This window comes from Rhyacophila brunnea, unplaced genomic scaffold (assembly GCF_057557595.1).
Source record: "Rhyacophila brunnea isolate RB1 unplaced genomic scaffold, BYU_Rbru_1.0 scaffold_14, whole genome shotgun sequence".
NCBI lineage: Eukaryota > Metazoa > Arthropoda > Insecta > Trichoptera > Rhyacophilidae > Rhyacophila > Rhyacophila brunnea.
The window spans coordinates 8,973,388-9,045,476 of NW_028232796.1; the positions used below are offsets into that span (position 1 = coordinate 8,973,388).

General features: G+C 34.9%; 1 protein-coding gene and 1 long non-coding RNA gene across 6 annotated transcripts; one reads left to right on the forward strand and one right to left on the reverse strand.

Annotated features, from left to right (window-relative positions):
* Nucleotides 1-896: 896 nt before the first annotated feature.
* On the reverse strand, nucleotides 897-18,245 carry REPTOR (repressed by TOR). Its single transcript, XM_085941889.1, has 7 exons — nucleotides 16,735-18,245; nucleotides 7,345-7,522; nucleotides 6,683-6,893; nucleotides 3,601-3,851; nucleotides 2,195-2,314; nucleotides 1,955-2,102; nucleotides 897-1,045 (listed from the first exon to the last, which is right to left on the reverse strand). The coding sequence occupies exons 1-6, from the start codon at nucleotides 17,578-17,580 to the stop codon at nucleotides 2,008-2,010; spliced, it is 1,701 nt and encodes a 566-aa protein (XP_085798015.1). The 5' UTR covers nucleotides 17,581-18,245; the 3' UTR covers nucleotides 897-1,045; nucleotides 1,955-2,007.
* Nucleotides 18,246-19,033: 788 nt separating this feature from the next.
* Nucleotides 19,034-20,464, forward strand: LOC147075587 (uncharacterized). 5 transcript variants are annotated; one of them, XR_015069940.1, is made up of 3 exons: nucleotides 19,034-19,175; nucleotides 19,635-19,746; nucleotides 20,188-20,464. It is a non-coding gene; the product is annotated as an uncharacterized LOC147075587 (long non-coding RNA). The 5 variants fall into 5 exon arrangements; XR_015069942.1 differs by lacking the exon at nucleotides 19,635-19,746 and adding an exon at nucleotides 19,800-20,063; XR_015069943.1 differs by lacking the exon at nucleotides 19,635-19,746 and adding an exon at nucleotides 19,800-19,952.
* Nucleotides 20,465-72,089: the final 51,625 nt, after the last annotated feature.

Genomic DNA, 72,089 nt, shown 5'->3' on the forward strand with positions numbered 1-72,089 from the left:
TTTAGTCTTTTTTGAGTAGCTTCCTGGGCAGGCCTAACCGATAATTAATTAAAAAAAAGTAACACAGTGAAGTTGTTTGATAAAATCAAATAATTTGTAGTAAAATACCTTTGCATTTAACTGGTCTAATAAAATATAATGGAATGAATGTTATTAGTTGTCATGTAAAATAAGTATTTTTCCGACAAAAATATAAATTAAGAGTACTATACTGAAAAATAAATAACATACCAATTTTAGATACACACCATTATGTATCGCTGACTAATAATAGATGCCGTAGCGAAATGGTTCTCAAATTTAATGTCTACTAAACGATCCCGTCGTCTAATCTAGTCGAATTGTTTTCAAACTTTACATCATTATTGGCAAGGCGCTGAATGATTGTTACAATACTTTTAATTTTTAAAATTCAGAATGCAACTATCCTACCCGTAACAAATAAATATGTTTGGAAACAGTAACGTGTAACATTAAAGCCTATTTAGTACATCTCGAAAACACAATTGATCAAATCTTTAGTCATAGGTACTTTCATAGTAATTAATATATAAAAAAAAAACTTAAAGATAATGGTAAAAAAATCGTCAAATTAATGATATATTATAATATACACATAATTGAAACAGCAAATATAATATTATAATATTAATCGTTAAACATTTAAATATACTATAAAACCAGTTTATAAAGAGACTGCACTGCAGTACATATTTAGTACAGCATACTAAAATAGTACGTAATGTTAAAATTAATCAATTAATTAATTAGAAACTTTTACATTGCAATACTTGTAACAGCAAAATAAATAAAAATAAAACATTATGACACCGCAACGAACAAACAATTATTTTAATAAGCAACTATAGTTTTTTTTTTTTTTTGTATTTTTCTGTTTTTAGATACATGGTAGTAATTTTATTTGTAAAATATATTATTGTAAATATACCAAAAAACACTCCATTTCATAATATTAAACATAAAATTTAATCTTTAAATCGAGCGCTGAGATTACAAATCACGTTGTTTGATGTTCATTTCCATTCTGAAACAAGAAAACAATGATATTTATACCAAGTCGGATTCTCACCAAAGAGGTTAAACTACCAACAGAGGGAGTAACACAAACTTCTTTTGCACCTGTACACTTGCATGGATTTACTTGCACCAATAGTGTGTATTTGAAACTATCACGATAATAACTGTTTACACATAAAAGTGCTGACCGTCTCTCCAATCTCATTCTTCAAGCGTAAGCGAGACGCGATGTTGTCATCGTATAGTGCTATTTGAGAGATTTTGACAGGTTCAGACAGGTAGATAATCGGTAAACATAAATCGGTCAAAATATTCTGTGTGGTGCACGTATTTCTTCCGGCAGGTTCGCCACCATGCAAGTAGGTACCAATTGTTGCATGAAAATTCAGAAGCTTCCGAATTTTTTTTTAACGAGACATGCAATTTTGCAACTTGTATGATATGTGTTTACACATGCATTTTCTTATTATGGCCGCGATAATACGTACTGTCAGAAGTAAATCCATGCACGTGTAAACGGGGTATTACACTTGATTGTACACATAGCTTGGAACAGCCTCAGAGATGACGCCTCTTCGAAAAAAATCTTTGACCGTTTGGGATTTAAACCCGCATATAATAAGATTGACTGAAAATTTGATTGATAATCTTATGGGTTACCTTCTGGGTGAGGCTGTAAATAGGTATAATTTTCGAGTGCGGAGAAATATGGGATAAACTTAAAAATGTGTTAAGAATATGTTATTTTCAATAATTACGTTAATTAAATAATATGCATTAAAATCGATTCAATATTAATGCATTAACTAGTACATATTTCGATCGTTGTTATACGTCCTGATATGGTCTTTGCAGCTCCTACATAAGTAGTTATAAATATTATATTATCGTATTTAAATTATTAAAAATGATATACCTTTCAATACTATTGAGCTTCTTAAAAACATGGTGACTAGCAATCCACTACGTTTAAAAATCGTCCAGTCCTCCGTCCGGCACGCCAGATTTTACTTTGTCTAATACACGATTCACAAATTCGGAGGAATTTCCTGCTATTTTTACTTCTGAAATAGTGAAAAACAAAAAAAATACATTAATTAAGAAATTTTCAATTATACTGTAGCAGATATCACGATGAACAGCAGATGATACTTACTGGTTGCGCTTTTAACAACTTTGTCAATGTGTCCAGTGTAATCCGGTTGATTATTGGGCGAATGTGTAAATTTCTTGGTAATTATGTGCTTCATTGAACTGATTCCATTTAAAAGACGTTCTGAAACAAAAGAAAACAATTTTATTAAAACGATTATAAAAAACTTCGATACCTACACCTTCATTATTGTACTGCACCAGCGCAGGCCTGGGTCAAATGTAAACGATTTATGAGCCGTAACCCAGGAGATCCAAGCCACACCGGGCAACTCAAATCAACCAGACCAAATGTATGCAGTTATATGGACCATGCCACACCTGGTTGCCCAGTAGTCACACAACTAGTTTAGTCCGGCGACTAGTAAAATCTCGTTCTTGCGTTCGGTCTGGTTGCCTGATTTCTCTGGTTGCCCGATCTCTCTGGTAGGGCGATCGGTTGTGATACATGCAATGCATATAGCTATGTATTGAGCGCCGCCACACTAGACGACCAGTCGCCGGCAGCCACGCCGCGGAGAGAACGTATTTTTTGTTGCGTGTACAATCAATATCAGCCATCTTGAAAGTGAGCGGATTATTGGCTACCTCCCTGGTTGCCTGCAAGTCGTCCGAGTAAATCGCCCGAGAGACCACAGTCACGCGACTGGCTGCGCAGCCAAAGTTGCCAGGTGTGGCCTCGCTCTTACGGCTATTTCAACCTTAAATTTCTACAATTATTTTTGAAAATAACATGTCCATTCTAACTTAAAAGAAGGCTAGTCAATATCCGAGAACAGCAAATCCTCAGTCAGAGAAGAGGCTATATCAAAGTCTCAGTAAAATTTAACTACAACTAAATTCACCCTTTGTAATTCGTACACAGAAGAAATCGAAATCTGTTAAAGTTCAATTTTAAATTGTTACTTACTTCATACATACTTCAAATGCAATATTTGTAAAAAATGACGATTGTTGCATATTTAAATAAATGGTAATAATTTGAACGAAATAAGCAATCGAATATCTTCATTCATTGCGAACAGGCTACCGCATTGCATTCGAAGATAATTATTAACTAGCACTACATCGTAATTCCCAATTCAGTGCCACGGCCTGAATATAGTCGGCCTTGGTATATGCCTTTTCTAACAGAGTTATCTTACTATCAACATGCGAGACGATAAATGGATCACTGTACAACGAAAGCAATTCTGATTGTACATTCCCCGTCATGAACTTACTATCTTCACATAATTGGACTTTGACAATCTTTTCTGACATATTTTTTTGATAAAGTCACACTTACATAATACATAATATGCGTTAAAGTCACCAGAATCGATAATTAAATTGTATTTTGATTATTGATGTCTCGATTTCTCACAAGGGCTAAACTATTAGGTTGTAGTACTGACGATGATAACTTACTGTGCTCATGTTCAAGTCCGTAGAGTTTCAATTTATTGGCCTCGTGCTGCGCCTTCTTCTTGAGCCGGCAGGCCCTGGAGGCGAGCTTATTCTTTTCTTTGCGAGTCTTGGGGCGGACGTTGAAGGGCAGCTCGCTGACGGGCGTCATGTCGTTGATCACTCGCCCCAGGTTGTCCAGCTCTTTGCCGATCACGTACAATTTTCTAGGGTTTGGTGTCAAATCGTTACCGTCTCCTTTTCGCGCCTTACCACTGAAAATATAGATATATTTTATATTATATTTTATGAAGCATACTTTTAGATGATCCACCTCCACTAGTGGGCCTTAACCGGTGGTCCTTGGAACACTAGAATTCTGAAAAGTTTTTGACATGACAAGTACAGACCATATTGTCAAATTCTACAGATACAAATAAATGTAAATTCTACATAGATGAAGGGTGTTCCTATCAGTGGCGAAGGGTGGAGGTAGGCTGTTAAGATCTGCCATAAATAGTGTACATTAAACTTTGTCAGTTATACATATTTGTTTTCATTGAAATAAGACTACAATTTACAGCTGATGTTGGTTAGTTTTTAAAATTCAAGTAAACCTTGTGAAAACCAAGCCATAATAGATAATAGTAAAAAATACTCGTCTATCTATAAAATATCTATAATTATGCAACTAAATCATACATAACATTGGATAATTTAAAGATAGAATAATATTTTTTACCTATTATTGTTTGGTTTAGGCAGGGCTTAGTGAATTTAAAAAAATGAACCAACAATATGGTTAATATGTATTATATTAAGCCAACGAAAACCAATTAGTATGTAAAAGTGTGCACAATTTTGTCGAATCGCCCAAAATACACCAAAACTTGGTTTAGGCGGGTTTAATCGATTTTTAAAAACTAATCAACACATCTGTAAACTGTAGTCTAAGTAAATACGTACGACTAACAAAGTTTAATGTGCACTATTTATGGCGGATCTTAACAGCCTACATCCACCCTTCGCTACTGGTTCCTATGAACGTTCAACACTACTGTAATAAAACATTTCTCGCTTGACATTAAATTAATTGCCACGTTGACTTAAAATAAAGTCTGCATGCACCCCTCCATATCAAAGATGTCATCTTAAAATATTTGCGAATTGGTACACAAGCATCATGTCAAATAAACCGATATTCAGTTTTGTGTTGTTTTCGTTTGCAATAAAAAAAAAAATATGAGATTAACTTCTTGTTACGCCAATAACCTTGGAAGTGTATCAAGATGTTTTGATAAGATAGTGAAATTAATATTTTTGGAAAACAAAATCCCTATTGCATCATACACTTACTTCCTGACTAAATATAAATAATTACAGATTTATATAATTAACCAATTATTGTGGTATCAGAAAAATGTATCTATAAAAATACAGATAGTATTAAATATACATTTTTTATAGATCAGAAAATAAGAATATTAACGGTTACTGTAGATTATAATATTATATTTACGGCTGGGCGTATATTTAAATAAATATTATCTTTTAAGACCATCTCAAATATCTTTTCTGTCATTGTTGATTTCTTTCATTGGATCTCGAATCCGATCTAGACCTTGGTCCCACATCCTGTTTTATAAATTGAAATATATTTTTTTACAAAAAATAATTATTGTTAGCCATTTTCTCAACCTATTCTGTCCATGCACTGGATCCAATCGCAGATTGAATAAGCTATATGTGAATATGCCAGGCGCATGATATGAATTCGGTGGTAATACTTATAGTACTAATTCCACTTTAATTAAATATTAAACTGGTCCGCCTCAGATGGACATTGTCAACTAACATGATATGAACCAGCAAACCACAGTTTTAGAAGCGGACATTCATCCGTCCATTCAATATCGCAAATACGGACAGTTTAATATTCTAGAAGGTTCAGGTATTACTAAAACTATGATGATAACATAAACACAAACAATATCTCTGGATTATCTTTAAATGCCGGAAACTATTAGAATGGTGGTACCCGGCGGGCCACGAAATTCTATGAAAAAATATATTAAAAGTATATCATAAAGGCTTGTATATCGGTTAAGATTGTCACCATGATACAAGTGTAAGGCATAAAGCCCACAAAAGCGGGCGAGCGGGGCGCAGTCGGCATGAGAAGCGTTTATACATAACCATAATCACACGCCTCTTGCCGCACATTACCTCTCACCTATGTAAAAAGCGGCGCCGATCACATTTCGCCTCGTGTTTCTTTGCAAAGCTATAAAATTTAGTAATTTATTTGTCTGCTCGAAATTCATTTTCACAATGATGTCATTGTGCTAGCATAGTGAGTTATTATTTGCAATAACAATAAGCGATGTAAACGTACGGTGTAGAATAAATTATAATATGTATGCGAAATAAGCGCGCGCCTGTACGGCGACGCTCCCGCCACCGAGTAAATTAGAGACCGTCGCGCCCCTTTCGCTGGTCACATCCAATGGGCCCTGACGTATTTGAATACATGGTATTTTCGTTTTATTGTCGTGCTATGACGTCAAACGACGCCGCGCTTAATTCTGTGTGCGTTGAAATATAAAGCCGGCGAGGCGTTATATTCGTCATACACTGTGTACCTTCTGTTGTATTCCTGGTGATTCACCGCCCAAATTGCAAAAATGAGCGAGTGCCCCGCTCGCCCGCTTTAGTGGGCTTTATGCCTAAGTGATAGTGTAGTGGGTGTAAAGTAAAGCATGCTCATTTTCTATGGCCAGCCTTGCATGCACGGATTTGTACAGCGAGTAAACGCGCTTTTGGCATACATCCGGTTAATATATCGATGAGTTTGTATGTCCAGTTTTAAAAAAAATTCAGTTACTAAAACAAAAAAACTCCCTTCTGCATACCTTTATGCTATAAAACTAGTGTACAAGGACCGAATTAGGATATTGATACAAATACAATTTTCGATTGATGCGAATCATTCAAATTTGATTTCAAAACATACATAACTGGACATAATTTATAACATTACAACAGTAAAGTAACAAACAGTGACGTGTATGCCAGAATAATAATTAGGTACAATAAAACAGCGTACCTGTGCTTGATTCCGCGAACACTACAGCCAGGACTGAAGACGGGATCTGTGACTTCGTTGAGAACGTGAGGGTCTTCGAGTTTGGTCTTCATCACGAGCCGCTGACCCTTGGGACCTTTGGCCTGGACATTATACTGCCAGAAGAACCTCTCCTTTTTGGACATCATACTTCTTCTGTGGTGTTTGCCGTCTGGACCTTCATCATCTGAATCTAAAATCGTCATGAAATTGACCATGTTAAGTTGCTGGCTGTGAAACTAATTTGTTTATGATACATGTAAAAAAATGGCTTTCAAAAATTTTCATCAGTACTTGTACTATATTGTTGGACGTAAAATGTTTCTTTGCTATACTGTATAGTTTTGCAAGCCGATAGTACATAGATCATAATTTTTATAGTACGGATCGCAAGAAAACAATTGACATTTTGTGCTGGTCGGTGATTGGTAGTTTAGAAGTGAAATAATGTCTGCGATTTGAGAAGAGTATGCTGCTTTTAAATTTTATTATTACCTTAAGTAAACAACCACCGAAGCATAAAAATCTATCATTGTGACCTTATTCCATAATACACAATAGAAAGTGGTAAGATATGATGCCACTGCACACGCATGGCATGTTCCCAATCTATTACCACCTTAACAAATAATAATAACAATTACCATCAGACGAAAAGTCCTCATATCGGTCACTATCTTCATCGGAATCTTCATCCTGCGAGAGATCTTCGTGAGCCCCAGGACTGAGAACGCCTCCTGTGGAAAGAGAAGAAGTGGAACCCGCTTCGGCTAGAGATCCTGTCGATAACAGATGCTTGCGAGGTTCTCTCCGTTGCCATATCTGAAAATCACCAATTTCAATAGAGAAAAGTTGTCTTACGATTATTTATATATCAGCACCTAGTAATGATGATTCTATTAGGCTAAGGCCACACGCATGAAATCATGCCGGTTGATATCACACTGTTTGCTTCTGTTATTGTGTGTGGAACATATTCGGAATGGAATGATTACAGTGCGCCGCGTTTTCCCTCTAATGTGGCCACCTAGACTAGCGTGATAATCAGTCAACAAAGAACGCGACACATTCACCGGCGGGCATCTTATAAACACGCCTCATTGTCCCGTCTCCGGCGAGATATCACGCCGTGTCTGGTGAATCCCGCCCAAGTCACTCACTGTGGTCTGTATTTTTGAGATTTTTCAATCCGGCATTCAGGCATGAAATAAAATAAAAAATAAATAATATAAACGATTATTAGTTATTAGTATTCCTTCTTCAACGATGATTCAGGTCAAATAATTTGATTAACCAATTATTGGGCCTTGATTTCCTCCATAACTTTTATATAACTAGCCAGGTCCTTTTGCTAATAATATTAGGCTGTCATGGAACGACAGCAAAAATGCAGCTACATTTTGTAAGGGATTTTGCATACACATCAGTAATGTTATCTCAACAAATTGATTTTTATAAAAATAATTAAACATGCTGATATCGTCAAAGAAAAATAATAGTGATGATTTTTTAAACTGAGCCCCAAAGCATTATGATCGTTCCATTTTGGCCATCGGGTGAATGACAGTTTATTTGTATATAAAAGAAAACTATCATCGTAAACACAAACCAATCAATAATTATTATCGATTTTTAAAAGTACTACTTAAGTAGTCTGTGTCAATATTAACAGATGGCAATACAAAAATATATTTAAGATAAATATGTATAAAGTATGTATACTTAAATATATACACATCTGCAACGGACAAGTGTTAAGTAATGTGTACGCTTATTAAGTTGTGGGTCTCAGGTTCGAATCCCGCATCTGGCACAGTGTCGAGAATAGAAACAAAACGGCTCATACATGCCAGTATTGCAGGGCTTTTCGTTTACCCAAGAACGCCTGTGTGCAACGGTTCATACAAAATGAAACTAGAATACTAGAAAAACCGTGCGAGAGCGCTGATGTGAACAATTACAAATCACATTACAGTAAACTCCCGATTATCTGTGTGTGGATTATCCAGTTTGTGGATGATTCGTGCATGAATTTAATTTTTTTTAAAATCGCTCACTTTCGTAAACATGAACCTCGCTTTGGAAAATTCGAACTGATATTAGAAAGATTCCTACAAACGAAAATCACAGATTTTCTTAATAATTAAAGAGTATTAAACATGTTAAAATAATTGTCTGCTTTAGAAATGTATAATATGTAGTATTTTAATAAGAAAAACCCATAATTCGAATTATCTGTGACGCCTCTCCCCACCATTAGCCCAGATAATCGGGAATTTAATGTACTTAAGTAACCAAAACAGGCTGCCATCTTGTTTATTTACAAGCACAGTGGTGCCAACTACTTAAGTACCAATACAACCACACTAAAAACATCAGTGTTGTAATAAACCATTTCAAAAATCTCCCTTTAATAAAATTTTCCTGGTTACAAAAAATTAGAAATTTAAAATTAGTATTAGCATTTAGAGAATATATTTGGTGATGGCACAACGGCTATTTTAAAACAAGGCATATTTAGATAAATAAATAGGCACCTAAGTAATCCGAATAATAATAAACAACTAGGTAACTCAGATATTGGTATTACGATTGATTGAAAAATTAATTGCATTCAGGCGAAAAGTATTGTGAATACACATGTAGTGTTATAAAAATAAAACACGAGGTATTGACCTCAACGAAAACTGTAAATTCATACATCAGCAACATACACGCAAGACCGATGAACTCTCAAAGATTAAGTAGATAAGAATTGGTCACGCCGATAGCATATAATATAAAGCAAACTCGTGATTTCTACATAGCAAAATTTAATAACAAAACTAGTAAGCAATTCTCAGCTCGCACAAGAAATGTCACGGTAGATTGATCGCTTTTCAGTTACCATAATATCTAGCAAAGTCAGAATATCTGGAGGTTAAGTGTCATTTTAAAAAATTTGGGTTTTTATGTAGTTTATAAAAATGTAACAGTATAAGTTATCTGATGAGTGAGGGCGCCACATTGCGAGTGGAGAAATACAAGGTTTTAAGTGTTTGTCCTTGGAGAAACAAAAGTAACAATGAGGCAGCTTAGAATACTACTTCATTGTTGGGTTTGTTTTTTCAAGGACGAACACTTCCTTGCGACATGTTAACATTTAACATATCATTCAATAGTTTTTATATTGTGATGAGCTTAGTTCTAAATTTGAACACCGGACGATTTATGATGGTATATCTATAACAGATCTTCAAGTTTTATCAGCTGGTACCAGGGAACACAAAATGAATGGATACCGGTTTACCATACTGGGTGTGCTACAGATGTTGAGTGTGGAAAAATATGAGATAAACTTAAACACGTGTTAAAGAATAATTTTCAATAGTTACATTTGTACCCACCTTGTACAAAAAACCAAGGGCATGGTTATTAATAAAAAATAATAAAAAATAATTACATCTATGGTAGACGGTATGATAATATGCATTAAAGTTTGTCATGTAATGTGCATTCAGTATTGAGGGCAGTCAGCATGCTTTGTTATACTTGGGTTTTATGGGCTGACTGTCATAATGTACCCTGCTTCAAAAACCCTGGACAATGGCTTTTATATTTCTATTTATTAATCTGACTAATAAAAGTTCAGGTATACTGTCGTTCTAAACCGATTTTAGAGGCTAAAAGACATACTTGATAATGATTATTACTCTTCAAAGACACATACACAATAATATGTATTCCACCGACTGATTGGATGGCTTCTAGAATGTTTTGAAACATTTATAACAATATGTATAATAATTTTGGAAATAAATAGCCAATCAATAATAACGCATTTAAAATATTTTTATAGAAAATGATTGCATTGGCACACAAAGAACAAAACTAACATTATACTTATTTAAGTATGTAGGTATATAAGATTTACCTAGGCAACATAAGAAAGCCTGAACGAAGGTACGATTCTCAAGTGCAAGAGAATTAAAGTATTTACTTACATCCATCTCATACGCATTTAAATTTAGGAAATATTTGAGGATATTCGGCGGACTTTGGATTACTTGCATTTTATAGCCTGTATTATACATTATAGTCATAAAACTGGCTTCAAAGTCTTGGTCTATAGTGACTGGCTTTTGCATTCCTATCTTATTATCTATTCTTCCAAGATCGTACTATAATAATTGTAAAGTTTGGAGGTAAAGTACTTATTACTTGTAAAAAAAACAAATACTATTATTGGAAAAAAGCACGTTATTATACCAGACTGAAGAAATCAGAAACATAAAAGTATTTACAAATAATAAAAGTAAACAAAATAGAGAATTTTGTTTTTCAGCTATACTGAAAATATTTTGTCGATGCTAGTAGGACACTTTACCTCTGGAGTGCAGTTATTTCACGCCTCTTTTCCACGTAAATTCTCAGACTCGCCAAGTATCGGTAGTGAGGTAGGTACTTATATATATATATATATTTTTTGTTTATTGAGTTTTCAAATCATAAGAGGTCTTAAAAGCTCGCCAGTAATTGGAAATTCGTATCGAACAAAGAGCCGCAGAGCTTGAAATGTTGCCAAAAAATTAAAAACACTCGAGAATATGAAAAGCTGCGTGGGAAAATTGCTTTTCTGAGATACAGTGGGTGAATAATTTTTAAAAAATTTGCTTTCATTATGCTCAGTGACTTATATACGTGCATGCTAATAAAAACTTTTCATTGAAAAGTGACTTTCTCTAGAAAAATCCGGTTCATTCCGGAATACCTAATGAGATTATTATAAGATATCCGGGTGGGAATTCGATAAATAGTTTCAAACTAACCTAGATAAACATAATTAATTGAGAATTTTCATGAATGTTTTAGAACTGCTGTGCTTAGCTCATGACCGACAAGAAAATCTTAATATAAGCCAACAATATGTTGAGAAACCTATACATATTATCACTGTTCATATAAGCACTTAATTTGTCTGAGTTTAGGCATGGTAAAAAAAAAATATTTATGAACATTGGAATACAAGAGAAGAGAACCACCCTTTCTGTTTAAAATCTTTTTTAAGTAGGGGTATGATAGGTATTTTTTTTGGACATTGGTCCGATCCTAATAAGATCATATGGGTCTCCATAGAGAAGGTTTGTATTGATAGATTTTATTTTTACGAGAAACAGATGTCAGTCACTTGCTCAACCTATTAGGTCCATACTCTGACTAATACACAAATTGAAAAACAAAATGTGTAATTGTCAGACCCAGGATTCGAACCTGGGACCCACGACGCTATATAGGCCGACGCTTAAGCTGCGTGGCCATCGTGGGTTTTGAAAGGTATACTGAAATCATTCTGCAGAGGCACCATGATGGCAAAAGCGATTCGCAGTTGTATTAGTATTGTCTGCTACAACACTAGCAAACAATACCAATACAACTGCGAATCTCTTTTGCCGTACCCATGGTGCTAATATAGAATGATTCCTATTTACACTCCACCTTAATTGAAATCTCACAAATTTTATGTTAACCTAAGTGTATAGCGCAAAAATCATAAATCCAAAACCTCTTGACACCATTTTCCATATTCTCAGGACAATAATAAATGAAAACTAATGACATTAAAATTATACTAAGAGCGCGATGCAGAGTCATACTTAGAAGCCTAACTACAGACATCTAACATAGGAAACAGTATACGGCATCTCAGATTACGTCGCCTCCTATATCCATCAATAATCTACATCTTATACTTGGTATAAACTTATAGTAAATCTAGAAGGCAGTGATAATATATGAGTTGTCAAAATAAAGGCAAGACGTGAAAATGATTTATTCTACATAACTGCAAATGCGAAATATGGATGTGAATTATTTTGAACACACCCTTGTGTCAATACTGAACAGAGTAAAATGTCGGTGACATTTGATGGCTATTTCTTAATAGCATTTGCAACAAAATAAATATTTCAGGTGCCTTAGTTATGCATTTATTCTGTTAAACTAACATAACCATAAAAATATATAAGTAAGTAATTACCTATTCAATTTATATTGGAAATTTATCGTATCTTCTTTTGACGATGACCGATCCTAATACGATCATAATATAGGCCTTCACAGAGCGGAGGTTTGTATTACCAGATTTTTGTTTTTACAAGAAATGGACGTTAGCCACTCGCTCAAACTATTTATCGTATAAGCAATGACATTAATATGGACGAAGCATCTAGAAAATAAAATGACACTCACTTTGTGTCGGGTCTGCCGGATGGCGAAATTCATATTTTAATATCGGTATCCTACGCTCAAATGAACATTCTGCTGGCAAGCGGTCTGGCGACACCGTTGGGTCTGCCCATACAAAATTTCTGACTGTCAGGTTTCGACTCCACCGTTATTATTGTGTTACAAAATGCCAATGTGCCTAGTTAAAAATTGTAAAAAAATCTACTAAACACTCCAAGAATGATGGGATATCACTTTGCATGTATTAGTATTATTTATTATTTATAAAATGCCATTTTAAGATATTGATGAATGTTTATTCAATGCAATTGAATGACAGGAACCATTGGACAGTCAGTCGCCTGTGATTCGCTGAGCTCACTTGCGTATAATCCTCCGAGAAGTCGTAAGTAACCGAGAATCTGTTTCTAACGCAAGAGTCATGACACTAATACGCCATTACAATAAAGGTTATATTACTATAAATTCTCGAAGCTTGTATCGCATAATGGAAACGGATACATCAATGGTCACGTGACATCTACCTATACATCTGTGAATGACTTTCATGCACAATTTCTCGTGCTCGCCGGGTATGAAGTGAGTCGTCCATTTAATATGTCATTGCGTATAAGTATCGTTTAACCATAGACTACATACGTCTAACTGAGTCGAGCCCAACTTGGCGACTTAGTTAGCCAAGGAATCTCTGCATCGCGCGCTCTAAGTACTTATATCTATCCTTACATAGATGCTTACCAAAACTAGTTCATTCAAATCATCATCAGTCACCGGAGACGGACTTCCGTCACCACTTAGTCGTAGTAAGATGTTCAACTGAACGAAAGATCAAAATATAAGCAATATATACACACATGTATGTACCAAATATTGATTCATTACTACATACTTACACATCTATTTACTAAACGGGCCAGTTCAAGAATATGCATTGATTTGTATAAATATATGAAGGTAGCGTTCAGGCAGTGATTCCCAACCAGGGTTCACAGAGAAAAGAATAAAAATTGGGGAATTCACTCGATAGTAATGAAAGTCTCAATCACCACTGATCCTTTTGTCTCTGTCAAAACATTTAGAGTTTGCATACTAACTTATATTTACAGAAGAGTATCGATTTATTGCTATACTACAGTTCTGCGGTTTCGGGATACTAGCTCTAAAGTTAGTTTTGTTACAGCTGAAACAATCACACTTGAAATACTATTAAAAACAATTTTTAAAATACTATAGTCTTGATTTAGTTAGATGTTTTAAGTAGGTATTTCTTTTACATTAAGTTATTATTTTAAGTATGATTAAATTCTTGATATTGTGTAGTATTAAAAATTTTAATTAACTCAAGTTAAGAATTTTTGCCCGTTTTTTGTAATCAACCATTTGGCCCTTAATATATGCAGCCAGGCGAGACTTTAGAAAATGTTTCAAAGGTTCCACCAAACAAAAAATGTTTAGAATCAGTAAACTCCATATTGTCACAAGAGGCGCTACATGTGCATGTAGTATCCAACGTATGAATCAACGCATCGCCTCGAGCCGGCATTACAGTACATACCTACTTAAGTATTCAAAAAATATAATAGCATACTTACTTACTCACAAATATGAATACAATTTAATTGGGAAAGTTTTTATTCTCTACTCATTTACATTTTACTAGAAGAAATTATGAGTCAGTGGGGTATCCTAGTGATGAATCAAATACTTACCTAGATCATGATTTCACAATAAGTAGCAATCAAGTCACGACAGTAAATTAAATGTTATACCCCGTTTACACGTACATGGATTTACTGCTGACAGTATGTATTATCACGGCCATAACAAAAAATACACGTGTAAACACGTATTATCGTGCAAGTTGCAATATTTCATGCATGTATCAAAAAAGTTTAAAAGCTTCTGAATTTTTACGCGACGCTTCCACCCCCCACTGCACTTTTGTTCATTAGACAAGTGTTTATATAAACCTTTAGCACATTATTTTCCTTGATAATATATATATCGTCACTGTTCTGGCAGAAGACACTAATTCGAAAAAATGACATATTGAGTTAGTTATACCAAAATGTTCCTTATTTCAAACTTTACCGTCTGGAAACCTTCTTAATAAATAAACAGTCTTTATTTTAAAGTCATCTTTTTTACGATTACTTCATAAACTTACATGATAGACCATTTCAAACATTATAACAACTTCAAAGTCAAATTACTCAAAACTAGTATTCTCCAGTTAGTGTGTTCTGCCAGAACAGAGACGATATATGTACATCAAAATCTGGAGGTATATTGACATATTTTTTATGGATTGGTTTCCAGTACCTATTGCATGCCAGATTGCAAGTCTAAAGTACCAACAACTTAACTATATAACAAAGTATGAACAAAATTCTGGGACTACAAAATTCTAGAATTTAACATTATAGCGCCTGTATACGTGCATCGATTTACTTGTACCAACACATTCGCGGACACATGTTAACTAATACATGTTAGTGTTATGACACATATTAAAATTTTCGATTAAGGTACTTAGATACCTAAGTATATAGAAATGAGAAAAAAGTCTTAAGATACGACACTATCTAATGGAAATATGTTCGCACCGTGACACAAGTAGCAGAGAACATATTGATTTAATCCAAAATACGACTTCTATAAACGTCGTGTCATATTCCGTTCCACAGGACGTCCTGGTATATCATATCTCACAAAATACGGCGTCTATAGACGTCGTGTCCGCGAATGTGGTGCTATTGCGATAATAACTGTTTACGCATAAAAGTGCTGACTGTCTCTCCAACTTCATTGTAAGCGTAATCAAGATGCGATGTTGTTATTGAATGGTGCTTTATGACAGTTTCAGACAGGTTCGTAGATTGGTAAACGTTAAAATGTTCTGTGCGGTGTAGTTCGTATTTCTTCCAGCAGGTTCGCCATTATCATTTTACTGCACATACGCATTGTAAATACTTTGCATGCAATATTGCAAATTGCACAATACATGTCCATTTTCTTGTTATGGTCGCGATAATACATACTGTTAGCAGTAAATCTATTCACGTGTGAACGGTGTATAAATGATTGATTTTAATATTAAGTACTTACATACTTAAGTACATTTTTACATTGTGTTATAGGTATATTGTTATTTTAGACCAATACTCAATAGGTACTATTTTATCAATCCTTATTTGCAATACATGTATGTTTGTGATGGGTTTTGGTTATAAAAATATAAATCATTCTGTTGATATAGAATAATTATTATATTATACAAATTCGACAACCCATGTACCTAAGTACTTGGGGACAATTAAATTTGAGTACCAAGTCTAAAAGTAGTTATGTTACTTACTTACTTATAAAAAGGTATGGTTATACCGCAGAAGTCCACATGAGCTTTTATAAATTTTTTTTACGGAGAGTTTATTCCACACGTAGAATTATATTAAATACCTTTTTCTGTCAGCGCAGATGCTTTTCGATCCAAATTTTAAATTTGATATTTTCATACATTTCGATGCATCATTATCACACACTAAGATTATGTTAGGTTATATTAGGTTGGGGTAGGTTGGTTTGGTCTAAAAAGAAAGTTATATAAGCTCATGCGGGCATCTGCGGCACTACTATCAAAAGTATTGCCATTTCCGCACATGTGTCTTCACTTATTTAAATTTTTGATAAAACTCGACCAGGTAAGTATAACCATGTACTTACTTAAATATTCTAAGATAAAGATTTTTTGTTAAAATAGAGCAAGTGCTTATATTTAAAGATACAAGTATATTGAAGGGAATAAGTACCTGTTCTAGACTGAGGTGGGTAGGTGCCGAGGAGGAGAGTCTCGCGGCAGCTAAATGCTTATGCCTTGGAGCCGCAGAGGGTCCAATTGGAGGCATGGCGCAAGTACCAGGACTCGAAAGCAGTTCCTGAAGACCGAGACACGGAGAGCCGTGCTGACTGCTTTGAAGACTGCTAGGGTGACTGCTATGGCCACTAACTGGGGAAAACGCCCCCGTGTGACTTCTATCGTATACGTCTGGAGGACTGCACGCATCCCCGTCTCTCGCATAAACTCCTTGCATATTATAGGCTGCCGGTGAAGGCAGCGGTGTCGTCGGGGGATGCACCTGTAGCGCGGGTGTCGTATTCCTCAATGTTTGCACCATGGATCCGCCGATATGCAAATAATAACTGTTTTCTTCGGGAAGTACAAGATCGTCAAAGTTTAAATCTCCTAATAGAGTATCGTCATTCGCATTCAATTCGGCTAGCGTAGGTCCTTGTATTAAGTCGGCTTTGTCGACTTGGAATATATCGTCATCGTCCATTTTGAAAGGTTCACATTTGGAATTGGAGTCAATATCTATGTTGAACTTATAAAATGAAGGGTGTCCGAGGGTCTGATACAGCCCGGGCATTCCCTCTTGACTGCACAGGTCTAATTCCAGATTGAAGTCCCGCAAATCGGAGATGTCCGCCTGGCGCCTGGCGGGGATGGGGACGCAGGCCGATTGGCTGTTGCCATCCATGGACGGCTCCTGTTTCACGTCGATTCCGGAATCCAAGAAATAATCGTTTCCGTAAACGGAATCCGCCATTTCTAAATTCGGATCGAAACTCACGTACGAATGATTTTCACTATACATATATTAAAATTCATAATAAAAAAATTCGCAATAACAAATAAACACGACCTTGAACCGTGTTTTTTTCTTTAGAAATTCACAATACCTCGAAAATCGATCACTCAATCACCACATGACATAACACAAAGGCTGGTAGGCTATTCAAAACAATAATAATATGGCGAGATAGTTTTGTAAATAATCACACGTGAAGCAACAAATGCACAACGTTACGCCAGATCAAAACATAAACAATGGTTACCACTTTTCCATGTGACAGTATCGGACTGTCCGTGGAGAACACTTCCTATATCTTCTCAATTACGAGAATTATCAATCGTCACTACACGTTCCGCTGTGACGTATAACATTTAAATATGTCTCAGATGACCACAATAATAAATGACATTGCCAATCCACTCTATTCGCGATCGCGTAAACACCAGACAAAACAATCAGTATGGCGAAAAATTCTCAAACGTGACTTTCAATAATAATATTACAAAAAACAATAACTCGCTGGATATGCAGATACCGTTTGTTTAGTTGTTCGCGTGCGCTGTATTTGTGTGGATTCGAAGAGCGATATTTTAGTGACTAATAACGTGGGAGATTATTATTATCATGAAAAAATCTCATCGCAAATTTCACAAACATCACTATCAAAAACAACTCGGAGTAAACACAAACCAAAGGTCACATGAACAAGTTATGTGAGCATATCGACCATTATTTCAGCCAATGGAAAAGCTCCCACGGAAAAAGAACCAGAAATCAGCCAATCAGCGCTGGAGGCCCAATATTTTGCAGAATTAAGTCAAATTTCATTCAATTCATTTTCAAAACAATAATATCTCCATGCTGGCAACAATATTTCAAAAAATAAATATTTTTTGACATAAACGTCTCGAATTTCTTAAAATCTAAATCTAAAAATAATAGGTAGGTACCTAATTAATTGTTTTAGATTTTGTTAATATTTTTTCACTCATATCAAATAATATTTTAACAGTTTTTTTTATTCCTATACCATTTAGCATAACAATTATCCACTGTGAGATATTAAAAAAATTATGTTATGCCAGCGCTCCATTGGCGAGCCAAAAGTCCGGAGCCTCCCCAAACCAAAGCGAATATTCGCAGCGAATTCGCAACGCCCTCGCTATCGCTGTCGCTACCGCTTGGATTTGATGCGAATTTCGCGTTTGGCCCCACACCAAAGCGTCAGCGACGCAGCCATAGACTAAATAATTTTATTTACGCGCCAGATTTAAAATTGTAAATATTATTAATATTTTACGCCAATTATTCTATAATTTTTATGAATTAAATATAAAAAATACACGTACACTATAGCGCTTTCAGAATTGCTACAACTTTTACCCACTTTGCGTAAAGTGTATTTTAATTATCTGAAACAAGGTGGCAGCATTGGATGCAGCCATAGACTAAATACATATACGAATGTCAAAGTGACAGTTGTGTGTTGACAAAATGTACACGTCTTCTGAATGCTTATTACACGCTGAAGATATAATGAGATGGCGTGCGACAAATTACATCGACATTTAATATAACCTTACTTTATGACAGGGCAAGATTGCCATGGCTCATAGGTAAGATAGATTTACTCAGTTTCATAACTGCACATATTATAAATAAGCATTTACCATGAAGGGTTAACAGGATTTGAAGGTAATATGCTATTGAAATAACATGTCTCCGTTATTTGAATTGTAGGTTTTGACTATTTTGCGTTTCTACGCAGAGGGAGCGTACCAAAAACGGGTAGGCCAAGTCTTCTGCGCAATGAGCCAGGCATCAGTAAGCAGATGCATAGGAAACGTGTCCGATGCTATAATAGCAGTGCTTAGTAATACTTACATACAGTCGCCATACAGCGCTGACAGTCTTTAGTGTTGTGTTGATACCCTCTGATCAATTTATACAATATTACAATGTACATGTCATGTAACTAGAGTAACTGCGCATAGACACAACAAGTAAATTACCTACTCAATAAGAATTTAACGGGAATATTATTTTGTGTCTGTAAAAATATTTTTTAATTTCAGACTTCAAGAAAGGGCAGGTTTCCCGAAAATCATTGGGTGCATTAACTGCACCCATGTGCGAATATACCCGTCATACTTGGAGACTTTCAAAAATGAGCGCAGAAAATTTTCTGTAAATGTGAAATTCGTAATAAATATCATAACATGACATTTATTTTTATGCAGGTATCTGACATGTCTGACATGGACATTCTGGCAGTGAGTGCCAGATTTCCTTTGAGTGTTTATGACCAATTCATATTTAGTGGATCGTTGGTAAAAACTGAAATGAAACATCTACAGAACGACAAGAATTGGGAATTTTGTTTTATTAGGGAAGTATGTTAAACTTTACTTTACTATGGCAGTACCAGTAACAAATATTTTTGTTTGGTTTATATTCATCCGTATTTTGTACAGGTACTTCAAAGGAATCAAAATTTTGCATAGGTATGAATATGATATTTAATGAAACAGTTTTTTAATTATTTAAATCCTGATTTCTAATATTTTTACAACTTTCAGTCGAAAACATATTCAAATTAACAGACTGTGTATATTGAAATCATTCTAGTGCCACCATAGGCCAGCCAGACTCACTACACGGCTGCCCGCTGTTTGACCAGGGATGTGATTGAGTGTTTTTGGATAATGGACCACACCAGATCGCATAGCTACAGCAACAAGTGCAAGACCAACCGTGGCTATACATACAGTATACATGTATATATTAAATATAATTTATGTATATTTATTTATGGCTTATACACTGAAACAAAATATGTCACTTAACTGTACTTGAATTTTTTGCAGGATCATTCAATAAAAAATACTTGGCTTAGGTTAAGAAAGTTTTAATAATCATTTTTGCACAGAATACAAGAAAAATATTTATATAATTATTAGAATTACAATGAGCTTTAAAAGTAACACGATATTGTAATAAAATGGACAAATATGAAAAAAAATAACAATAAATTGTATATAGATAGGTGACAGGGTTCAGATGATTCTGGCAGTGCAGGCGACTCATTTAGGTGTCAGTATTGTTACTTTCAAATGACAATAACACCGTTCCAATGTGATTCGGTCGTGCCAGAAGACTCTGTCCTTCCTCTATTTAGTAACCGGGCGTTTTACAACTTTAAATGAAAATTAAGTGGGTATATAGATAGTATATTTTTTCTAGTATAATATTATTTAATTAGGTGACTTTTTATTTCTTTATTACTTGAAATGGTGTTTATATGGTAGATGGATTATAATGGTTTTGAAATATAGTTATTTTTGTTAATGAGTCATTTACCTTGACAGCTGTTTCGGCACATAAACTCATTTTCGGAACATTCAACAATAATTTGTGATTATAAAAGAGCTACAGGTCACGTAGCAAATTAAATACGCTTAGTTAAATAATAAATACATACCAAATATTTTACAAAATACACCACATACATCCATCGAATATGGTATATAAAATACAGATTCAAGTATCAAATAATTCTTGGATAAATAGATGTTTATGTAAGTATATGTTTTTTTAAATACTTACATGATACTGTGTTGTATAACATTTAAATTTATATTTTTGATTTTGATTTACATACTTAAATGTACCTACATAAATTTGTAATGTACAGTAGGTACTTAATTACATTTTTAACATTAGGAAATTACCATTATTCGATTCTATCCACCCGCCATGTCTATAATCACCCCAACGCTGGATAGAAAGAGACATCACACAAAATTGGCTGTTTGATAATAAATGGTAGTTGAAAAATATTTTAGAGTATGATTATGTCCATAGAAACAGGTTTTAAGTCATTCATATTTGTCCGAATAATGTGTAGCAGAAAAATAGAAATTTTAAAAAGGGTCTATTCAGTATTCACCCCATTCTACGGCAAACATTTTTCTTAATAAAAATAGGTACATCAATAGAGGAATCATAAAATGGACCTTGGCCCTCGCCCACGCCTTATTCATCCTTGTATATTATATTATCACACTTAATGTTTTGGAAAATTCATTAACATTGTGCACAAATGCCACTTTTGTTGATTGACACTTCACTTAGTTGATCTCTTTGTTCACGTGAAGTACAATAAAAGTATGTAGCAGCGAAGAACTAGAGACCGAAAATAGTAGAAGGAGCTAGAAGAGGCTTTCATCTAGCAGTGGAATGACCCCGACTGATGTTGATGATGAAATATTATTTTATTCCTGTTAATGCCGGGGATTTCATTTTTAATTTCTTCTGGTGCTTTGTACCTACGTTGAAAGGTTGAAGATCTTTGCTAAAATTAAATTCATCACAAAGCATTAGTATATCTCCAACATCATTCAGGTAGGTATCCATGATGATAATATAATATTATGTACTTAGAGGAGGTACCTGACCTTTATATTTACATGCACATAAAATTATTAATCTTATTGCCTAATGCAGACCAAGATATACCTACCTACATAATATTACATGAACAGAAGTTTAAGAACATCTCAATTAAGTTTAAAATGTTTGTAGGTAGGTATACAAATTAATGTGAAACAGAAAACATTGGTTATGTTAGGTAGGTACATGGAACATGTAGATATTATCTTGGTTCGCGGTCGGCACTGGGCAAAACCAGTTTATTAGCTCAATATACCTATACATAATGAAGGAAATATATACCTAGTAGGTATATAGGTACATAATATCGTTTTTGTGATTGAGGTCTCTTGAGATCAAAAAACAAACAACCTAGGTACCTATGTCCTACTGTAAATAACCCGATAGTAAGTAGTATGTAAGGTTTTTGGTCTAAAACCTTACAAAATACCACAATGACGACATGGAGTACCTACTTATCTACCTATATGTATATTATATCTTTAGCTACAATAGAAATGCTATGCTGCATAATGTTAGATGCAAAAAAATAATCTTAAAGACTACCTATCTAACCTAAAAAAATATTATCAACGAATATAAAATGGGTATTTACGTGACCGATACCGAATATGATTGAAGTAGGTATTGTAAATGATACCTAATTATAACATTATTGATATGACTGCTCGAAAGTCGAAACCAAAACGTCAAACGATCGCAATAAGTTAGAACTGTCAGTGCCCTAACAATCAAAGTTATAAAGTTTCTGTTATTAAAGGCTGTGCATGACGCAAATTTATAATATGTATTTTTAAAATATCGGGACCTTAGATTAAAGTTATTTATTTATAATAGCGTTTTCATCCTGTCAAAAAACTTTACATACTTTGGTTAGACAAAGATAAAAGATATTATTATGACGACCTTCATACCATTTTCAACAATTTCCCTGCCAATTTCATCCCATATCTTATCTTTCTTTCTCATGTTTTGTAGTCACTGTCAGAGAAATTATAAAGGATTGGATATTTCCGGACCAACTCGATCAGCTGCTCAATGTCTTCGCCATTTTGATTTTACTAATTCCCTTGGCGAAATTGTCCGCCGCGAATAAATTCGCTGTCGACAGAGTTCCCGAAAATCGCAGCGAATATTCGCTGCAAATTCGCACTCAAGACGCAAGGCGGTCGCGCAAGCGTGCTCTGTCCCGTAAGCCAATACGAGCTTGATTGGCGAATAATTCGCTGCGAATATTCGCTTTGGTTTGGGAGAGGCTTAGTCTTCAGATTTTTCTACGTTCTGCTACTGGCCAACAGACGTTCAACGAAACGAGTATATAATTAATTTGACGAGTAAAACAGTCGACTTTGACAGCATAGATAATATACGTATATCTGACAGTTAAATCGTGATGGCGTTAAATGATACCGACGTTTTATGTTTTTTGGGTTATTGGGTGGCAGATAATGTAATAACGAAGCAAAGGGTACACAAATACTGGGTGAAACATTGGATAAGGAAACGAACGACATTATCCCACACAAATTTAATACGAGAATTGCGTTTGCAACCGAGCGATTTCCGCAATTATTTGCGAATGTCGGAGGATGTATACACATAACTGTATAATTTGGTCTCCCCATTTATTAAAAAAAAAAAATACTATGATGAGGGAAGCTATTTCTCCTCATGATAGATTATGTGCAACCCTGCGATTTTTGGCTGCCGGCGGAACATTCACTGACTTGCATTATAGAACTGCGATTGGAAGACAAACTCTGGGCAAGATAATTCCCGAAACTTGCCAAGTCATCATTGACGTTTTGAAAGGAGAATATTTCAAGGTGTGTATTATATTATACGTCATCTAATAAAGTTGGGCAAATTTACAAATATATCATTAACAAGTAGACATTGGTTGGTCTTATAAAGTGAACGTTTAGTGGATTGTTTTACCTATATAAATCATAGACGGCAACATCATAAGAATGGCAGACAAGATGCATTTGAGATAGGTATATATATAGTCACAAATAAGGCCATCGTTGACATGCTAAATATTCAATAGACCATTAGAATGCTGTACCTAGCCAGGACTCTCCATATAGGCTGTAAGCAAGCTGCTTAATTATTCCTGTTGAATGTATTGTAATACTAGTCATATTCTTCGAAAAGCAAGCATGGAATTTGATTTCTAAATGAGGCCACATAATAATATAGGTTTGCTAACATAGCTCAAATACTTACCATTTGTTGTATCGCTTAAGCTAAGGTTTATAGGCATAAAAACAAACAAAAAAACAAATATTTTTACAAGATATTTATTCATACAAAAAACATTAATTTATTATACCGGCTTTTGTACATTTTTGCTTAATATACGATAAACTGGTTGAGTATGAACAGTAGTTGCTGGCGTTATTTTGTCACTTTGTCCCTGTGACATCGATCGTAGTTTCATGGCCATCATTTTGCCAAAAACATCAAATTCATCTTCAGTCTTGCTTAGTTTGTCGGTGATTAATTCTAACACTTTGTTGGCGCTATCATTCGATTTTTTTCGTTTGAACGATGGGGGTTCTGGTGCTCTATTGAGATTCGACCTTGGAGTAGTCGACAACGTGGATGTTGAAGGCGAATATTCTATCTGTAAATAAAATGTTGATTATTTTTTGTTGCAGTTCCCTGATACGCACGAAGAAATGGAGACGATTGCAGAAGAATTTAATAGTAAATGGCAATTTCCAAATTGCCTGGGCGCAGTTGATGGGAAACACATTGCAATCGTGCCACCTGCAGGCGCCGGCTCCCACTTTTATAATTACAAACATTTCCACAGCATTGTTTTGATGGCGATTGCAAATGCTAATTATGAATTTATTTATGTTGATGTTGGAACAAATGGACGTATTTCTGATGGAGGCGTACTGAGAAAATCTGATTTTTTCAAACGTTTAGACGAAGGCAGATTAAAAATACCTGCACCAAAAAAACCTACTGCTAATTCTGATGCACTGACATTTGTTTATATTGGCGATGAAGCCTTTGCATTACGTAACGATTTCATAAAGCCGTATTCACAAAGGCAATTAAATCACAGTAAAAGAATATATAATTATCGGACATGCAGAGCCAGGCGAATTATAGAAAATGTTTTTGGCATTTGCCAATGCCACTGCCAATGCTAAGAAAGCGCGAGGAGATTTCGAAAAATATTTTAATACTACCGGGGCTGTCACATGGCAAGAAAGTATGATAAGCAATAGATAAATTAAACCAATGTAACAATTTAGTTAAAATGTTTTACCTCAATACAATCTTCGTTGTTTAACGAGTTGGAGTAACTCTCATCAGGAGACATGTTTTCCAAATCGTCCACCATGCTGGATATTGAGCTCGATTCTGTAAAACAAAATGTAAATTGTTAAAATACAACATAATACTCAAACTTGTTTTTTATTATCTCTCCCCTAAGTACCCATTCCTTCATACGGTTAATATTGATATTGGTATAATTGGTGTAATCCAGTATATCGGGTATTTTCAAAATGTGTTTTCCGCTGTATTCCTCATAACCAAACTGTACCATTAATTTTGATTGATGATTGACGATTTATTGATTGTCTCTGAAGGAACCTAACTCGAGCGATTTTTGATTTTATGATCATTTCTTTTCTTCTTCTTTCGACCATGTCCGATCATAATATGGACCTCCACGGAGTGGAGGTTTGTATTGACAGATTTTGTTTTTACGAGAAATGGATGTCAGCCACTTGCTCAACATATTAGGTCCATACTCTGACTCATACACAAATTGAAATTCAATGTGTACTTGTCAGACCCAGGATTTGAACCTGGGACCCGACCACGACTCAATAAGCCGCGCTTCCACCGCCATGATCGTACCTATATATTATTATTTCTTACCTACCTCAGCAAAGAATAAATAATTTTATTGTGACTAGAAATGATTCATAGCTGTATGTTTTAATTGCTTAATAGTAGCTAATCTAATGCGATGTCACTTTCAGAGCTAGGTACGACAATTTCATAATCTGCACGTGTATAATAAATAGCTTTAAAGCATTCCTACGTACCTTCCATTTGGTCGTTCAAGAACTCCAAATTTTTATAGTACCACAGTTTGGGTAGATAAACTGCGTCTGTGCCGGCTCCGCTTCGATATGATGTCCTTACTTTATTTCTCTCCTTTCTGTAACCCGACCTCAATGTCTGTATTTTCTTTTTAACATCGTCGACCCTTGCCTGCGGCTCCACCTTGATTAAAATCTCCAAAAGTTCCGCATACGCCAAGGACTTGGCATCACGATTCTTGTATAGTGGGCTGGTCGTCTTCCACAACGATGGGTTGTCTTTAAAACAACTAATAAAATCTTCCAAGAAACTTTTCGAATGCACTCGTAGATCTACCATTGTTGTTATCGATGTGAGATGTCCGAACACTTTGAATGACAGTAAAATAATGATGGCGCTGTCGTCCGTCGGCATAGATATAAATAATGTGACGGTAAAGCGTGGTGAACGTACGAATTTCAGCGGCTCGGCGAGTAAAATATCAAACATGTTTGAAATCCAACGAGCCTGGTCTGCGGATTAAAAAGTCCGCAGACCTGGGGTGCTCCACGCGAAAAAAAAGTCCGAAGACTGTAAATCGTCTGACTTGCGTGCCAATGGAGCGCCGGCATTAGGTAGGTAGGTAAATAATTATATTTCTTTGGGACAAGAATTTATTTATTCTAGTTCGTTCAATTTATAAACCTACCTACCCTGTTTTAAATCTCTAACTCGGATTACATGAGAAACGACTTACCTACCGCAGTTGTATATTCCAAAGATGTATTTTGGTAGGTACCTAGGTATATATTTTCCATGTTACATGATAATAAAATGTATGCCTAATAATTAATTATGTTAACCGTACGAAGCAGTACCAGTGTTATATTTTTTTCAAAAATTAAAATAATCAGTAGTATAGATAAAAAATAATTATATTGGGAATACTCTAACTTTATTGTCTATGATCGTGTATACTATATACTGCCATCTATGAACATAACTACCAGATTTTTCAATTTCTCGATAAAAATAGCTTTTGATTAAACTTGACAGATGTCTAAAAATGATATTATTAAAATTATTGTTATGTTGCCACCTTTGTCGAAGTATTTATACGAAAATTCAAATCATATCAGCAGTATTATAATATTATTTTTCATTGTTACCGCCACTATTTCTTAGCCTAATTTGTACAAAATAGATAAATAATTGTAAATTGAATCGTATAGTATCAACAGTAGAACTGTCGCAAATAGGTACTTATATCGAAATTTAACTAAGTATGACAAATTATTCTTCTGACCATAATGTACGAATAGCAATATTATAATATTCGTATCAAAATCATATCTGTGTGGTATAAAATTGCGATGGAAAATAGGGCTTGGTATCATAATTAGAACTGTTCAATACTTTGGAAACAAAAGCAGAACTGTTGAATTTGAATTGAATTTCTAATTTCTAAATGTAGAAACATATTTCATGCTATTATAACACTAAAAAACCCAACAAAACGTTTTTCGTCATTTTCTAGAAATTATGAATAACGCACAAATCTACTTTTGATACTATACGACTCAATTATTGATTCTTGTTTGAACGATGGACGTTACTGCGGGTTTTTGATCACTTGTTATGCCACGAAACATTTATAACTGTTTTAGGATCATCATAATAATATATTTATATAAGTATCCAGTGGCGCACCCAGGGGGGGAGCCAAGGGGCCCTGGCACCCCCCAAAAATGAAATTTATCAGAATGATTTTAAACATTGAAATTGAAAGCCAATAAACTATAACCTTTGGGATTAGACAAATAAAAACACGGCTTAAAAAATGATTAGTAATAATTCTCCAGCACCCTTTTTAGAAAAAAATCTTAGATGTTAATTTCTAACACAACAATTTAGAAATACTAATGTCAGGTTTATTTAGAAACCCAATCCCTAATGGAACTGTCAAAAAATTCTCAGTGTCCTTCCGAATTCCGTAGTGGTGTAGGTTATGGCTCGGGAGGGATGACAGGGATCTAGCCTTGGGGGCCTGGGCTGTGGGGGGCCCGGCGTGTCGGGTTGACCAAATAAATGAGATAAACACACATCATAAATTAGCTTTAATAATAAAAAAGTCGCCTGCGGCGCATTATACTTCATGACTAAGAACATTTTCAATTACTTATATAATTGTGCAATATATTTTTTGATTATTATGTGTCGATACTCAACAGCTCCATTATTAAAGTAGATGTATTGATCGCCAATAATTCACTGTATAAGTTCCCTTAATTTGAACTAAAACACAATTTGAAAAACGTTAATGTAGTGTTTCACACTGCCTTTAATCTTAGCGGTAGGTAGGGGGCCACCAAATATCCTAGCATGAGGGCCCGTTTTAGGATGTGGGGACCATGGTATAGGTACACCGAGTGCAATAGACAAAATACCGATAAACGATAAATTAGGATGTGAAGAAGAAAAAGAGCCTATGGGACTAATTTACATTCTTCTCCTTGGGCCCTCCCCAATATTAAATCCTGGGTGCGCCACTGTAAGTATCTAATATTATTATATTATTATTCTGGCTGCGATTTTCTAACGTAGCTGTATGCATTGAAAATGATTTTAGTGGTGTTGGACGTTACTAATAATTATATCTATAGGTATTGCGGGGGGGGGGGGGGGTAACCGTAGTTCCGCGAATCACTGGTACTTGATAGGGCTATAATATGTACAGGAGGTCTTCTCACAGGGGGTCCTTCCCTCATTATTTTAACGAGAATGTATTAGAGGCCTATCTAATACTTACTGAATAGTACCTACCTACTTCTCTAAAAACAATAAATTACTACTATAAACTGATTTTAAAACACAGATTATAAAATACATTCTGCCAAACAAAGTTTTTGGGTTGAGAGTTCGTATACTAGACGAACTACCCTGTAAAAACTTTTTGCATTACGACGCTTTACAAGGGCGCAAACAAGGGGGGCGGTTCGGGTCCGGATCCTTCTGAACAGTTTAGGTTCACTCTTCTCGGTATTTTACGACACGTGAGGAATGTAGCTATTTGAAAACCTGTGGCACTCATAAATTGGTGCAACTATCTGGTGCATCCAATATTTGCCTTAATATTCCGATGCGGCATGTCTAAAAGACAAGACAGCGCTGATGACATATATGGACACTAACGATCCTAATAATATGACTGTTAACCCATGCGCATTCGATAGCCACTAAACTTGTGGATGCTACAACTCACAATAACACCTGCGGGCCAGGTGTTTATCGCTAGAAAGTGTCAGTATCTGTGTATGAAGAATGTACCTGGAAAAGTGCAGTATTGCGCGGTTAAAGCGACGAAAATCTATAATAAATAAATTTCTATGTCAGTGACAACTGCTCGATTTTGATAACCTCGCTCGCCTCCTCCCGCCGCCTTAAAAATCAATACAAAAATATTATGGATAATTTTTCAAAATCCCCATAAACATTTTTCTGGGTGCGCGCCTGGCTCGGTAGCATTGCACTGGTTGTAAATAAACAAGATGGCGGATCCATGTTGACGTTTTGATATTATACCTAAATATAAATACTTCCGAATAAAAACATTCCGTGCGATATGACTAGTAGATGATTTAAACATTATCATCAGTGACTTTTTTTAGTTAAGGTATGATCTGATACTGATATAAGAAGGTTTTCTTAGGCAACTTTTGCGTTCAACTTACAAGAAGCTCTCCGTAATGGCGGATAGAAAATATTGAAGCAATTCGGGGATGTATAACAATATAATAATAAAAACAAAACCATGTGCAATTTCTTGCTTTCCGAAATAATTTATTGTTTTGCGTACAAAACTTTGTTTGTAGTATCTTCCACCAGCAGCGGAGTAGGGATGAAATCGTTAATTTGTAAAGCCATATAATATTACCCGTATAGGTAAATACCTAGATGCCTATATTATTAAGATTAATGTTAAAAGGGTATAAAATACCTACCATAACATAATAAACACTATACTCACGAGATCGCGTCATTATATTTATAGATAGGTACCTATATTATATTTAACTTACTTAAATTCTTCAATATTAAAAAATCTGTATCTTGGCATACAACATGTCAAAATGAAAATAATTCTGACAGCCAAGTCAAACAAAGAAATTAAAATCGAATCCAAAATATTATGGAAACATTATCTGTGGTCAAAATTCAAATATGGAATTGACAAGAAATGTAATTTGAACAAAAGAACTTTGTATTTTTTATAATATTATGTAGACGTCAGTAAAGTTGTGGCCAAGTAAGAAAATTAAATCAAACAACACACGCATCCCAACAGATCCCTCCAAACCAAAACGCCCCGCACCACAATCGGTCTTAATCGAGCGTATCATGAAACCTTACGATTGAATGTGAAGCATCAGCAGTTTTTATCGCTTGGAAATGTCTCAGGAAGTCGATTCCCAAGACTGAGGTAGCGACGTACTCAAGTATGATTTGACTGATTTTACAGAGACTTTCTAATAAAGTGCTTATGGACAGAAGAAGACAGACCAGACAGAAGCATGGTGATCTAACAAACATGATAATTCTAGTAAGAAGGGTCCATTGCAAGACCGATGAATGGCCAAGCAAAGTGATTTTGAGATATCTGCATTTAAAGGTTTAAAACGGTTGCAAAAAATACAGGTGTCGAGAAATAATTGAACGTATTTTAAATTTTGAAGTACACCATGGCCCCCACATCTTGAAGCGAGCCCCCAGGCCAGGATCTTTGGCGGGCCCCTCTACGGAATCATTTTCTAAATGTTGTTTTAGGTAAAATTTAAGGGTATTCGGTGTATTTTTAGCGATTTATTTATATCGTTGAATAAATCCACTTGAATTATGGAATTGTCGAATATCAACACATAGTACCTAATCAAAAATTGCATCACACAACTAGATATTTTTAAATCAACTTTTTTTCCCCATTAGGGCAAATTTTTGATGTGTTTATCTCACTTATAAGGTCGACCAGCCACGCAGCCCCCCAGAGCTCGGGCCCCCATGCTAGAGCCCTGTCAGCCCCCTACTTGTAGGGGCCATGAATTACACATATAAGAGTATTGTTATCAATAGTAGTCGACATTCTTGTGATCAGAAAAAAATAATAAAACAAAAATTTAAATTTAAGTCCGATATTACCACTGCAAAAATGATGATTATCCACACTGACTCCTATTCAAGAACGATGATTGTCCATTTAACTTCTTCTCATCCTATTGTTTTTTTCTTTATTCATCTGCATCTCTTAAATTTCCAGCATGAGGAAGATTATCATAATATTATTCCTTTGTTTCAGGCCGGAAAAAATCTTCAGGAACTGTCATTGTATTTCATAGTCGATATCGGTAGAACCGTTGTTTTATGCTGGACTAGGTAGTTGAATTATTCACCTGTATTTAACCTAACCTTTTTTAAGGTGTCGACAGTTTGACAAGGTGACAACACTGGCAGTTGAAATGACGGATTTAAACATTTTCTATGGGACATTCAGTGTTATTTCTATATAGAAGCCTACATTTTTCTCAAGAATGACCCATATTGATTAGTAAAAAAATGCAGAGAGTAAAATTGCTCTATGAACTAGGGCCTAGGCTGTCGAATGGCGTGTCCGGAAACTTGTACGTATGCAGTTCGCCGTATCACACTTCACCGTGAAATGTTGTAACGGAAATATTATATGGCCGTATATTAAAGACTGTCCAACCTCTTTGGGTTGTATATTACCTACTGACATAAAATTCATGTCTAAATAAAACACGATTCTTGTCGGATTACACTTTACAGGAAGCCAGCAACAAACAATTTTTGAAAATACCCGATATACTGGGTTATTTGTTAAGTTAGGTTTTCATTCCTTCACGAATTTTTCCAAAATCAGCTATGAAGATTGAACTAATGTTCATTTTGAATCTAATAAAATTAGAGACCGTACAGTATACGTTCATCTCTTTCCGATAAGAAAGCTCACGGCGAACTGTGCCACAGTGAAATGTTTTAAGTACTTACTGGCATACCTACAATATTACACTATTAAGTAAGTATACAAAAAAAGTGAAGAGATCCTCACGTCTGAAATAAGACGCCACAATTTTTTAAGCGCAACAAAAATGGTCGTTGCGGCTACCAGCTCAAACGGCCCAATAGGCCTAATATCTGGTTGGACTGATTTGAGCATCTAACAGTAGATAGTAAATATTTTACCACGTTTTTCTTAGCTCGTAATCTTGTTTGTCCGGTGGTTGTTTATCCAGTACAAATCTTGCAATCTATTTTTAACTAACTTCCCGACTAGCTAGACATTTGAAACTTTAAAATATACCAGAACACGATGCCAATAATTAAAAGAATAATACTTTTAGTAGAATTGAATTCATTTTCAATTAATTCTGTTTTGTATGAAAAGTTATTTCGGAAGAAATCCGTGATCCAATCGCGCTATTATTGGTAAGGGGGTGGTCCTAGCAACTAAATTATTAATATATACGTGCGTTACTATGGAAATCAAAATGACATTTCAGTATTCTATATTTGTTTGTTTGTTTGTTGCAAAATAGCAAAAAAATGATTTGTTGACAGTTGCCTTATTTGTCCTAAATTATTAATACATAGAATTGTCAAGTTTATATGATTCAACAGAATATTTAAAAACGTGGTATATAATAAGTTCTTTTTATCTTGTAATTATTTATTCTGTTTTCTTATGTGGTCGAACACTTTTATCGATAACGATAACAAATCGAGTAACTTACGTGATAATTAATAATGTTAGTTTTAAATAATAACATTTTTTTTTTAATTGGACTTCTTTATAAACTGCCTCAATTGTGGTCCGACAAACCATTTTATTAGTGGTTGAGTTATTAAGATATTTTTAATTGTTGTTTAGAATGTTGAGATGTTCAAGTATGTGTTGATTTTGGCGCCCAATCTGAGTTGACACCCGGTTCCGTCGCACAGCCTTAGGTTCTCCTCTGTAATACTTCAGGGTTGTACGTTGTTATTTATTGCGATTTGCGAAGTCTCAGGTGTGCCTGCAATTCTTGGATCTTTGTTTTATTTGAAATGCACACAAAACATAAAACAATGTCTGAATGCAAACGACTTGTGTGAAATTATAAAAATAACGATATTTTTGATCGAGACAGAACTGTGCAATTTCCCGTCTAAATCTAAAACCAGTCATAATGGCAATCTACGTAGAACTTAAAATGTGACCACGCCAAAATGTCAGTTGAATAGTATACCTATCTAATTAAGACTATACTTCAGTTGAGGCATCGTCTAAAAAGATCGTGACTAGGCGATGCGCAGATTGTGCAAATGACGCGAGCCGAACGAAATATAATTTGTCATAAAAATTCAATGTGCGTCCATTTAATGTTATTTTATTGTTATATTAGTAATAATAATAGTATATTCATTGACATGTTTTCTTTTTCAAGTAAATGGGTAACGTTTTTTAATCATCTTTACACGCTTTAAGACTATATCCCTCCGACGCCATCACAAAACAAATTCACGTGCTTACACCTCGACTGTCGGTCTCCGATTGGCGACGAGTGAAAAATTTCGTCGCACCTACTGTTGAAAATTATTTGCCGTTTCACTTATGTATGCTCTTAAAGAGTTCGTAACCTTTTCCCCGACCGCCTTTTATAAAATTACCAAAAAACCTGCAACTTCCCACCACATTAGCATAAAAAAGCATTTTAATATGGCAAAGAAAATATATTTAAAATTTACATGAAATATTTTGTTTACAAATTATTATGAATGAATCATTTTAATGTAATATTATTGTATGTAAAACGCCTGTACACATGCATGGGTTTACTGCCACCTATAGTGTATAAATTAAACCATCGCGATGATAATTATTTACTATTATTAGGGTGTTTCACACTTCACATACGTGTTATTGCGAGCTGTCGCATCCACAAGTGACTGTATGTTAAAAGTCATAATTATTAGCAAAACAGCGTGGATGACACAGATGGGCACTAATCCTATTTGTGTCACCCACGCTGTCTTGTATTTTAGACATCCCGCACCAGAATATTAATGCAAACATTGGATGCCCAGATATTTGTACCAATTAATGAGTGTCATGGGCTTTCAAATGGCCACATGCATTGCGTGTCGTAGAATGTCGAGAGAAGTAGGCCCTTCCTTGCCAATTCAGTACCAAATGTGTCGTCTGTAAAGAGTATAAACACAATATGTAATTTTTATTGTAATCATTGAGCCAAGATTGTCACCTTTTAGAGTGGTGTTACATTATAGATATTAGGTACATAAATTGCTGTCGAAAATTTTTGTTTTGTTTTTGACAAATTATTGATTTTGGGATACCAATCTAGTTTTCAATAATTACTATAGATTTTGTATTTTTTATTTAATAAATTATTGTTATTTTTATTTTATTTTGTAAAACAAATATTTAATGGTAAGTCTAGTTAGGCATGACCCTCAAGTTACGGTAACACAATATGTATTACATAATAAATAATAATTTAATATCAGTCGGGGTCGATTGCCGGATGAAAGGTTTCCCATAGCTCCGCTCCCTCCGTTCTTTTCGGTCTTTAGTCCTTCGCAGCCACATACATTACATCTGCCAAACTTTATGGTTTCGTATATTATAATATCCAGCAGCAGCGAATGGTGGAGGTAGGCTGTTAATATCCACCATAAATAATGCACATTAAACTTTGTTAGCCATACGTATTTGTTTTTATTGAACTAAGACTAAAATTTATAGATGGTGTTTTTAAAAATCAATTAAGCCATGTTTAATCAATTACACCATAATAGTTTTGGTATATTTTGGGCGATACTACAAAATTGTGCATACTTTTTCATTCATACTTATTTGTTTTCGTTGGATTAAGAATACATATTACATATAATATTGTTAGATATTTTATAGATAGACGAGTATTTTTTGACTATTATTTCTGCGCTGAGAGAAGCGGAAGATCGAGAAGGATGGAAAGTCTTGGTCGCTCAAAGGATGGCGAAATTTAAATGTGGTCACGATCCTCAGACATGAGTGCACGACCAAGAAGAAGGGATTTATTATGGGTTGGTTTCGCGGGGTTTAATTGGATTTTAAAAACAAACGAACACCGTTTGTAAATTGTTCAGTGTTTGTAAAAAGTTTAGTGTGTACTATTTATGGCGGATCTTAAAAGCCTATCTCCACACTTCGCCACTGATATCGAGTAGGTGTTAAGGCGTTTAGTGCACATTAAGTACCACCGTATGACGGCATTTGTCAAACGGTTATCCACTCGCCAAGCGACATCTAATAGTGAATTTGTACCCACCTATTAAATATTTTTAATGAGAAATATCTTGTCGAAGAAATCCAACGGTACCCATGCGACGACGGAAGCCACCAGGACGTCTTGCATTTACTCCTCGATTGACCAATTTTTACCAAGGAGCAGCACAACCTGAACTTTTTATTACAGATGACAGACACGGACATCCGAGACCATCCGAAAACCATGGCAAATGAGGCCGGAAGACATGTACTTTTTAATTTCTATATTGTTGTAATAAAAATAATCAAAATAATAAGCGGTGACATATCACATTGATTCATGCCTTTCAAATCCAGTGATTGCAGTCATATAAGTTAGGATAAGTATACGCTCAGAAAATCAGTCGTAGGTCTATTCTACCATCACAACGGGAGGTGCCCTGGTTTGTAGAGTCTCCTTTGACGAGGAATGAGCTTAAGTTAATGCTGAGGTTAAGAACAGGGCACACAATGGGCAAAAGATTTGATGTCCTCATGGGAAGAAGCGAATCGCAACTCTGCGATGAATATCATGTTTTAGAGGATATTGTACATATAGCACTACAATGCCCTAAATATGAACTTCACAGAGAACAGCTACGAACTGTGGATATCTATGAGAATGTCGACGAATTGAAAGATGTCCTGGCGGCGGGTAAGACGGAAAAACTAGGCAAAATTGTAAAGTTATTCAACAGAATAGGAGTGAGGACCTGGTCGACGGATCCCCTTCTAGAAGAGAACAGGCGATATGACAGCGAGTTGCAGTCAAAGCCTCGGTAAAATCACAAAAAAAAGATCAGTCGTATGCGACATTTCATTTTTAGCGGAAAAACGTGGCTATACATCGTAGTTCATAATGAATACGATGAAATATTCATCAGAATCACCACCACCGTACGGTGCAAAGAATTTTGCAAGGTGGTTTCATAGACTCTGGCCGAATTCAAACTAGAAATACTCGATGCGGTGTGTGGTCGAATTATTTTCAATAAGTTATTTTTCTCAGCCGGCACAAATTTTCTTTGACTTAGCATCAAGTAGAGTAGTTTTACGTGCCAAAGTCATTGATAGTAGATGCGAGGTAGGTACCCATAAAGATAAAGGCATACTTTTATAGAAAAAACAAGTCGAATGGTTAAATTTATCAAAAGAACATAATTATTATTATCACTTGTGGTGAACGAAAAACTGCAAATGAAAATAAAAAAAATTAAATTAATTTGTCATTCCAAAGACTTTAAATTTAATTCTGCCAAGTACCTACCTATTCCCTTCTCGCAAAGTGGATGATAATGTAATTCATTTTCATCCTCTTTTTTTCTGGATTACCTGCTGTTTGACGTAATCGCTAGATCTTTTGTGTAAGACTGTTTTACTTGTAGACAGTATTATTAGCTGTCTTTAAAAATGCCGTGGGATGATGGTATGCTTTTTTAAACGATTTGGTTAGACAATAATATAATACGTTTTTGTATTCGTATAATCAAGATATTCTCAGGAAAGATCCGGATTGAATTCTGGCTTCATCCAGAAATTCTCTCTGCTTGTTCTCATCCATTATAATCATCATCATCATCAGGGGCGCGACAATCCGGTGTGGGTCCTGGCCTCCTCCAACAGCTCCCTCCACCTGTCCCTGTGGCCTCTTTCCAACTTGGTACCCCCAGAATACGGCAGTCACTGGCAGCTCCATCCAACCAGCGAATCTTTGGCCTCCCTCTTCTTCTACGTCCTATTAGATTGCTGGACATCACCCTCTTTGCCGGTTCATTGTCATTCATACGGTGCACATGACCTAGCCATCGCAGTCTCCCAATCTTAATTGATTGAACTGCGCTGCAATCTTCGTACAGCCCGTATCTTCTCCTCCAATTGGTGCCATCCCTGATCGGTCCATTTATATACGGCGGAGAATTTTTCTTTCAAAGATGTTCAGGGCTCGTTCATTTCGCAGAGTTAATGTCCAGGTTTCCGATGCGTAGGTGAGCACTGGCTTTACAAGTGTCTTGTAAAGAGTGCTTTTAGTTCGGCGAGATAGTATGCGGGATTTAAAATGTCTTAACAGGTCAAAGTAGCATTTATTCGCAGACATGATTCTCTTGTTGATTTCTTCCGTAATATCATTATGTTGAGTTAGTTACAAGAGATCCAAGGTATATAAAACTGTCAACCGTATCAAACTTGTATGCACCAATATCTAACTTTGGTGCGACTTCTCGTGGTGTGACATAGACAGGCTTTTAATTTAGTTTTTGCCTCGTTTATTTGTAAACCCATTCTTTTGGCAGAGGCTTCTAGTGCTGTGAATGCCCTTTTCAGTGCCAATTCTGATATGGCAATGATGTCGATATCATCGGCATACGCCAGCAGCTACACAGGCTTAGTAAATATCGTGCCGCTGCCACGGGCATCAATCTTTGCATCCCGTATCACCTTTTATAGCGCAATATTGAAAAGAAGGCATGCCAGTGCGTCACCTTGCCTGAGGCCATTAAGTGATATAAATGGCTCGGATATTTCCGCTCGAAGCTTCACCCGGCATTGTACTGGTGTCATTGTCATCTCTACAAGTTTAATTATTTTCGTCGGAATTTCAAATTCTCGCATTGCTTCGTATAACCGGTACCGATTAATGCTATCATAAGCTGCCTTAAAATCGATGAACAGGTGATACGTGTTAATATTGAATTCAGTGGTCTTTTCTAGAATCTGCCTTAGAGTGAATATTTGAGTAACACATGATCTTCCTCGTCGAAAGCCTCCTTGGTAGTGCCCGAGTATTCCTTCTACAATGGGTTCCAGCCGCTGGAATATCAGAATCGACAACAGTTTATATGCAGAGTTAAGGAGTGTCACCCCTCTGTAGTTACTACATTCTAGTTGGTCTCCTTTCTTGTGCAGGGGACAAATCAGCCCATCCTTCCACTCCTCTGTCATCTTTTCTGAAGTCCATACTTGGTGGGTTAGGCTATGCAAATGTTTGAGCAGGCTTTCTCCCCCACATTTTATTAATTCACTCAGTAGGTTATCCATTCTAGGCGATTTGTTTGTTTTTAACCTTGACATGGCACCTTTTACCTCATTTAATGTCGTTGGTTCTTCGTTATCATCCATGCCACTTTGTACTGATTCCTGGTCATGAGTATTAATGTTAGTGTTGCCGGTATCATTATGGGGGGTATTTAAATGTTGATCAAAGAAACCCACCCACCGGGCAAGAATACGGTGCTTTTCTGTGAGTATCATGCCAATGTCATCCTTGCACATTGTGATACGAGGCTTGAAACCCTTCCTAACATTATTTATTTTTCTATAGAACAGCCGAGTTTCTTGGGCTTTATAGTGTTCTTGGAGTAGGATCATTTCCTTTTTTAAAAAATCACGTTTCTTTTTCTTGTGTAGTTTCTTTTCGTCATGCCGGCGCTTTTTATACTCATCGTCTGATGCCCGTGTTTTCTTCTGTAGCATCATTAAGTAAGTCTCATTCTTTCTCGTAGTGACTTTGCGGCAATCTTCGTCAAACCATTCTGATCGTTCACCTGTTTCGGCATCCTGTGAGTGTTCAAGCTCTCCTGGTATCGAACCAGTTCCTGCGGAATCTTCAGTTTCTCTGTGTCAAAGGGTTTTGCTCTTGCTCTGTGCCGATCTGTGCCTGTTGTCTATCAAAATATGGTCTATTTGGTTTATTGTGCACCCATCCGGGGATTTCTAAGTTCCCTTATATATATCCTTACGGGAAAACATTGTGCTACCAATAACCATATTTAGTGACGCTGCACAGTTAATTAGTCGGGTACCATTGTCATTACTTTCATTGTGAAGACTATATTTTCCGACAATGTCAGTGTAGATCTCCTCCCGTCCTATTTTAGCATTTAGATCACCGAGTATTATTTTCACATCGTGATTTGGGCAACTGTTGTACGTACTTTCTAATGCATCGTAGAAGTCCTCTTTTTCCTCATCCGACTTATTCTCTGTAGGGGCATGTACGCTTATAAATGAGTAATTGTGGAACTTCCTTTAATTCGCAGTCGCACGATCCTTGGGTTGACTCGTTCGAACCCAATAATTAAATGTTTCACTCGTTTGCTTACGATGAATCCAGTCCCGAAGTGATGTTCACTATCATGGCAGCTATAGAGTTAGTGCAGTCTCGTTTCTCCATCACTCCTTGACCTATCCATCGCATCTCATGTAGGGCCGTAATATCACATTGGTATTTTATAAGTTGTTCTGTAAGGAGTATAAGTGCTCCTGGTCGATATAGTGATAACGTATTACATGTTCCAAATCGTATTTCCTTAAAGCGTTTGCCAGGTTGTCTGAATTTAGTGTCCGGTTTCCGAGGCTGTTGTTGTGGTTTCGTAACAATGTGTTTTTTATGGAATGAGGTTGTTAGCCCTACGCCCAACCCCCTTTTCGGAGGGCCATTTCTTCCTTCTCCGTTAGCCCTGACTACACCTTCCACCAGGGTTGACTACCTGATCTTAGGTGTAGTTGCTCAGTTTCCAGGGTTCACCACGTGTAGGTAGAGATAGGAATTGAGTAGGAGAGGCTATGCGACACTATCAGGATACAGTGTCGTGCGGTACGCATGCACTACCCCATTAGACCCCCCCTTCCCACCCCCATCCATTATAACCACTTTCGAGTTAAGTTTAAAATTCATGATTATCCGAAGCTTTTTATTCATACAAGAATATAAAGCAAACGTTACACATTCAATAATTATTGTTTTATTATCATAACAGAATAATTAACGTATAAGTTTCCTTCTATTAATAGTCTAAATTCTTTGGTTGAAGCCCAAGCATACACAACCAGCGAAGTTTTCAACAGCTTATTTTTCAACGCTCTACTAGATTGTTGGCTTGGCAGTTTATGCACTGCTTATGGGCAGTAGACAAAGAAAATAAAGAGGGAATTATCATTTTTGTGAGTAGATAGCAGAGCATTTAAGAAGTCTAAATATTTTTATTGTTATGGTCTGTGTAAAATAAATACTGCAGGTTATGTATTTTTTTATATAATTTGTGAGTTTAATTATTGGAAAGAGTGGCATTTTAATCATGCTTAAGGGCAGCATTTTGACTAGGTATATCATTAATTGTTGGATTGTACTTTATTTGCCAGTTCGTGGTTGTTCATATCGTGCAGGTGACATAACAAGTGTAATCTTACAATACGTATTGTTTGAACATGTCTGGAATCCTCACGCAGCTGATTATATATTCGACTATTACCATCTCTGTTTTAGCCTATTGATAACAATATGATGGTGGACGATACCTTTATTTTTCATAGTTAGGTGGGTCACCCGGTCGCACATACCAACTTATATAGACAGCAACACATCAATTTTATAGGAGTGACTATTTTGGCATTTACTTAACACTGTCATGTACATAATTTTATCTACGGGTTTAAGCCTCGTTATGGAACGGAGTGCACCGGAGCCCAAAGATTATCAGTCCGTCTCATGGAAATCTTAATTTTACCGTCTACGCTAGGTCGGCTGTATCATAAAAAATCTAACACAATTATTTTTATAAAATAATAAAAATATGTTATTTTTTTCGGAAAATTATCGAGCAGCACATCTATTTTATAACAAACAAGACTGCTTTCGGCCGCTACAACAGCTATCTGGGGAAGGAAAGTATCAAAATATTAGCAATTGTTTTAACAATTACAACTAACGTATTAAGTGCAATGTTTCAACAGCACCTCTCTAGGCTATAATAAGTTTCAGAGCGAGATAGTCAGTTTTGACTGTTTAGATGGCTAACTTAGTGTAATTGTTACAACCAGTGTTAATATTTCGATACTTTCCTACCTTAGTTAGCTGCCGTATCGGGTCAAAAGCAGTTTTGTGTATATAATAGATGCGTTGGTCCGTAAAAGTTTTAATTTCGAGCGCTGCACCCCGTTAATGCAACATTGGTGATAAACAAACTCAGTTTAACGCAGCATGTGTATCGAACTTAGTTTTTGTCGGTATGAATGATTTTGAAAATATTGGGAAAAGGGGTGAAGATCCATGAATATTTCAATTCATTTTCAATTCATTTATTTTTTTAACATATTGTGGACATTGCAAATTATAAGTTTAAGACGTTCACAACATGACTATAAGGGAGCAGAGTACTGTACCAATTCTGCTGCCACTATAGTGCACAGCAAATATACGAGGGTAGTCCCAGAAGTACCCGACCTAACAAAGAAAACACAAAAAATTGGGAAAAAATATTTTTATTTCTCTACGTGGTCTCCTTTTAGGTCGATACACTTTTCCCAGCGATGTTCAATAGCTTCGATACCCTGTTTATAGTGAGAATCGTCGAGCTCCTCAAAATAGCCATCAACCGCAGACTCCACCTCTTCATTGTTGGCAAATATTTTACCACCGAGCCATTTTTTCAAGTTTGGAAATCATCTAATCCGAGGGGGCTAAATCTGGAGAATAGGGTGCGTGAGGAAGCAATTCAAATTTTAACTCATTGATTTTGGCCATCGCGATAACCGATGTGTGAACTGATGAATTGTCATGATGAAACGAAACTTTCTTTTTCGCCAAATGCGTTGTTTTTTCTTGATTTTACCACTCAAACGCTGCAATAAGCTTGCATAATGCATGCCGTTGATTGATTTTCCTTTCTGAAGATAATCAATGAAAATTACCCCACGCGAATTCTCAGCAGCAGCCGATTCTCCCCTTTCAGTCGATTGTTTTGACTGTTATTTCGTCTCAGGCGTGAAGCGATGGACCCATGTTTCATCCATAGTTATGAATAGATGCAAAAACTCTGCTTTATTGCTGTGAAACTTTGCCAAACACTCGATTGAAAGATCCTCACGATGCTGTTTTTGTTCCATTGTGAGTAATCGCGGCACCCACCTTGCTCACAGCTTTCTCATGTCCAAATTTTCATGTGATGTATGATGTACAGCACTTTTTGAAATGCCTACCATGTCTACTAGCTCGCGAAATTTCAGTCGACGTTCATACAATACCATTTTATGGATTTTCATCACCATTTCTCCTCATTTGGTCGACGACTGCGATGTTCATCTTGGCAGCTCGTCCAAGCTCGTTTAAACTCAGCCACCCAATATGTTACTATTGTAAACAAAGGAACAGACACCTCCAGAGTAGAATCTAGCACCGCTTTGATATTGGTTGGACTGAAGCCTTTCAAATTAAAGTATTGTATCACATAACTATGACCAATTTTTTCAATGTTTACAAATTCACTGAGAGCGTTCACTGTTGATGGCTGACAAATAATTACTGAACAACGTAGCGTCGTCAAACTTCAAAGGTAGGCTTTATAAAGTTGGTACTTTCTATCATGGTCATTATTTTCAAACAACAACTGCTATCTATACATCAGGTAGGGTACTTCTGGGATTACCCGGTATTTAATATGTCTAATTGATGGATTAGCCTGATTTTTGTAAACAAAATAATATGTATCTCCGGTTATAATTTTCACTTTTGCGACTATTTACTTCTGTGAGCACGGGAGTAAATGCAACATTGTTGGCATATTTGATTTGGGATTATGTTTATGTCAAATGGAACTTCAATGCGCATTTCGCTTTAATGTTTAGGTTTCCGAGGTATAATAGATGACCACATATGCAGCGTTTTATAAACCACAATTAGGTAGAATTAACAATTCAGGTGAAATTAGTGAGCATACTTTGGTGGATAGCAGAATGAAATTTTAATTACTAGTGTTACTAATGGGATATTTTAATTAGAAATTCAGTTTCGCGATAGAATAACAGTATGAATATTTAATGCAGATGGCGGAGTTTTAAGAGAAAAAGCACCACTTTGTATTCTGCGATATGTTTGAATGCGACGGCTTAAGAAGCTTAAAACTGAGCTTTCGTGCTCATGTTATAATTAAACGTATTATGTTCCAGACGAAATTATAAAATAAAACATATAATATTGCTTAAGATATGTTTAACTTTAGAACCAAGAAAATGTATGTACCATGACATTGCCAAACACTTGAAGAGCTTTTTGATAGAATCGTTTAGTTATTAAATTTGTAAAAAACAACTATTTGCGCAGAAAATTATATTATGAATGACGTCGGTAGCATATTTCTACACTCTAAAGCAGAAATAGAGAAACGTTTTCTACATGTGTGACAATTTTTATGTAAAAATCTTGAAAATAAAGTCGTGTATCAGATAAATAAAATAAAAAAGCCACAATGCTTATAAAAAAAACATAATATTGAAAACCCCCAGAAACATATAAAAAATCTAGGAGAAACTTGTAACTCACGTCTTACATTTTCCGGGTGAGTGCTTTTGCTACTAAGCTATCGATCTGTTTTTGCTTCATGAGAAATCTTTCTTATAACTACTTTTCAACTGAAGAATTTCAAATTCCACCACTTATTCTAAATCTTCTAAGGTATGTATGTCTCTGTGGTTTTTCAATATTGTGTTTATTCTATATGTCTGAGATGGATTATGCATTTTTTTTGACATATTGTTCAGCGTGGCTTCCAAGGAAGATGAAGCAGAGGACGAGCGTCGGCACGCTGGAGCGAGCAAGTTAGGAGCTGACTGGGGACAGCATTCACTCTGCCCTGAGAGAAGCAGAGCATTTAAAGGGGTGACAAGTCTTGACAGTGCGATGAAAGATGAATAACCTCTTTCTCTTTTCAACAACAATATATTTGGTCAACTTTAACAAGAAGATGATGAAATTCTAGGGTGTTCACAATCCTCAGCCATGAGGGAACGACCAAGAAGAAGAATGAAGAATCAAACACTTTAAAACTTCATATATTATTATATATTACATATCATATCCCTAGCCAGGCAAATATTTTTGATTATAACAGTACTGACTAAACTGTGCACCGTGACACCACAAATCGAGTGCTTAAAGTCAGACAACGCTATCTACAAAAAAGCGTTTTTTTTTTGAGATAACGTTATTTTACATTTATGGCTACATGATAGTCAAACAACGTTATGTCAATCTTTTCTAATTTCTTATTAAATCGTCAGTAAAGTTTAACGCTAACTACATAAGTTACCCTTGTTTTCATATATTTTTTTAACTATCCCTATAAATTTTAACATCATCATAATCAAGATAAATGTACAATACACAATAAATTATAAAATATTAACATTAGGTTTTAAATAAACATTTCCCTTGTTGAGTTACAAGAATCTAAAATAACGATTTTTGGCTCTCCTGTAAAGTTGACTTTTGTAGATAGTGTTGTTTGACACTAAGCCCTCGAAATATTCCAATATTTCAACTAAAAGAAACGAGGTGTTGTTTTTGGATCGCATTGATTTTTTTGTTGATAAAGCGTCTAAAAAACGAATCAACTACGAGTGAGAAATTTTTGTGCACCAAGGGTGCCGTGTACTAAAAAAATATATCACTGTGAGAACTCGATACACAGTAGATACCCCCCTTTCAGAAATTACGAAGTAATAATAATAATATAACAACGGCGTTGACATTGTTGAATTACAATTGGGCTGGCACAATAAAAAATAAATTACAAAAATAGTTGACTTGTTTTTTCGCTGCCTGGTAAACATTGACACATCGCACGTGCGGATCATAACCACGCAACTGTGGGTTTCTTTGTAAGGCCTTCGGAAGCCGGCTGTTACAGGTTGAGGCAGGGCTATGTATGTAGTATCTCCTCGGCATTATCTTGTTGAACTCTCTGATCAGAAGGTTGCGTAGTTTTCTTAAGTCGGGTGTCACCAATGTGGGGACTCGATGTGAGTTACCACTGTGGGAGTCGTGGACGTGTCGTAGGTCATGGCGTTGAGGATGATAATGAAGAAGTCGAAGATGGATGCAGAATTTATTATTGAGGTCAGCTCCTTACCGAGTTTGCTATAATTTGACAGTATGGAAAAAAGATATTTAATTTGTAATTCTATATCTCCATATCACAATTATTCATACTAGTAAATATTTATTAAAGGGGGACATGCTCAGCGTCTTTATGCTATTTTCAAAGCATGATCCTGGACATTCCTTTTAAAAAAAAAAATAAGTTTGGTACATGTTCAACCACGCATACACATAATAAATATAAAAAATCTTAACACCACTTTACAAGGACGTACTGAAATATGACTGTATTCTAAAACATTAGAGCGAGAGGTTTAAAAGAATACTATTTTATGTAATAAAAATACTTTATGCAGTCATCAAATGTTTAAAATAAATATAAAGGATAATAAGGCTTTGAAAATTATGTAAATACATAGATTATCTACAACGTTTAAGGAATGTCCAGGATCATGCTTTGAAAATAGCATAAAAACTCCATTTTGACGTACGCTGAGCATGTGGGCCGTTAAGTGTGAGAAATGACGATTTAGTATCTTAAAATTAAAAGGTTTTATTGTTACTGATTTTCGTTATATTTCGACACGTTTCAAATTTAATGATTAGTTTCAATATAAATTATTGTCATTATTAAATTTTACTCCCACAAAGAATGAAGGTCATACACATTTTTTATTCTTCTAGAATGGATATACCAGATATGAAAAATATTATATCATACGATAATGTTTGTATGAGTTTCAGAACAAAAATTAGCATACTTTGAGAAATTGAAGCTGCGAAATTTGAGCGTTTTTCGCCGATCATAATGGCGACGGCGGTGAATTTTTTTTAGTCTTTTGTTAAAAGCTATTTTTAATAAAACGAAAAGGGGATTTTATCAACAATGGTTTATTTATATGCGGATCGCTCGGCTTTAGGATGTAACATTTTTAGATGTAACAATAGTACCTACATAGGATTCCGCCGCACAAGCTAGGGATTTTTTTTTTCATTCAGAAAACCTAATTTATTTCCAGAAGATTTATATGGTGTAATAATTATTTTTTAACCCTTAACCGGGGTGTTTTCTTATGCTGATATTTAATAAACGTTCATGAACAGCGGTCAATGAATTTATTTTGTAATTCCCACAATGAAAATCACATTGATGTCGTCACACTCATAATAGTACCTAAATATATATGACGAATTATATCGTCATGGTCATAGAAAAACTATCTCTTGTAATGGTCGTAGTAAACAGAAGAGTTTCATAATATAATTCAAAATTATGTATGTTCAATAATTAGAATGTTACATTCTTAAATCTTGTGAATTATTCGTTGAATAAAAAATATTAGCAAGTTCAAGTAAGTTACAACAAAAAATCTTGGAGTGATCCGTGACGTCGGTTAGTAATTTAAGTAATAAGTACCTACTTTGATTTAAAATACAAAAGCCGATCGCCAATAAGAATTCAATTTGGAAAGCGCTTCAGAGAGTTTTAAGAGCCATCAGTTAAAAATTGACGCAATTGGATATGACGCATATAGCATAGTGGTCTATGTGCATGGGCGCGAAACCCGAGAGATGCAGGTTCGATTCCTGCTAGGTGTTTTACTTTTTTCAAAAAAAGATTTTTTCTATTGGTCATAATATATTTTCTCAAAAGTGTTATAATAAAAAATCAAAAAAATTATATATGTTCAATTAAAATTTAATTTTGAGCATATAATATCCTCAGTTATATATTGTTACTTATTTATAATGATATATACCTATGAATCAATTTAAAATAAACATGTAGAAATTATAAAATTCAAAAGATAATACTTACAATTTGAGGTTACATGACGTACCTAGGTCGCCATATTACTAAAGTATATCACTGCTCAGGTACCTACTGATTTACATGTTTAATTTGTAATTTACTCACCTGAATCTTAATAGGCGTCATCAATTTAAAGGATCGTCGAGATTTTAGAAAATGCTCCAAGGATTGAAAAGATCAAGATCTAAGATCAAGAAAGGTTGAACATCACTGCTCTAATTTCTGTAGCTGTCGTCAAATTTGTTGTTATGTAGAAATTCTAGTTAGTCGTTGTTGAGATGCGTTGTTAGTCTATTAACCACTAAAGTAGTTCTGCTTCGTCGTTAGTGGGCAGAAGCATGGTGGCTATTATAGCAGCCAATTTGGTATGGTCTTATTAATGTGAATCCACGTAGGAGACTTGAAATATAATATATTAATTTATATTTTATAAAAAAATACTCCACACACACGAAAAATAATCGTTTTGGTTAAATCTAATGTAATAATTGTGCTTGTAAGATTAGATTTTGAATGAAAATAGGTTTTAAATGACCATATTATTTTTAATATCGAAAGATTGCAGACGCGCACACAAGGTGAAGGGGGAGATTTCAGGATGAGGAGTCGGGGATGATGATGAATAAGTCGAAGATGGATGCAGGAGAGAGTTTTATTTGCGGCGTAACGGTCGGTATAACAGTAGGTTACAGTCGTTATGTTACAATACTTATGATAATGTTCCGAGGTCCGAATCTCGGTACAAGGAGACGCTGTGCGAAGCGATATGGAGACTGAGATAGTAACAGGCCGGAAACGTATATTCGAGTGACATTTACGATGAATTATTATTCGCTATTTATACATCAAAATAATATCTACCCATTATAATTTAGGAAATAACTAGGTGTATTAATCGAGTCAGATACTTACTCTCATTTGCGTCAATTGACATCCGAGTAGCTGACTATTTAATAAAATATATATATCGCAAAAATAACTATTGTACTATAATTTTACACTACGGAAATGTATATTAAAGAATTTGTACTCGTAATTGCTGTAGGATTTAATATCGCCGATTAATCTGCTGACACAGGCAATGAGTTGTTTATCGCCATATATATCTAAAAATACTTTCAATAAACAATATAATATTATAATATGGTGATAGCTTAGTAGGTACGCGATAGAATTGTGGGAAATACGTCTTTGCGGCTACCGACCTTGTTTGACCGGACGGATAAAGCACAAAGGTAAATCCACGTCTACCAACAAACCTTTGTTTTTGTGCGCCATAATGATATTGCGGTCGCAATTATAAACTTTATTACACGGGATAGGATAATCAAATCTAAGTAAGAGTAATAGCCCGATGTTATTAGTTTCTTGTCAGGCCGCCAGGATTGTCATTTGTATTAGAAATTACATCTAAATTCGGATTAAAGCATGTGAGATCTCGCCTTCATATCTCTACGGTGCGTGGGTAATTTAATCCCATATAACTTTGGCTATACCAGTGTTAAAATACACAATGGAGCAGAAAATTAAAGGCTCTATTTTATTAAATAATATATTGGTGTAATTTCTAGATAAAATTTGTAATCTTCTAAATATATCTAGGTAAAATACAATGTATATAATATATAGAAGGAACCTTATACGTTATTTCTGTTATATGACATTTCATATTATTTAGCAAACGCATGAAGCCATTGTTAGGTAGTTGGTAAACTCCACAAATAAAATATTAACATCGCTTAAGGGGGGACGTGCGCCGCGTAGGTCAAAATGGAGGTTTTATGCTATTTTCAAAGCATGATCCTGGACATTCCTCAAACGTTGTAGATAATCTATTTACATAATTTTGAAGCCTTATTATCCTTTACATTTATTTTAACCATTTGATGACTGCATAAAGTATTTTTATTACATAAAATAGTATTCTTTTAAGCCTCTCGCTCTATTTTTTTAGAATATAGTGATATTTCAGTACGTCCATGTGAAGTGGTGTTAAGATTTTTATATAAAATCTTAACACCACTGCACATGGATGTACTGAAATATGACTATATTCTAAAACATTAGAGCGAGAGGTTTAAAAGAATACTATTTTATGTAATAAAAATACTTTATGCAGTCATCAACTGTTTAAAATAAATATAAAGGATAATAAGGCCTCAAAATTATATAAATAGATTATCTACAACGTTTAAGGTATGTCCAGGGTTATGCTCTGAAAATAGCATAAAAGCTCCATTTTGACGTACGCTAAGCATGTGGGCCGTTAAGCGGGAAAATGTTGCGTGTCGCGTACTATCACGTGACGTCACAGTAAGCTACCTCTACGGGAAAAAAGTGTGTAATGTCGTTTTTTTGGTGTTTAAAATGTTATCAGACTGATGCTCCCGCCCCGTAGCACATTTTGAACCTTTAAACGAACATTGTATTTAATTGTGAAAATCTGCCGAAATCATCAGAGCAACAATGAGGTCACGCCACGTTGTATTGTACTGCATTGACACCTATATCATTGGCTCAATAAACGTTATTTTATCATTTTCTAAATGCCTACAGATTTTCGAATCATGTCAAAATCACGTGTTTTTTGTTTTTAGCGGTTGGCACTATGTATTTTCTATAAGAATGTTGTTTATTATCTATGGTCTGCGGATTGGGTTCCGTTCAAAATATTATCGAATTTACAGAGATTCGTTACTATGTTACTCCATTATTGAATTTACAGAGATCGTGTTCATTCAAAATATTCTGCAAGATGACGTAACCATAGACTAAATTTGTCGCTGTAACAGTATAACAGTACGCGACATGCATCTCAATATTATATTCACAACTTTATACGTTAAAAAGGATTTCAAGTTATACACATTTATTTATTTTTTAAAATCGATGTTTTTTAAAATAAATATAAAAAATATTAAAACGATGAATTAGTCAAAAATCTAAACGTTAAAAAAATGAAAACTTAATAAACTAAATTTTAATAATAAATATGACCATACAATATAATGTAATGATAATAATATGTGACCCTGCAACAAATTTACATTTTTTTTTACAATTATTGTAAGTTTATCTTTGAAATAAAAAAAATCTTTTTAATGTTTTCAGATACATATTTATTAATTAATACAGTTTGTTAATTATCGTAAAAATCGTAAATATTGTAAATTATCAAAAAAAAATCTCAAATTGCAAGCTTCGAATTTTTCCGCTAAGTTCTCTATTGGCATATAGGATCCCCCTTAAGTTGGTAAGCTTAACAAATAAAATATTGACTTCGCTTAGATGCCATTCCGATTTTAATAATGGCTGCCATTTTTATGTTCATTGTGATTACTTACTCGAGTGCTGATATATACGGTTTTACACACATTTTACAGGATTTTTTTAACTAGATATATAATAATGCTGAGATATTGTAGTAGTTTTAGCTCCTTGTCTACTCATCGTGATGAAGTGTCTTTTTATATGCCCTGAATATTGGTAAATAATAGCAATAGTGTGAAGTTTTCTGCAAAACAACCTGCAATTCGAAGTCATTTGTGGCTAACTTAATTAATGGACCATCGGTCCCTTTTCTGCTTCAATTTCATACGTCTATATAAAAAGGTTTTAACATTTTTGAAGTTATACTTCTTTTGGCGCGTCTGGGAAATCAGATCAGAGTGTATTTTTGGCGTGTGACAATATGTAACACATACTTTATTGTTTCACACGAAAAAAAACGCACTCGATTAGATGCGAAGCACCGATTGTTCGGTTATCAGCCGAACGCACTACCTTTACGCCACAGTATGATACTGCAATCGTGACGATTATACAGTATAATATTATAGTTTAGAATTGTTCCGTTGTCTAGGTAGTGAATTTATTATTGTCGGCCATTTGCAATTCCTTACGTAAACAAACGATTAAACGTCAGATTGACATTTGGTACTTTAAAAATAAAAACAACAAGAAACCATTATATAATTTATTTTAGTAATATAAGTTAAAATGTATAGAAATAAACCAACGGCGTTCCAATAAGCGGTCCTTTTTCTTGAGTGTGTAATTTAACAAGATAATTAAGAGCTAGTCAAATAATCTACTTTGTCACAAGTTTTGTTACGCCAAACAAGTATAACTTTTAACGCGCGTACATAAGTAGTACACACACCGATTTTTTAAAATACTTGAAAATTGTGAAAAATTCGACCACTGATTAAAAATGAATGTTAATATTAATTGATTTCAGCTTCCAGCATCTTCGTGAACTTATCAATGGAAAATGTACAAACTGTCACAGAATATAGTTAAATACGGGCGCTAAATTACCTTGCTAAGCCTAACGGTCAAATGTGTACCAAAACTTTAACCTTTTTGAATCAATCTTTTGTACTTATTTTACCTAAAATATTAAGTAAATTCATTGATAAATGGTAGACACCGTGGAAAGGGAATAATTATTCTCGTGCGCTATGCTGTGTGTTTATCTTAGAAGATATCGTATATTATTGTATTTATTGTCTAGGCAACAAAACAGGTATTAAAAGCCAACGCCAATTTGTCAAAAATACAGGTGTTATACCGCTGTTGTATTTTTTTAGGTTAATATTTGTAAATTAGTGATGTATCTATAAAATCACTCAAGTATGTAATTGCTTGCTAGCATGGTCGGATTTACACTTGAAGGGGCCGTGGGCTAATAATTAATCAGATCCCCGAAGAACTCAACTGATTAAAACGTAATTTTTCATATATTATATTTGCCAGTGGCGAAGAGTGGAGGTAGGCTGTTAAGATCTGACATAAAGTCTATTTGTTTATGTTAAGCTAAGACTGCACTGTAGACACTGCCTAACCAAACCATATTCAATAAAAAAATATTCTTCTATCTATAAAATATATAAATGTATATATGGTTTAATGGCATAATTTTAGATATTTCATAAATAAATGAATATTTTTTTACTATTATCTATTATGGCTTGGTTTACGTAGGGCTTAATTGAATTTTAAAAACTAACTAACACGATCTACAATTTGTAGTCTGAGTTCAATTAAAACAAATATATATGACGGACATAGTTTAGTGTGCACTATTTATGTCGTATCTCAACAGCCCACCTCCACCTCCACTGGTCCAAACACATATTGAAAAACAATATGTGAAGTTTCCAGATCCGAAGTTTGATGATGGAACCCACGATACTTGATCGAAATTGTATATAAATTCTAATCAGCGGTGCGTTTCTTTGACGCAAATAACACAACCGATTCCTCAAAAAACTTCGAAGAGTTAAAACTAGTCACAAAGTTATTAAATTATATTTAAAATATTACCCGAAGCATAAAAAAATGCATTTGGAAAATTAAAAATATTTTTTTATTTATTATCGTGGGGGGCTCTCTAATTCAGTCAGTGCGTCGGGTCTCTACGACATTAAATGTGCCACTGAATCTAATTGATAAAACAATTGAATTAGTTCATTGAATTTTAAACATATAAATTAATCCCATCATTGTTTTTATGACAATGAAATTTATTCATTAGCTTCTATGGCAGCTTTAATGTTATTTATAGATAATTAAAATTTTAAAATATTGTGTTTCAATACCTATCATTTTTTTATAATTTAATAATTTAATTTTCAAGTTTGGCAACCTGTGTTGTTATTGTTAATTACCTACATACCATCGGATTGGAAAATTTGATTCTAGTCGTACAAAACTCTCGTCAAGTATAATATTGTAAATTAAATAATTTTCTAAACTCCTTTCTTCTACCTTAGGAATACAATCTATTTTTTTTTTATAAGAAACCGAAAACATTATCCACCATCTCCGGCAAAACACAATACAGATCCAACTTTTATAAAAGTATATTATTATTTATTATTCTGAGTTTTCTCGATGTAACGAACATCATTCTCATGTTAACATAGTCTTATCCTGAGAAATATATACATGGATATTTTTTGATTAGAATACACGTTTGATTCTTTGGTGAAACAGGGTGTTTCTAAACAAATGACTTAATAATATACAATATTAAAATCATAAGGGGTATTTTCCGATATATGTTTATAATATATAATCATTATATCTATTAAATCGCATTATTCTGGTATCCACTCATTTTATACAACACTACAAAAACAAACGAACATCTACTGTCACTTGAATGCAATCTACATTTATATGACAATTTATTCTCTAATGTCAGAAAGTGTCATTTCTAAAACATATGTTTGTTTTACGAATCACTTGGGTGCCCTGATTATTATAATGTATTCTCTGTGTTGATTTAATATTTTTATTTTATTTAGTTTTATGTCCAGCGTGGATCTAAGAAGTGGCATCCAACAAAATTACATGTGAAGTCGGCAAGCTAAACGGGCAGCTAGTAATACTATATTAAACTCTGTAGATGTTCGTATTCTCAGCTTAGGTTGGATTATTCAAATGCAATTAACTATTACCTCTTAAATTCTGATTGATTCAAGTTTTGTAATTTTCCATTTGAATAATTTTGCTGGTGACCTGGGTTTCACCTTTCGACATCTTCAAGCACTATACACATTATCCAATGGCAGTCGCAACTGTCGCAGGTCACTGTACACGGGGCGCTTATATTATATTCCACCCTCAATTTATTAATGGTCGTCGCTAATTACAAATAAAATTGCAAGAAAGCTAAGTACTTTTATTCGCCTAACAATTTTTTGCATCCCCTATTTTTCGTGTTGTCAATGATCTCATTTAAAATTTATTTTCATGAATTTTTAAAAAAAGAATTTTCCAAGAATTCTATGTTTCTAGTGCACAAGCCTCCTGAATTTTAAATATTGAATCAGCAAATTATTGATTATTAAATTAAAAAATAAATTTATCTCTAGGCGTTGCATAATTTTTTGTGACACCAAACGTGCAACCATTTTTTTATATCTAACTTTTTATCAAGGATATTGTTCACCCAATCATTTGAGATGACTACTGCCTCATAAATCTTGCGTAAATGCACTCAGCGCTTTTTTTTACCATGTTCGTAAAAATATCATAATATGGACCAGTGTGAAGGTTGTATTAACAGATTTTTGTTTTTACGAGAAGAACGTTAACCGCAAATATACATTAAAAAAACAACATGTAAGATCCTTGTTAGACATGTATAAAATCAGGAACCTACAATATTATAAGCCGACACACCACGCTCAGCCATTGTTGATATGAACGCAGCTATTTACCGTAACAATACTATGGATTTCTCAATCATTTACTCCACGATAATCTAAATACTTCAAAGCTAGTATGACCACGTTTTAACTCATTTATTTAAATTAAAAAAGTGTTCAACACCGGTGGGAACAAGTCCACGTTAACCGATAGTCAAAAAAATTCTTTAAACAAAAATGTTTTTTGATGATACGGACCTATTTTCTTTCTGTTTTTTTTTTCAAATACGAAAGTGTACGATTCAGAATGTTAAATACAAATCTTGAAATTTTGACAAAAATAGTGTGAAGAATGATACAAACCAACAGTGATTTTACTTTATGAAAAATCGTGGCGCTCTCTCAAAGAAATTTAACACATTTTTCAAACTGCCCATTATAATATTTTCGTTCATAATAAATGATAGGATAACAATCTATTTTTACACGGTAGAAAATGAAAGATTTTACGCACACGAACGATATTATCTGTACATTGTAAGGAAAATTAGATTTCCCCCTCACATACCCGAAATCAAGGGTGCTTAGACTGCCTAGCTAAAGATTGTCTTTTGAATTAACAGCATTTTAACTTTACTGCAACAGTATTGCAGATTATAACATATCAAAACATAGTTTGTTGACATAAGCGGACATTGCTGCAATACCAATATATAACATCACTAATACATCATGAAAGTATATACCCAACTTATGTATTTTCAAAAATACGCAACTTAGAAAAACCTCAGAATTTAATATTCGTAAATATTCTTAACGAGGGCTTTTCAATAAGTATTCGAGCTCGGGAGGTATCCTCTCTTGTGGAGGTGAAGATACCCACATGCTAATAATTATAGTGGGATTATATTATTATATGATATGAAATTGTGATTATTTTTTTTACTATCCATCAAAGGAGTTAATTTTAATAGGGCCTCTTTTAATAATATAAGTAGCTAATCATCCTAATTTATGGCACTACAACCCTTGATGGGTCTTGGCTTTCTAAAAAAAACTTTCACCATCCTGGACGACCCAGTGCCTTGGTATCCTCCGGCATTCTTTGCATTTTCATATGCCTCGTGATCTTTTCGACCTTATAAAGTGTGTACAGCTCCTCATTATACATTGGCATACAGATGCCACTTTCTTGAACATCCCCAAAGATTTTTCTCAAAATAATAAATATTAGATAAGTATTTGTCGCTCACTGAATCCTGCCGCTCGCGTGCTATGCACCCCCTCGCTTGGCACGGCCCTGTGTAAACCTATCTGTAATCAATTGTAAATATTCGTTAGAATTTAATCGATATTGAGTGTGTTATAACAATAAAATTGTAGAATAAGTAACAATAAAATCAATAACTGAACGTTTTGAAGTGTTAGTTATTTTTTAATAACATGTCTTCTTCTTTCTTCTTTTGCCATATCCGCCCCTTAACTGGAGCATATGGACACCACGCGGCGCCTCCAAGAATCCCTGTCGCTCGCCAGTCTTCTTGCTTCGTTCCAGGTCGAACCAGCATCCCGTAGCTCCGCCGTATACACTCTGTAGATTGTATTTAGCGGCCTTCCAGGACGCCGGAATCCGGTCGGCTTGAAGAACAGGCAAGCCAGGTTGAAGTTCTCTTCTGGCATCCGCAGCACGTGGCCGAGCCAGGTCCAACGTCGCCTCTTCACTTTCAGCGTGATGAGAGGCTGCTTAGTGCGTTCTCTTATCTCCTCGTTGCTCCTAAAGTCATATCACGATTAATCAATCACGATTACTAACTTTTAAAACTCCCTGTAAGCTAACGGAGGAAAACACGCGAAGGAATAGTGTGGGCATTAAAAGCAAACGCTTCAAGACTATTACAATTCTTACATATACCCACGTTATGAAAATTCGCAGAACTTGAGAGCTGTATTTCGTAACATTCATTACCTTCTTTCTTTGTGGTCAAGTCATTTTCCTCTGTCCGTCGCTACGTCCCACGTCTTCTGCCCCATGTCCGGAAACTTGTACGTATGCAGTTCGCCGTATCACACTTCACCGTGAAATGTTCTATCGGAAATATATGGCTGTATGTTAAAGATCGTATAACCTCTTTGGATCGTATAGTACTGGCATAAAATTTATGTCTAAATAAAACATGGTTCTTGTTGGTTTACACTTTACAGGAAGCCAGCAGCAGCAAACAAATTTTGAATATAGCCGATATACTGGATTATTAATTGTTAGGTAATGTTAGGTTTTCATTCATAAATTCATGAATTTTGCCAAAATCAGCTATGAAAATTGAATTAATGTTCATATTGAATCTAATAAAATTGGAGACCGTATAGTATACGGTCATCTCTTTCCGATAAGATAGCTCACGGCCAACTGTGCCACGCTGAATTTTTTTGCGTACAATTTACATGTAACCCTCCTGCCATGCAAGCAGGCGCGCACACATGGAGATTAATCGGTTTCTGTAGGTTTTAAATAAATTTTGCCGAGATTTTCATTACATGTGGGAAATTACGTAATATACGAGAATATAAAGGTTTTTAAAAAATATTTATTTCGTCTATTATAATATGTTTAATTTTTTTCCATTTTCTTTCCATAGGTCTCGACATTTGAGATTTGAGAATCGAATCTAATCTAAGTAATGCATTGATAGAACTGCGATACTAACCTTCAAGTTTGTGAGACAAAATATCACCTATTATCGATTGACGTAGTCATGAAGAGGCATGCATGGCTTGGAAATGTATTCTGGATGTTGACAGAGAGTGCGATACATTTTTCACATAGTGCACATTTTTAGCGCAGTCTAAACGATTCCGTCGACGACCCTCCCCTAATACGGTGCAGTAGTTAATTGAGTATTGATACCAAATCAAGGACCTTAAACTAATTTATAAGTACCTGAATTCCCCAAGTAACAAATGCATTTTACATACGACGAGTGTCAAATCCGAGTGCACGACCACTGGCTCGATAAAGCACCCTTAGGAAAAAAATCACGAGGGCGAGTATATTTTCTCCAAGGTCCAATAATAATAGAAAGATAGATTACGCCCTTGTCATATTTTTGAGCAAAGTAGGTACGTAGAAAGATAACATTTCTTTTTAAAATCCAGTGACATGAGGAGATAAATTCAGTTAAAAAATCAGTCAAATACATACCCCCAAAGTGAATGGGTTGGCTGTCTAGCTCGCTGAAAGTAAATTGAGATATTTAAGTAAATTTTACGATAATATTATTATGACGGTGTACAATCGAGTGAAATAAAAGGGACGATGTTGTAAAAGAATAGATCTAAGGTTAATCATAATACTATATGTTGGTCAAAAATCAGATATTTTACGTCACATAGGTAACTCGGGTTATATTGTACATTCTATGTAATAATAATCGTTTAATTACTCTCGAACTAAAATTTTTTGTCCACGTGTTAAAACTGTGAACTGACAATCCCCTCCAGTACAGCTAATCGCACTTCCGTTTTCAAATAAGAAACGCCCCCAAATGTATCGTTTCAGTTTATGCTCCCGTGGTGTGCGGATCTGTCAATTTACGTAATTTGAAACTTTTTATAAAAAAAATATGTCTAAAACTATCAGTAGTGATGTTAGAATTATTATTAGTAAACTCTTGGCTTATTGCGAAGAAGAAAAAGAATCACATTTATAATGAGATACATAATTTAAAAAAATCATATTGCAGACAGGAATATATAATATCAGCTTACCAGAAATGTCGCCTGATCTATAAATCCATCTGAGGGAGGCAAAAGGTCCTATTAATTTTGCATTTGGGTATTCGCGAAACAATTACTGTATATGCACAAAAATGTTGACCGCACGAATAATTTTATTGTCTGGGTCTGTATACACCACGGTAATTTTATCCGTGAATATCAACCAAAAGGAACATACAGAAATTTATATAATACTATTATGAGTGATTGACTTCCAATTATTTTTATCCAGGAAAAATTCAATTCAATTAGTTATAAATAGTTCTACCCGCGTTTTTTTTTTAAATCAACGAGCTATACCACGACAATGAGAATGGAATAGTAAAAAACTTAATCAATTACAATTTAAATTCAAATTCTAGGAACTACCCTCTGTGGATAGTGTTAATAGAGTTTTAACATCTCATACGTTGCAATAAAATTATACTTTAATGGTCCGCCTGCAAGGGAAATTGTGAAATAATATACGTATATTATATTTTTTTCATTTTTAAGGCAAGTGTTAAAACAATAAACGAACAGCTGGCATACTGATAAAACCGCTCGAATTGGTCGTTCATATTTTTGCCTAGCCTCGGGCAATGCGAAAGAAGGGGATAAAGTATTATTCAATTAATTAATTAGCCAGGTTTGGCTTTGTGGAAATGACAGGAATTTTCTCCATCGTTTTTTTTCTATATCGTCATAATGTTAGTATTATTCGTATCTGCCTGCCTAATTTTATTTTGAAAATTTGCGTCACGGCCCCCTAAAGCCTTGCGATATACCGTCACTTTTTCTTTTGTTTTGTTTGGGGACCTCTTACGAAAGTTCATTGATACTTTAACCTTTCTTGCATATTATATTGTTACAGTCTTTTTTTTTACACACAAAATGTTTACCTATACATGTGTGTTACAAGTATTTTTGTATTGATGTCACTGTAGTAGATTAAATATTAAATAATTTAAGTTTAAAAAAATCCGAAAAGCCAAAGTTATTACTATGTTTTCAAATATGTTCAAGAATTTTTTCTTCTATTAGCTAAAGATTATACATTTAAGTTAATGGCCCACCAAACTATATCCGGTTTCAAATAAGTCGTATCAATTCTTAAATCGTGTAAAGATGACTAAAAACGTTACCCATTTACTTGAAAAAGAAAACATGTCAGTGAATATATCATTATTGTTACTTAAAGAACAATAAACAGAACATTAAATGGACGCATTGTGGATTTATATGACAAATTATATTTCGTTCGGCAGTCGTCGTTTGCACAATCTTTGCGTCGCGTAGTCACGATCGTTTTAGACCGTGCCCCAGCTGAGGTATAGCCTTAATATTGCCTCTACGTGGTCATCTCTCCCATGGGTACTTTTAACTTAAAGTCATGTAAATTCAGTAAAAGCACATTTGAATACATTTCGATCACAGTCCTGGGTACCTGATCATGAGACATTCCTAATCATAAAAATTGATGTTTCTCATCAAACGTAGGGTTCCGTGATATGCCCGATTAAAACTGGGTGTGGTATGGTGAAGCCATTAACTTGAAAGCAGTTATCTAACATTGGAATCGCCATCCACTTAAATGTGCTTTGACTGAATTTTTATGACTTTAAGATAACGCATTCGCTGCTGAATAGATAATGAGATTTTAATTGCCCCCTTTAAAATGCACGTTAATTACATCGATCGGCCACCTGTTCATTACGCGCCGTGTGCGTCTTCCGCGTCCAAAGTATTAAGATTAGGTACCCATGGGAGAGAGAAGCACGTAGAAGCAAAAGTAAAAATGCAATGAAAAAGAAACCAGAAAAAGGTTCCTAACACTGATGATTAAAAAATAATTTGCTAGAAATTTATTTGCCAATAACATGAAGACCATTTTCAATTAGTGTTACAAGCATAACACCTTGTCCAAATTAAGATACAAATGTCCATGAACAATTATTAATACATTTATTTTTTAAATATTTAAAAAAAAAAATTCCATGTTTTTGTATTCCGTTACGGATCGCAAGTAACAACGCTTAGTTACGTCAAATATTGTTTTGATTAAAGCACACAAATTTCAACGAAATTAGACTGTAACAAATTACATTTAATTTAAATGTATTTTTTGCTTGAATTTACAAGCGAGTCTCAAAAAAAATGATTGTTCATTATTTGTGTTCGGACAGATGTTTACAGACATTATGATAGTTTGTTCACTTACATATTATTATGTGTATTTTTAGTCAAATTGTGGACCTAATAGGTTGAGCAAGTGGCTAACATCCATTTCTCGTAAAGACAATATAAACTTCCACTCTGTGGAGGCCCATAATGATCCTATTAGGATCGGACATCGTCAAAAAAAAGAATAGTCTTAATGTAGACGACAGTTCTATGAATCTACCTAATCTTTCAAGGATAATGCCTTCTGTTTTCTTTTATTGGATAGATAGTACAGCTGAATTGGCATGATAGATGAGAGAGTATGGCTACTGCAGCCTCAATGTTTGCCCTGGTGTTGGCTTCGATCAACAGCATCACATCGCCCGGGTTGGCGATGGAAACGGATATTTGAAGTGATCGTCGAAGAGTAGGTATGTTATACAGAAAAGGTTCCACGACAGACTTGAGGTGACAGCTAATATGTTACTATGGTGGTGTTTCCTATTTTACAACGTTTTTATTAGCTCGTATTCTTATTTTTCCGGTGGTTGTTTATCCAATATAAATCTTGCAATCGATTTTTAACAAACTTCCCGACTAGCTAGACATTTGAAACTTTTAGAATAGGTATATAAGAACACGATGCCAATGCATTCTTTTAATACTTTTAGCCATCTTTAAGTAGAATTGAATTCATTTTCAGTTAATTCTGTTTTGTATGAAAAGTTATTTCGGAAGAAATCCATAATCCAATCCACTATTATTGGTTGCTAAGTTGGTGATCCTAGCAACTAAATTATTAATATATACGTGCGTTACTATGGAAATCAAAATGACATTTCAGTATTTGTTTGTTGCATAATAGCAAAAAAATGATTTGTTGACAATTGCCTTATTTCTCCTAAGTTATTAACACATAGGATTGTCAAGTTTTTATGATTCAATAAAAAATTTTAAAACGTGGTATATAAAAAGTTCTTTTTATCCTGTAATTATTATGGATCAATTTGTCCGAATAGTCAAAGAGGTTTCCTGCTTATGCCACGTTTCCATAGTTATGTCAATTTTTAAAGATTTAAAAAGTTTAATAATGAAATTTAAATTACTTATATGGTGATAAACAACTCAATCCGTGTCAGCACATTGATCGGCGATATTGAATACCCATTTCCCGCAGTGTCCACTTATGGCAACTCAGTAGATAGCTGATTGCCATGATTGTTTCCGCGATATCCATTTTCCACATAGTCAGCTATATCCGATGACACAAACTCCATTTAAAAAAGCTGACTCGATTATAATAGTCATTTCCTAAATATAATTTTTAGATATTATTTTGATTGTGAGTACGTCAAAAAATATCAGATCACAATTTTATTCATTGGAAATGTCACTCGAATATAAGTTTCCGGTCTGTTAGAATCTCAGTCTCTGAATCGCTCCGCACAATATCTCATTCTACCGAGATCGGACCTCGGAACAGTATCATAAGAATTGTAATATAACGACTTCTCATCTCTCCTTCTGACGACCTCTTCATCCACAACACCATGACTATCAAGTGGTAACTCCCACAGTGGTGACCCTCCACAATAAGAATAAAAAAATTAGGTACCTACCCTTGGTCATCATCATCAGGGGCGCAACAACCCGGTGTGGGTCTTGGCCTCCTCCACCTGTCCCTATCCAGTGTGGCCGCTTTCCAATTCGGTACCCCCAGAATACGGCAGTCACTGGCAGCTCCATCCAACCAGCGAATATTTGGTCTGTCTCTTCTTCTACGCCCTATTGGATTGCTGGACATCACTCTCTTTGCCGGTTCATTGTCATTCATATGGTGCACATGACCTAGCCAACGCAGTCTCCCAATCATAATTGATTGAATTGCGCTGCAATATTTGTACATCCCGTAGAGCTCAGTATTATATCTTCTCCTCAAATTGGTGCCGTCCCTGATCGGTCCATATATACGGCGGAGAATTTTTCTTTCAAAAACGTTCAGGCCTCGTTCATTTCGCAGAGTTAATGTCCAGGTTTCCGATGCGTAGGTGAGTACTGGCTTTACAAGTGTCTTGTAAAGAGTACTTTTAGTTCGGTGAGATAGTATGCGGGACTTAAAATGTCTTAACAGGCCAAAGTAGCATTTATTCGCAGACATGATTCTCTTGTTGATTTACCCTTTGTCGGTAGTATTAATTATATAGTAGTCATTCAACTGAAAGTATGGATTACGAATATTTGTGTTCAGTCAACTCTATGTTGTAGTTTAAAATTGCTATGTAAGAAATAATACATTTGGAATATAGTAAAAAAAAGTATTAAGAAAATTATTATCGCTTCATCTAGTTGTAGTGGTGTTAATATACATTTTACGGACGCAAAAAGATCTGATTTTTCTTTCGCTTTTCATTTGAAACGAGCAAAGAAAGAGCGCGAAGTGAATAAACGAGAAAAGCATACCCGAGAACTTAAATGAGATTTGTAATTTTGTTATTTTATTTTAAAAGAGCTGCGTAATCTAATAGAATAAAGGTAGGCGCTAAAAGGGGAGAAGATTTTTTTTTGAACACGGTGTACTTGAAGCCAACTGAATGATTTGGAGTGAAATAATTAGATGACGATTTTTTCGCTTCGGGGATCCAATTTTTTTTTTTTTAATTTTTTTTTATTCTGTATTAGAATTCAACGAACAAATCTAAAATCATTCTACATAATATTAAATCAATTTTCAATAATTCACTAAAACTTATATACATTCATACATATATAACCAATCTAGGTTACAACTTACACTCACAATGGCCTCGCGGTTTATGCGTCGGCCTATAGTGTAGTGGGTACCAGGTTCGATTCCTGTGTCTGGCAAGTACAGATTGTTTTTCAACTTGTGTATGAGTCTGAGTAAGTGGCTGACATCTATATCTTGTAAAAATAAAATCTTTTAATACATACCTCCACTCTGTGGAGGCCCATAATATGATCTTATTAGGATCGGACATGGTCTTCAGGTTACTTGTCCGGTGGCTCGACTCTGCAGAACCGTGAATCTTCACAGTGATCGAGTTGATCTGTTTTGTATTCTTGCTTCTTTCAAATTAAGTGTCTCCAAAATGTACGACTATTTGTATCTAGATGACTGTTTTTTTTTGTTTGTATTTGTTTTAATTTTCATTTTATTTTCTTATATTGTCTGTATTCTTCATACATACTTTTTTATATTTTTAAATTTTTTGCCCGAAATATGCATATTACAATTTTTTTAAAATACTAATTAATAACAACGTGTAAGCACTCCTGGCGTCAGCTATAATTCATATTAGTAATATAATTCATTACCTTGATTTAAAGTACATAGTTGGGTGCCATCCTTGGCGAATTTTCCAAGATCTTTGTTATGAATTGTATGTGAGGATGCATAGTTTAACTATTATTAGGCTCGTCACACATTACGGCGACAAGATGGTTCAAAAAATTGCATGCAGTATCAGTGTAGATAGGAATTCTAATCCCGGAATCCCGGGATCCCGAACTATTTTCGATACCTATGAATCGCGGGATTGGTAAACATAATCCCGAAACCTTCGGCATTGAGTTTTTTTTATCAATTTTTATGAAAAATAAAATAAAAACGAAAATATAACAGAAAAAATACTTTTAATAACATACAAATACATTAGAAATAAACTGAGTTTGAATGAAGTTTGACTTATTACCCATGCCAATTCATTTTATTTTTTCCCATAAATTAATAAAAATGAAAAAAAATGGAAAAAACAATGCTTCGCACTAATATATATATAATAATACTAGTGATTCCACCATTTTTTTTAATGCATTTATCATTTTATTTTATTTTAATTGGACTTGTATTTGTTATTTTTTCATAAATTAATAAATAAAACTGATTTACTTTCACATTATTATTTATACATATTACAATATTATTTACTTCATTAAACCTTTGTATTTCCAAGATTGAACGTACACAATATTAACAATAACGGACTTAAATAGTATAAATTATAGTAAATTTATTTTTGACCGATTTTATCAACGTTATTTGTATAAATAGAAATTTTATATTAACTATTGAAAAAATGCCAATCCCGGGATCGTCAAATCGTAATCCTGAAATCCCGGGATCAAGATTTTGGCTCGGGATTGGATTCACTAAGTGAAGATGTACATTTCAGGAAAATTTTGGACATGGATATTAATTGGCGTGCGATACCTCCGTATCCGTCCAGTATTATCTACATGTCCAAAATTTGCCAGAAATGTATTTTATCTAGTCATCGCCTAAATTTTCTACAGTGTATAGTAATTTTTAGTCGTCTTAGTGTGCGACGATTTTTCATAGAGGGTTTTTAGGTTGATCCTAGAAAAAACCCTTAGCTGGCTCTCACATCTAAACTCACCTCGTCTGCCGCACAGCCATAAATCAAACTTTCCAAGAACGTCGATCCGGTGTTGAATATGAAGACCGCGTACATTTACCTAGCGACAGTCGCACGTAACCATCATAACGTATAGATATTTGGATGCGCTGATCGGCGAGACGGTATGGGAATGACCAAGTCGTAGGTGTTCGTATGCGTCCTGGCATCTTCGAATCGCAGTCCGAGAACCATGCAACTTGTCGATTGCAACGGTAGATGTTTTTTCAAACTAAAAAGTCGCATTCGATTAATTTGCGGAGCTCTATTTGGCAACGTGTGTTTTGTGAATAACGATGACGTTACATCGTTGTATTTGACACGCTGCAAGCTAGACGAGTTTTGATGTGAGTAATTACTTTTTATTGCATTCGAATTAAATTATAACTGACAAACTAAAAACTAATTATAAGACGTCGAATCAGTTTATTTTCAATATATAAATATATCTACGTAGGTAATCATTGTGAATGGGAAAGAAAATGAGGTTATTTGTTATTGAAAAATCGTATGGCAGTGGGAAGAAAAGGGGTATAAAGAGCGATGGGTTGGGAAAATTATTATTATCGTGAGAAAAGATAAAAGAAAAGGGCATGGTATATTGTCGGTGGTGAGAATTTGTGTACCATTTTCTTTAAATACGACAACAAAGAAAATTTATGCATAAAATGTTTTTTTCTGTTCTTTATATTGGTTGACGGACAAATAAAAATAATGGGATTCAAGGATTAATTGTATGACATACTAACAGAAAGTTATAGACTAGATAATCTATAATTTAGAAAAAGCGATAAATAGTCATTATTAAGGCTATACCTCAGTTGAGGCATGGTCTAAAAAGATCGTGGCTAGGCAATGCGCGGATTGCGGGTCGCGGGTGCAAATGACGCATGCCGACCGAAATATAATTTGTCATATAAATCCAACATGCGTCCATTTAATGTTCCGTTTATTGTTCTATTAGTAAGATGGAATTCGAACGAGCGGAGCTGTTTGCCAGGGTCCGTCCTCACACGGGCCCAATTGGTCATGGAGATCTAGTAGCAACCGAGGCCAACTTTGCGGCATTTGAGAAATTTGCAGCGTCGTATGGGGAGCGGGATAGTCTCGACTCTTCTGTAGACTCATCCATTTCAATTCGTGACACTCAGTATGCGGGTACACAAAGCGCTTAACGTCAGCGGACAGCAGAGCCAGTCAAAAACAAACATTTTCTTTCTTAACTTTCTTCTTTAAGCACTACGGTGCATGGTTGCAGCATCAGTCCCATGCGGCTCCTTCTTGGGACGGAATGAGCACTTAAAATCACTTCTTTCAGACACGTTTAAAGCGTCATAGAAAGCGCCCGTGCATATCCACGGTTGTGCATATATGACGGGTGGTGGTGGGCACTTTAACGTATGTTCTATTAGTAAGGTGTCCCCAGGGCTCCGTCCTGAGACCCCTTCTGTGGAACATTCTGTTTGATGACGTTCTGTCCCTGCCACTGCCTCCGGGCTGCACGCTCGTTGCGTACGCCAACGACTTGCTCCTGCTTGTTGGGGCGACGAGCCGACCGGCACTTGAGCGTGCAGCCACGGACGCCTTGGGCAGAATCCTTAATTGGGGGTTGCTGAACAAGCTGACCTTTGCCCCGAGCAAGACGGAAGCTGTCCTCCTCAGGGGTAGTTCTCGGGTCAACATAACTCGACGGCCGCCCACGGTTCGTTTTGGCCAGACCTCAGTGCGTTTCTCCGAAAGGGTTACGTATCTGGGAGTAATTCTTGATGACAAGCTGTCTTTCGTTCACCACGCCAAGACGGCCGTCTCTAAAGCCAATTCGGCCTATCAGAGAATGGCCCGAATGGCGGGCAGCAATTGGGGACTTAAGCCTAGAGCCCTTAAGGTTGCATACGGCGCAATTTTCATGGGAATTGCCGGTTACGCCTCCAGCATTTGGCATTCTCGAGTAAACTCCTTAACTCTCGTGAGACGCGCACTATTAAGCGGGCAGCGACTTGCGCTGATCTCGCTTACCATAGCCTACCGCACAACTTCTACTGACGCGCTTGCCGTACTCGCGGGGGTGCTACCCCTCGATCTGCACGTCCAAGTCAGAGGATCGATCACCCTCCTCTTGAGGGGGATCAGCACAACACTCGCCGGTGTCCATCTGACACCACCGCAGAGATCCGAGGACGTTCCTTACAGGAAGACTGTAAGTGACATTGTGTACAAGACCGCATTTGCGGCATGGCAGGCGAGGTGGACCGCCTCCCCCAAGGGGCGGCACACTTACCGTTTTTTTCCAGACGTATTCTGCAGGCACCAAACTAGAAGACTCCAACCTTTGCACTGGATTAGCCAGTTCCTCACCGGCCATGGCAACTTCGCCGCCAGACTCCACGAGTTTGGCTTGATAGTAGATGGGCCGGGTTGTACCTGCGGGCATGACCACCAAGATGTTGAACACATCCTCTGGGATTGCCCGCTTATGGAATTCGAACGAGCGGAGCTGTTTGCCAGGGTCCGTCCTCACACGGGCCCAATTGGTCATGGAGATCTGGTAGCAACTGAGGCCAACTTTGCGGCATTTGAGAAATTTGCAGCGTCGTATGGGGAGCGGAATAGTCCCGACTCTTCTGTAGACTCATCCATTTCAATTCGTGACACTCAGTATGCGGGTACACAAAGCGCTTAACGTCAGCGGACAGCAGAGCCAGTTCAAAAACAAACATTTTCTTTCTTTACTTTCTTCTTTCAGCACTACGGTGCATGGTTGCAGCATCAGTCCCGTGCGGCTCCGTCTCGGGACGGAATGAGCACTTAAAATCACTTCTTTCAGACACGTTTAAAGCGTCATAGAAAGCGCCCGTGCATATCCACGGTTGTGCATATATGACGGGTGGTGGTGGGCACTTTAACGTTTGTTCTATTAGTAACAATAATAATATATTCACTGACATGTTTTCTTTCTAAATTAAATTGGTAACGTTTTAAGTCATCTTTACACGATTTAAGAATTAATAACCCCGTCGCCATAACGAAACAAATTTACGTATTCACACCTCGACGTTCGCTCTCAGACTGCCAGCGAGTCCAAAATTTCGTCGCGCCTATAGTTGAAAATTATTTGCCGTTTCACTGAAGTATCGCCTTAATAGTAATTGTTAACTGAATTTTGCGAGATCTCAGACAGCGCATTTCTTATAAAATATCTGTAAACATGGTATTTGGTTTATTAAACTAGTTTAAAAAACTAGCTTGGTTATTGAAAGACATGTATTTGAATATCTTTGGTAAAATTGATCTGACCTTAAGCATGTAGTATCCAATAACGCAGCGCTCGAAATGTAAAATTTTACGAACCGGAGCGCTCGATAATTTTACGAAAATATTAACATTATTATCATTCTGTAGGTATATTATGTATTCAATAAAATAAGTGTGTGATATTTTTTTATTAGGTAAGTATATGAAATATCTTGCTACGACGGTAAAATTAATATATCCACGAGACGGAGCAATATTTTGGGGATTTTATAAACCGGAACGGCGCTCCAGTGCGTTCCGGTCCATTTCGAGCCCTGCAATAACGTGAGTACATATTATTTATACTCGTATATATATATTTTTACGAAACCATTATTCTTACCTCAGTAACCTCTTGGTTACTCGAAATCTCATTTGGACTATCTAAATTTTAGACTTCTGGTAAATCCAGGGTTTTAATGTAAGTATCTGGATTATAATGCCAGGTAACACAATATGACAATTTCTTCGGGCATATTTAGATTAACCAACAACAATCAGAAGACACGGTATTTTATATACAATAGTATCCTGGGTCTAGGACAATTACAATCAGGACGAAAACTTTCTGGACATTAATCTCCTATCAATAACCCCCCTCGGAAAATAAGCCCCTGTATAAAAAACCCCCAAATAAAAATAAAAATGTATTTGAGCAAATAGAAAATGATACTAATATCTCATATGCACATAAAGTTTTAGAGAGAGATGGAAAAAAAATAATTACTAAAATATTATGTAAATCTTTAACAGAAATCGTACATACTTATATCAATATATTTATTTAAAATTATAAAAGTTCATCGGTATCACTGAAACGCGTAGCAGTATTTCATGAACTATTCCTATCTATCTATATTCGAATCTATTCCAAAATTTTGTCATTTTATGTAAGTACTTATTGATTATTTTTTATCATATTTAATTTAACTTACCGGCAATTCAATTGGGGGGAGTTAATTGTCTGGGGGATTATTTACAGGGGGATTTATTTTTGGGGGGGGCATCACTCAGCATTCGATATCTTGTGTATTCTGTGTTATTTTGGTATTTATTATGTATTTTTATATTGCTATAATAATTTTACTTATTATATACATATTATTACCTAACCGAAAAAAAAATCTTTTTTTTTTTAAACGGTACATGTTCAAACACGAGCGTTATCATGATCTTACTCCCTACTTCAGTTTTAGTTTGTCAATTTATGGCTACGGCCGCATGTTGTTGCTTAACCACTGGGGAATGCCAAAAGAAATGGCGTATTTAAAAAAAACACTACCTTATTCTTAGGTCAATAATTATTATAAAGCAATCATTATTCGTAGGATGTTTATCACACTTGAATGATCAAAAACATAGCTTTTAATGAGTATCGTTAGAATTATCTTCAAATGTGTTAATCTTGCCCATTTTTTGAATAATAAAATGCCTAATTCTTGTCAAATTTGGGATCACAGAGATTATCAATATAATTTTTTATCGTAAATATTTCACTAAAATAATGTCGATATAAATTATACTGATGGTTTTATAAATGCGTTTAAAAATTAATAAATGTAAAAAATTTTAACACCACTGCACATTTATGTACTGAAATATGACTATATTCAAAAACATTAGAGCGAGAAGTTTAATAGAATACTATTTTATGTAATAAAAATACTTTATGCAGTCATCAAATGTTTAAAATAAATATAAAGGATAACAAGGCTTCAAAATTATATAAATAGATTATCCACAACGTTTAAGGAATATCCAGGATCATGCTTTGAAAATAGAATAAAAGCTCCATTTTGACCCACGTTGAGCACGTCCGCCCTTAACAATTAACAGAATTTTCACTATTTGTATCAATTGTTTTACACCACAAATATTTAGAAAACAATCTAAAAATATGTTTTATAAGTTAGGCTAAATGGTAAATAATATTTTATTATTATGTATAGTATCGAGTTTTAGTTATCTACTCAAATGAACTTATCTGTAAATATATATATATATATCTATAGCGTATAGCGTTTTAATAATACACCATTAAAACGGATGCTTCGCAGTTCGAAATCTGTCTTATAATATGCAATCTAGTTGGAGTTTAATGGCATCTTTTCAAATTCAATAATAAAACGGTGCAGAGTAATCATAAACAAACTGTCATATAAATACGCGTCTATGATGAGAGGATAATCTTGTTTAGGTGTTGAAAAATCTCGAATTGCGAGGATAAAATTTTTCTTACAGTGCGTAATATACAATTCTGAAATAAATTTAATCCAGTTGTTTAATATTACAAGGTATTATGTATGCTAATTTTGTCTGCCGTTATTTTGAAAGAAATATTTTTAGTAATTGAAGACTTTGGCATAAAAAACACAAATGTCAAAAGTCATTTTTTTCAGGAGAGGGTAAAAACATAATATTATTTTGGTTGTAAAAAGTATGCAAAAAAGCAAAGTGGCATATTTTTAAGAACTGATTTAAGTTTGAGGGACTTATGATTTTTTTTTAAAATATATCTTTGCGCAGTTGTATGTAACCATACACAGGTAATACAGAAATACAATAAAATAAAAATGGAAAAAGTGGACATTTGATGTTTTTATGGCAAGATATTCAATTTAAATCTTATATTTAAGGCAACAATAACCATACATTGTTTCTTATATACAATGAATCCAATTTTAAAATACAGTATTTCTAATATTAATACTATCGACCGAAGGTACTTGATGGAATTTGAATTTAAATTCTAATCGATTTAAGTTTTGTACTATTCCATTTGAGTCATTTTTTGCGAAACAAGTTTCGCCTTTTGGCATCTTCAGGTACCATGTGCACTCACCAAAAGGTAAATACATACATAATAAATTAATACAATAAAGTAGGTAAAAACTTTATCACCCACCTATTAAGTCAACAAATTATGAATGATTAACATTTTTTTTTAGTCAACGAATAATTCACAAGATTTAAGAATGTAACATTCTAATTATTGAACATACATAATTTTGAAAACACTTTTGAGAAAACATTATAATATTATAACCAATAGAAAAAATCTTTTTTGGAAAAAGTAAGACACCCGCAGGATCGAACCTGATAATAATACCTACCATTCGATAATAATAGTACACTGTCATGTAATATTAAACTCACAATTTTTCCTCCTTTAAAGACCAATACAGAATTTAGCTGTATAGTTAATGAAGTTGTAAGTTATTTCTTATTTAAAAATATTCATATATAATTGATATCGTGGTGCTTACTGGAAAGTTTGCTGTCACCAAACAACTATTTATATAGAATATTAGAGATCATAATATTATATAAGATTATTTCTCATTTATATTTCAGAAGTTATATTATGATAAGTTTTGTCAAGTGGAAAATGTATATACTTACTTACATAAATATTATAAAAAATATATTGCATACATATTTCTTAAATTTTATTCATGAGATCCTAATTTCCTGGACTGATTCAATAATGTTTCATATTCATAATTATAATTCGTCCAAGAGCGAGAATTTAAAATGAAATTCGTCAAAATTTTAAACAAATTTCTCTTAACAGTAAATAAAAATCTCTCAACTGACACCTGAGTGTTCTGTATTACGTGGCTCATGTAACAGATGATGGCACAATTTGACAAATTTGTACGAATAAGTGTATAGACCCATGATTGATGTTGAAATTAATAAATGTTTAAAAGCCGAACAAATATTCGGTGAGTCCCCGGCTGATTTTTGAAGCCGTTTATCGGTACCCATATATTACTATAGTCCAGTGTTGGCAAACCTTTTTGCGTGCGCGTGCTAAAATTTCTCAAATACTTGTGCCGAGCAGTTTTTCATGGTTACATGTAAGTTGTATCTACTTTTAATACATCTATGGCTGTACCTATGTATTACAATTCGCCGTGAGTACTGCAATGACCGTACCTATATACCAGTGGCGAAGGGTGACTTTTGGAAAGAGGTAAGCTGTGGAGATCAGAGAAAAAGAGCACACTTGTCAGGTAACTTACGGGAAATAAGAAGATAATACTAACGATATTACTACTGATGAATAGGTGCACACTAATGACAACGACTCACTGGTCATAGGTTCCACCGCTGAATTTGTCAAATTATTTAAATCACTTATGGCAGTAGAATTCCACGCATACTTTCT

What these genes read in the sequence shown, in the direction of transcription:
- REPTOR (XM_085941889.1), bottom strand. Translation starts at nt 17,580, where the DNA reads ATGTATAGTGAAAATCATTCGTACGTGAGTTTCGATCCGAATTTAGAA. An exon ending in CCCACCTCAGTCTAGAACAG is followed by an intron (nt 7,523 to 16,734) that starts GTACTTATTCCC and finishes GGTGATTTTCAG; the next exon opens with ATATGGCAACGGAGAGAACC. An exon ending in AGTTGTTAAAAGCGCAACCA is followed by an intron (nt 2,103 to 2,194) that starts GTAAGTATCATC and finishes TCACTATTTCAG; the next exon opens with AAGTAAAAATAGCAGGAAAT.